Source organism: Gavia stellata, chromosome 13, assembly GCF_030936135.1.
Source record: "Gavia stellata isolate bGavSte3 chromosome 13, bGavSte3.hap2, whole genome shotgun sequence".
NCBI classification, from domain to species: domain Eukaryota; kingdom Metazoa; phylum Chordata; class Aves; order Gaviiformes; family Gaviidae; genus Gavia; species Gavia stellata.
In genome coordinates, this window is record NC_082606.1 from 908,949 (window position 1) to 980,183 (window position 71,235).

The window sequence follows — 71,235 nt, forward strand, 5'->3', positions numbered from 1 at the left end:
CTGTTTGTGGTGGTATGCTGGCGTGGAGCCTGAAGTCACCGCATCCCACAGCCCCTGACCCTTTGGTTCTCATTTGGACAGTGTGAATTTTTCCCCCAACGATAGTGAATTAATTCACTAGCAGTGCCAGCTCCCTTAGGGGTATCTGGTCACGGACCTTTTTCAGTGCGACGAGGGATGATAAGAAAGGGAGGAAGCGATGAACGGGAACTTACAGGGACACAAATCTGACCGACAAATGGTAAGGGAGACAGTGAGGAGAACAAAACCTGGTCAATCAATGACCTGAGCAAGGGGAAACAGGGAGGAACAAAGGGAGGGTAGACAGAAAAGGGTATAAAATGGGCTGGCCACATGTAAAACAGGGCCAGTCGGTGCACTTGTCTGACTGAGCCCTGCGCCTCATCTCCGCAGTCTGTCCCATCATCTTCCATCTTCTTATTAAATCTTTTCTCCGCTACTGGTGGGACCTGTGTGTCTGTGAGTGAGAATTGATACCAGCTACTGGAGTCAGATTGGGGGTGTGGACGCCCTGCCGCCTGTGGTGTCAGCTGGAGCGAGTGGAGTTACAGAGGGAGAATAACCGAAGCTCTCTGACTACTAGAGTGGTATGTAGGGCACCCAAATCTCGGTATTGCTCCCACATTTTGTGTGGGCGGCTGTTTTGCTTCCGAAAGGATACCAGGAGCCCTTGGGGTGACTCCTGACTCCCCTGGCTCAAACAAGAAGGGAAGTACACAGAAGGTGGAAACAGGGACAGGCAAACCGGAAGGAATATAGACCATGCAGGGATGGAGTTAGGAAAGCCAACGCTCAGCTGGAGTTGGAACTGACAAGGTATCGGAAGGGCAAGAAGAAGAGTTTCTAGACATACATGGGCAGCAAAAGGAAGGTAAGGAAAATCTAAGTTCATTGGTCAATGGGCAGCAGACCTTGTGACCCAGGACATTGAAAAGGCAGAAGTATGCAATGCCTTTTTTGCGTTACGTTTCACTGATAAGGTCTTCCTTCAGGGTCCCCCATTCCTTAAGCCGACTAGCCAAGTATGTGGGAGCGAAGCAGCATGAGCAGGATAAGAAGACACGGTCAGAGCACTTAGGTCAATTGTACACGTAAAAGGTCATGAGACTGGACGGGAAGCACCCGAGGGTGTTGAAGGAACTGGTTGAAGAAACTGGTTGCCCCAGCAAGTTCACTCTCTTCTGTCTTTGAAAGGTCATGGTGACCACAGGGGGTCCTGATGCCTGGAAAAAGGCAAACGTCACAGCCCTCTCCAAGAAAGGCAAGAAGGGGGAGCTGAGCAACTACAGTCTCACCTCAGTACCTGGGGAGGTGATGGGCTAAATCCTTCTGGTAGGACAAGAAGGTGGTTGGGAGCAGCCAGCATGAATACAACAAGGGCAAATCAGGCCTGAGCAATCTGACTGGCTTCTATGATGAGATAACTGCCTGGGTAGACAGGCAGGGCAGTGGATGTTGTATACCTTAACTTGAGCAAGGCCTTCAGTACAATCTCCTACAGACCCCTGAGATCTGAATCTGGAAGATAGGCGCTGGCAAGTGGGTAAGAATGACAACGGTCTGGATTGCCAGGCTCAAATGGCTATGTGGTAAGAAGTCCTGCCAGCAGCTAGTTACTAGTGGTATTTCTCAGGGATCGGTACAGTGGCTATTACAGTTTAATTTCTCTGTTAACAAGCTGAATGATGGAATAGAGTGCACCCTCAGCATCTTTGCTGATGCTTCCAAACTGGCGGGAGTGGTGATGCACTGGAGGGAAGAGCCAGTATTCAGGGGGACATTGACAGGCCGGCCTGGAACCTCCTGAAAGTGCAACAAAAGCCAGTGAAACCTTGTGCATCTGGGAAGAAAGGAAAAATCCTACAGCACAGGCCAGGCTGGGGGATGACTGGCTAGAAAGTAACTTTGCAGGAAAAGCAACTTTTGGGGCTTAGGTGGACAAGAAGTCAAATATGTCTCAGCAGTGTGCCCTTGCTGCAAGCAAGTCCAAATGCATTTGGGGCTGCATTGGCAAGAGCACAGGCAACCAGTGGAGAGGAGCGATCCTTCCCCTCTCTTTGGCACACCTGAGATCGCACCTGGAACAATGTGCCCAATGTTGGACTGCCCAGTACTGGAAGGACATTGCCTAGTGGAGCGAGTCCAGTGGAGGAGCACAGGGACACCAGGGTGATTAGTGTTCTGAAACACCTCCAGCACAAGGAGAGGCTGGGAGACTGGGTTTCTTCGTCCTTGTCCCTTCCAAAGGAAGGAGATCGTATTGGTGCTTGCAGCTACTTAGCATGGGGGTGGATTCTCGTTGAGAAAATGGGGGCAAATATTTCTCAGAGGAGCACGGTGATAAGATGCGAGGTGGTGGGTGCAAGTCGGAACATGGGAAATTTGCATTAGTTACTTGGGAACACTTTTTCACCTTTAGGGTATTCAGACTCGGAACAGGCTGCCCAGAGAGTTTGCCTAAATAGCCTTGAAATTGTTGAAAACTTTACTGGACAAGACCCTATCCAGTTGGCCTGCTTTGAACGGGGGAAGGACCGGAGACTGCAGAGGTTTCTTCCAACCTACATTATTCTCTGTGTCTACAAAACTATGCTGAACGTACCTGGTTTTTCAAACCAGAGATCAGTCTGGAGCTGAGCTGCCAGGAGCTTTATAGAGGAAATGTTAAAGCCACCTTCCTAGAAAGAGGCATCTGTGCGATTCAGAAGTTCCTGCGGGATTTACACACCTACATCTGAACTACTCGGACTAGAATTGAACATGTTACTTCTGTAAACAGTTGTGGAAGCTTTTCCACAGGATTGAAAATGAAGCTTAAGATGTAAATTTGGGATGGTTTTGACTACAAAGAGGCCAGACACTCCTCCTGATCTGCAAAATGCCAACAAAAATAAAACATCAGAAATCCTAACAGATCAGAATGGATGGAACACATACTTGGTTTCAAAGATTCTAGTATTTGAAAGAGATTTAGGAAACGTTGCCCAAACACTGCTCCAGTTCAGCTGAGGTTGCATGACTCATGCCTCTATTGCCAGTAGAAATTTCAGCCATAACTTCTATGCACTGAGATGGAGATATTTGTGTTGGATTTTCTTTTTTGGGGTGTGTGTGTTTTGTTTGTTTGGTGGTTTGGTGGGGGTTTTTTTCTTGTTAGCTAGTCTCTGTGGGCTGCTTCATTTTTTATCTTCTGTTTTGCAGGTGGCTCATCTATGCATTTACTTCCCCCATGATGTTGTGGATATTTTGCACATTGTGGACATGATAAAAAGACTTTTTTCCTCCTCTGACTAGCTCATCAGTGATTTTGGGTGGAGTTTGCAAAGCTTCCTCCTTGCATCCTACCTGAATAACTACAAGCCCCTGGCAACTTGCCGTAGTGCTTTTCATTACACCTGCAGTATTAATCTCTCAGCTAGAAGGATGCCAAGTAGATATGCAAGAAAAAAGGAGAACAGAAATTCTCCGTCTTTTAACTCCACCAAATAAGCTGCTTTGTCCTCAGCTTTGCTTTCTGGCTCTCTATCAGAGGGCCCTACTACAATGAGAAAAACGCTGGCTGGTGGCGAGCTGAGGTTTGTGCACAACTGCCTTTATTATTATGTAGTTTATATAGTTGGAAAACCGGGCAAGCTTCAGCATGAAAGTCTTTTCTTTGCATTTGTGTTTAAGCAAGAGTCTTAAAATTAGAATTGCACCTATATCTCCTCAAATGCAGGTGACTGACTAAAAGGAGCACTTCCGCACCCTCCCTGAGCACTCACATGCTCCTTCCAGCCCTCTTGGCCACTAAGAACAGCTGCACCTGGGACAGACAGAAGACTAGATGAGCTTTTGTAATACGCTCGGAAGGAATGATATGTTGTGGCATAATGTTTTGTAACAAGAGATGTAGGAAGACATAAGGCTTCAGTTTCAACCCCAGCTTTATTGCAATGCAGGGTGAATCACAATGAACAGCAATGAAGCTAACTTCAGCACTGGGGCCTGCAGTCCATGAAGAGATGTACTTTCTTTTAGCTAGAAAGTTGTGAAGGAACTGTTGTCTCCCTGCATGACACAGCCTGGCGTTCAGCTCTGCACTGGTGCTGGCCAAGGCTATACGTGTGCTTCCTTTGTGGAACAAACCAAAGAGAGATATCTGCTACCAACTCGATGCAGACTGGCTTTTGCCCCATAAATGACAGCTTGCCCCTTGTGAAATAAACTGCCCGTGGCCACATGGCATAGTGTTTATGTTTGATCTCTTTTGGGTTTCATCTAGTGTGCAGCCACCTAGCAGAACTCCTGTTTAAATTCTTCGATTCAAAGAGGGGTTTTGTGGCAGCTTAGCGAGGTGTGGTGATTTTCACTTTCCATGATAGTTTGCCCAGCATCTCCGTTCGGTGACCCTGGAGGTGTATATATATATACCCCCCCACACACACACACACACAGTGTTTTCATGGAATAGTTCCCACCTGGTAGAACTTTCTATTTTCTTTGTGCCATGCCATGTTATGGGTGTATATGTGCTAAAAAGCTGTTTGGAAAAAGTGAGTTTCAACTACATCTTGTAAAAAAGTTTAATCTGAGTCTTTATGACAAAACTGAGCCTGTGACTACTGCTATGGTGTTGAGACTAGAAGAGGAGCTTCCCAACAGACATAATCTGGAACGGAGGAACCTGAAATTACCAAAAAAACCCCACCCAAACCCTTAAAAAAATTCCACAGGCCCAAACATTAGTCAATGACAGAAACTAATGATAAAATGGTTGCATTAGAATCAATGGATATTAATTTAACTGTTGTATCTCACACACACAATTGCAAATTTGATGAATTTTAAGAGATCCTGAGAGTTGTGGTCAAGTGTGTTTTAAGAGTAGCTGAATCCAATGGACTAAAAGAGCTAGGGAATTCCTGCAGTCCTGGGCGGGGGAGTTGAACAACTACTCCTTACCCTCGTTTTCATGTCCTGCCAGCAGTGAGCCTGAGCGTGAATTCCCAATAGGTGCATGTACACACACACACACACACACACACACACAGAGCCACAAATGGATCAATGTGGACAGAAGGACACTGTCTTTACAGGTCTCCACGTAACACAGACAGCATGAATGTGGATCTCTACTAGCAGAAAATCACCTTCATGGGTTTCCCTGTCTACCAGACCTTTTGTCTCCCCAGTTTTGGTCTCGCAGGACCTTGGTCTTGTTAATGTCTGACATCCAGAGTCCCAGTCTGTGCAGTAGTTGGACTTCAGACTTGTGGTCTCTCCAGTATCTTGCTCCCTAACAACAGTGTCTCCAATTTTTGGGCCCTAAACTTCTGTCACTCCAGAATCTGGCTTTCAGGCCTCTTGTCCTACTCAATAGCTTTATGCTCATTACCAAGTTACTCACATATATGCACATGCATACATAAAAGGGAAAACCTTGAGGGAGGACGTAGAAAGGAAAATAGTTTAATAAAAAGGTGGGACAGATTGTGGTAACCAGGTGCAGTGGTTGACCGGACAAGTGTATTGACCAGTCCCTTTTATCTCCTCTTCTCTTCATTTTCCTGTGCTTGTTACCTTTCTTTATCTTCCTTTGGCTTTTCCCCTAAAAACCCTGTAACATCTCCAATTCTTTCGTTTAATCCCCAATTATTGCTCCACTCCCAGACTTCCCACAGTAAATTCCTTACTACTTCATGCAGTAGTCCCTTTTAGTTTGCATAGCACCTGGGAGAGTTTAATCTGTTGCACCACCTTAGTAGTTTTCTGTACCAGTGACAATGGCTTGGTCATTTTACTTTGATGGTTTTAGGGGTGACTAAGAACACCTGCCCCTGAGACCCTGCCTCTAGACCCTTCACCAGCTTCGCTGCTCTTCTTTGGACATGCTTCAGCACCTCAATGTTTTTCTTGTAGTGAGGGGCCCAAAACTGAACACAGTATTCAAGGTGTGGCCTTACCTTATGGAAAAGGACAAGAAACAAAATCAATAATGCATGACAGAATTAATCCTCTTGGAATATGGGAATGTTTCTGAACTGTTCATTCCTCTTTTCCTATTCTTTTTAATTATGTATATGGTGACCACAACTAGAAACATCCTCACCACTGTTCTGGCTTTGGTTTACTCTCATTTACTGGAATTCTGGAATTAGTCTTAGGAGACCTGCTCTAGTCCTCCACCACCCTTCCCAAGACCATAGCTGCTAGGATCACTGCAGGTGTAACCATTTCTGTTAACAGCTGCATTGTGCAATTTTACTGTTTTTGTGTTCTGACAGCTGCAAAGTACTACATCAATGCCTAATAACCATTACTTAACCCTAAGTAAAACTCTCCACTGTACAACACTTACGAAAGGTAAGATTTGGCTCCCCTGGTAAAGAGCACTGGGATGTCTGAATTGCTTTTAACTATAATGGTAACAATGACATCTGTTGTCCTGATGGATGTAACCATTTCTTTCGTGATTTCATCCCTCTGATAAATCCTTCTTACAGTGACACTAGCCTGACAAAACCACTTGTCTAGGTCACCACATCTAAAATCAGATGTTTCCAGCAGAGCTGTTCAACTCTTTATTAGTTTCATCTATAGTCACTGGGGATGAATACCTCCAAAAGTGAAATTATTCCATGTGAAGATTATGTCAAGAAAACGTGAATACAGTGAACTTTAAGATCTAGGTCAATTGTCCCCCTTGTTTGCTGAGGGCAAGACTGTTGCTTTTCCCCATTCCCCAGATCCAGCCAGGGGTGAGGCTAAGCCTATATTCCCAGTACACACACATACACAGCACTCATGCAGCCTTCCACACAGATCAACACAGGCACCGAGCAGTGCCTTTACCATCCAGAATCCATGCCCAGACCCTGGACCCATCTCCATCTCTAACTGAGGCTCTTCCCAGATGCTGGTCTCCTCCTACCTATGGGCTAGTCCAACTTGAAGCTCACCAGCAGATCACACATAGTGTTATACACAGGACACCAATACAGAAAAGAATTAGGAACAATGTTTAATAAGATGAATCACATTTTGGTGATCAGGCACAAGTCTTGGCCAAAGAAGCTTACCGACCAGCAGCTTTTTTGCACCTGACGTGGCCCTTTTTGTCCTCATCCTCTCCTGTTTGCCAGACCTGCTCCACCCTGTTCCACCTCTCTTTCTCTGCCCCTGTCTCCACCCAAAAGAAATCCCACCTTCCCCTAGTAACTTTTCCCTCTTTGTCCCAGTTTTGCTACACCTATACCCAAATTTGTTATTTCTTGGCACGACTGTTACATAGGTCATCTCAGACTTACATGGTATCACTTGGTGCGGTTACCTATGTACTGTCATCCTACTCCATGCCTTGAAAGGTCCTCAATCTCCCTTTTTTTAATCAGTGAAGTTTGGCCATTTCTCACATCACTCCTTAACCACCCATGAACTCCAGCCATGCCTCACAGAGCTCTCTAGCTTTTGGTATCTACCATGTCCAGCAGTGTCTCATGTCTTGTCTAGCAGTTTTCCATGTCCTGTTCAGTTAGCTGAGCCTCAAGCCAGGGAGGGCCCAGTCAGTGGTCTGCATACCGAAACAGATCAGTGTCCAAAGGTGGAGTAATCACTTTCCAGAGGTGCTGTCTATAAATGGGATCTACAAAATAGGCTTGGACTTTGGGTGAAGGCAAGGTTTGGCTCCTTTCACCGAAATAGTCTTCTAGAAGTATTTAATCTCTCTGTTGTTTTCTAACACCTGTACTCAGCCCCCTCCTATAACCTCGGGAATTAAATACATACCCTCAGCATCACAGTATGTACAAAATCATTATTCTGAAAAGCTGCATTCCACCATTCATTCTATTTCGGCACTTTGAATGGAAAAGCAACACCCAGCAAAAAGAACTATTATGTCTGAAACATGCAGGAAAATCACACAGGGCCAAGATGAGACTTGGGATGAGAGCTATGCAGGGTCAGCACAAGCACCCATTAGGATGTTAGCCACCACCATCAGTAAATGTGAGTGACTCTCTACTCCTGAAAGCTAGGGATCACTCCCTGAGGCAGAGGCATTTATCTTTTAAGGAACTATTAACTTCTGCATCCAATTTAGTCATCAAGGCACCCAATATAAATCCCTATATGAAGGGAGGCAGGCACTTCTAGATCATGTCTGATTTCATCCTGATGCAACAAACAAAGAGCGATCAGCTGAGTTGTCTTCCAGAAGTTCCTGTTTCTGTTGATTAGAAGTGGAGTTCTGGTGACTGATTTCACTGCAAAAGACTCATTTTACTTCTCCCTATATATGTTACATGAAGGTCTGAGAAATTTTTTTAAATTCTCTTTGAGGAAGATCATCCTGTTTTGCTTCACACTTCTCCGAGGATGAGAGGAGGTAAATTGCAGGTGTGCTTATCCTTCTCCACCAACTACAGATGGATCCTGATTATTGAGTTGAGACCAAGCTTCTAGCTTGTAAACAGCTAAAAGTTAGGTCAGAGAAGTCTTCTTCTAGGGAATATTCAAGGATAATTTCTGTAACTTCACATATACCTCTGATCTGAGGTTGCAGTTAGTTTCCTATAGACAAACTTAGTGCAGATTACTTCTTAGGAAAGCATGGAAGACTTCCTTCTGAGGCACAAACACCTCTGACTTAACATGCTGGGAATTGCAGAAAGCAGTAAAAATACTGTTTGCCGGTGCTTGTTGACACAGCCTTCCCCTCAAAACAAAAGGAAACAAAGAAACTAAACTCACCCCATTGAATTCCCCTCCCACTTCAGGCAAGTCCTTTAAGTCTTACACTCATCTTCAGGGTAGAGGAAGAACATAGGAAGGAAAAAATAATTCAGCCCTCCTGGAAATATCATGAAAAATCTCTTTTTTTGACTAGCTATACTGCAAGCTCACAAATGTTCCCTCGTATGAGCTAGAGAAAGCAGCATGACAATGACTATAAGTGGTTATCTAGTCTATCCACCTGCTCCTCTTTGTGTTTCTTGACAAGTCAAATCATTCCCCATTTTAATTTTCGGCTGTGGTTAGTTGCCGTCGCTCATTCTGAAGCAAAATGTTTTAGCTTGTTCATATCCACTTAATGTCTTAAAATTAACATTTTGTTTTAAAAATATATATTGACCTCTTTCTGAAGGAAAAGTTGTTGTTTGGAAATTAAAAATATACATCCTGGTAAACACCAACATTTTTCCTGAATTTTAATCCATTCATTTAGTTGCCCAAAATGTTTTTCTAAAATTGACTGAAATCTGGCGAATATTCCCCATGCTTCTCTAAATATATTTTTCAATAGTTTAAAGAAAAAAGTCTGCATGTGCATGACACTTATTTGTGTTGTTAATACTTTAGATAGCTCGCTACCCACTAGATTTTTTTCTGCCTTTTTCTCCATATATACAAATGTTTATTTCCCTGCCTGTCTGCCTATCAAATACTTTTTTCCATCAGCTTCATATTTGTCCTACCTAATATTTGTCTGTTTAATTCTTGGACAAGTACCATCACTAATCCCCACCTTTGATCTTCTCTCATCTTACGGTGCTCTCATCTATTTGTTGGTTTGTATGCCTTCTGACCATATGCCTGTCTCTAGCAATGTGGCCAGAGCTGGTTGTGTTGGTATATCTCATAGTTAAGTGAAAGAGTTTGAAAACCCGTCTTCAAAATGTTGTAAAATGTTATTTGGTTTTTGAATAATTTTATACACGTGATGTTTTTTGGTACCTAAATGTATTTTTCATCCTAACTGAGTGTGCAAGTAATTTTACAAGAACAGCACCAGAGGGAATTGGAGCTGTCACTGGATTTGTGGTGCAGTGTTTTTTCTGAAGATGGTGAGAGGATTGATTTTATCACTGACAGCTTCGCCCTTCATGGGTCCTGAGAGAAAGAGCCGGAGACACACAGTCCACAAGATGTTTGACCACACAGATAAGGTTGTTCAGTTTTCTTTGACAGCATCAGCCCCTATTGAAAAAGGATGTTTATTAGGTAAATTTGGAGTATATCAATTTAATATCATCAGGCTTGAATAAGAAACAAGAAATCCCCTGTTGCATCATGTGCTCATTAAAAACTTGAAGACTAGCGAAACTCTTTCTCAAAGATGATTTCTCCTATTAGCCACCTGATGACTGTACAGACAATTAGCAGCAGGAAAAAGCTTGTTACAGTTTGCTCCATCTATCAAGCCCTTGGGTGAAAATTATGCAGTGTGAAGGGCGGTCACAGGAGTAAAGTTTCCTGGAGTTTTAATGGGGCCTGCTGAGGCTATTAGAGATGGAGCTGCTGCAGGAAGTCTAAGTGGCCCTCCTGGGGGGCCGATCAGAGCAGAAAATCAGAGCATGGTTACAGGAAAATAAAGGAGGGAATAAGTGCTTTTACCAAGCAGCCACTTTGATGTGTCCTCTCAAAGAAAGGGGTCAGGTGCTCATCCCCAGCAGGACCTTTTCAGGCCTCACCTGCCTCAGGCTTCTTTCTGGTCAGTGTGGGGCATGCAGAGGAGACACCCCGGCTCCTGGGAGGCTGCAGCGGCCGCACAGCAAAGGTGCCTGAGCAAAGGTGTATCAGTCTGGCCCACACATCACTGCTATCCCAGCCTTGGGGCTGCCTTCCTCCCCTGTGCGACCCAGGCTCAAGCATTGCTGCTCAGTCCTGAAACACAGTCCTCACCGCCTCACTGTTCCTGATACCCCTCTGGCCAAGCCTGCAGGCCCCCAGCATCCAGCCGCATAGAGATGGCACACAACTTCACACAGAGTCCCTCCTGCCCCAGACCGGATCCCCACCCCACCAGACCCCACCACTTCAGTGGTGCCTCATAGACTGCCCCTACAACCCCTGAACTTCCACTCTCAGCAGACCATTCCCCGGGCTTTCCAGATATGGATGGGTGCTCTTCAGCCATGAAGAGCATCTTCTTTCTGGCGGTGACAGCTTGCAGGTCCCAGTTGTCCCAGCCCTGCCCTCCAGCTCTGTGTAGTGGGCGCCCAAGTTCCCACCCTCAGTGTCATACCCTCTTTCCCATCCCAAAGTCTTGAGCAATTCCCTGAAATACTGCCCCCTCCGATCTTGCCCACCTCTGCAGTACTCATCCAGCTCACCCATTGCCCCTCACTGAACTGCCATCACTCCTCTACAAGTGTCCCCAGTGGAATGTTCAATGGAAATGATTCTGTCAAAGGATCATTGTAAAGGTTTTATGTGTCTGAGATCAAGGTATGAATTCCTCTCCACGGAAGAGAGTTGTTTTAACAGTAAAATGCACACATACTCGTGATGTGAGTGCTCAAAAACTACAGTTCCTCGGTCACTGTCTAAAAGTAGAGAGAAATGTCTGTCCACAGTGTCTTTGGGCCTGGTTTCACAAACCTTAGGGATGCACACATAGAATCACAACCTCTGAGACAGAACCAAGTGAAATCCAGCCTATTTCACAAAAAAAAAATGAGGAGATGGCTTGAAATACGTAAACAGAAAGGAGGAGGGACTATTTCAAGTTAGACTAAATTACTAGCTCATCTTTTGCAGATGTTAAAGATGTCTTAACTAAGATAATCAGAATGTGCAGACAATTCAGAGAAGACATCTCAGCCCAGTTTGAAATCTTTGGTGTTCATGGACATGTGTCAAGTGCCAGCCTATACAGCTATTCTTGGGTTACATCTATTCTTACTAGATGAAGTCCTCATAAAGAGCAATGCATCATTATTGATTTCAATTGTTGAAAAAATATCCAAAGACACACACAAAACTAAATTAATAAATTCAGAGTTTACAAAATATGATTAGTGCTAATCCTGGAATTGTGTCCTGGGAATCCACAGAAGAGAGCTGTGGTCATCTGCAGGGATTTACCGATCCCTGATCCACCAGAAAATGGCAGGCATCTGATACCTGACTATCCTCCAGGAACATCCCTCCCTTGGCTTCCTGACAGCCAGCTTGACCTGAAGACTGTACGCCTGCCTTGTTAGCAAACGTGTAAGGCCTAGCAGATAGGACACTGTTTTCTTGAACCCTTTGAGTCATACACTTTTTGCAACTCCCTTGGGACCAGATTTTTGGGAAACAGGACAAACTGGTCTCCAACTGATATCCTCGTCCTGGTTGTCAAGGCTTGGCTTGCTCCTAAATCCTCACCAGCCCACCTAGCATATATCATTCTGCATTTTCTAAAACATCTCAGTGACATCAGTTACCTTCCTTTTTTTTCTATATTTTTTTAATTTCCTTATTTAGGAAGTTTCACAATGTTTGCATTTCAGCAGGAAACAGCTTTTTTTCCTCCTTCCCAATTAAAAAAATGTTCTTCAGTTGTAGATTTCAAATTTCCACCAGATACGGTCAAATTACAGCCTTCTATTTCATTGGATCTACCATTTTTTTTTCTTAAATTAAATAGTATAAGTTCAGATTGTATGAGAGTTAAGTTCTACAATAAGCATTTTCGTTAAAGAATCTCTGATTTTTCTGCCTATTTGTACCCTGATTCACTACCTTCTTTTATCTCTGTTGTCAGAGGAAGACATTTCAGAAAAGAGAGAAAGAAATATGTCATGTTTATAAGGTATTAGGTCTCTCCTGTCCAAAACTCAAATCGTATCCTCCCAGGTTAAAGCTTCATTAGAAAACTAATAATCCTCTGGCATCTATAATTATTCCCAAAACATATATGCATGAGGGGAGAGACAAACAGAAGGAACTCTACAGCAATGTACAGCATATATTGGAGTACATGAAAGAAATTTTAGCAAATACAGTGAGGACACTGTTAGAGAAGATGATTTCAGGTATCTACTTAAGGATGAGATGAATCACACCCAAGAAGTGACGATATCTTTGTATTGGCTATAGAGGGAGTCTTCATATCCAGGCATATCTACACTGCAGAATGCCACAGTTGTCTGTGCCCTTCCACCCAAGCTCTTTGCTAACATTTGTATAAGGTTGCCTCTTTAGATCAAGCTGTGGTGTCTCCTATGCCTGATACATGAGATCAACTTTGCCCTTTATCTTCTGTGGAGTGAATAACAGCAGTCCTGAAGATCCCTGCACACTCATTGGGTTTGGTCATAGCAGGAACAGCTAACATGCAATGGACCAAGATCTTGGCACAGTTATTTCAGAAAACTTCAAAATTCAGAGTAACAGGGTCTGCATACAGAAACTGCTACCACGGGTAATGCTGGGTTCTGAATTTCAACATCCACCCTTGCAACGTGAATAAGAAGTTATCTGCACCAGCTTGCTTGGGAATGAATTCTCTCTCTATTGCAGCCCAGAAACATAACACAAGTAAATTTACAGAGTATCTGAGCAGACTTCGCATCCTCACATGCCTACATGCAATATCTTTATGCATATAGAATGCCCCTTTCCTACCACACCATCCCAGCACAAATCTGGCAAATCAAAAGGAACTCTCAATATTAAGTGGAAATTATAGAGACATATTAATTATTAAAGAACCTTTAAATGTCTCAGGCCTGAAGGGAGGTTAAGGCAGGTCTGTGTTAAGGCAGGTTGGCTTTGTGCTGAGGGATTTAGAAACACTTGAAAGCAAAGCCATCTGAATAAATATATAAGATCCAACAGTGAGCTGTGTTTCAGAGAGTTATGGGAACCAACATGGAAACTTGGAAAACACTGTGTCATAGTCAATATTCAAAAAAAGGTAATAGTGCAAGAAACCATGGTATAAATGCAACCTTGGGTTGCAGTAAGGGCATGGCTTGTCTGTTTCAGAGGGGGCTAGCTGTAAAGAACATTGACGAAGTCCATCCTGTGTATGTACCAAAAACTTTGATATTTAATCTAGACAGTTGTGTAGTGTATCTCTAAAGCCAATGAGCAGCAACAACAAAATAGGAAATTACTTCAGAGAATTAATTACACTAAATTCCAGACGTAGTCTTAAAATCAATGTGAAAATCAGGGCTTTAAGATATTTTTGCATCCATGACTCTCTGAAGTTGCTCGTCAACTTTGTTAAGCTACCTGAAAGTTACAATGGGATCAATCTTTCTTGAGACGTGACTATTACTTACCAAGGGGATGAGAGGGAAGGTCTAGTTTACTAATTCAGAAATGTTTGTTTAATTCAGTAGGGCTACCTATGGCATAGGTGTCTGTATCTGGCCCTCAACACCCATTTTGTTGGATTAGATGAAGTCCTGGAATAAGATTCATCTCCTCCTAGAGAAAACATGATCATCAAATTTCACCCTGAAAGTACTTTTTTCTGACAGTTGGATATTAAGAGGTATTAACTAACTTAGATGTAAACATCTACACAACCAAAGTTTAAAGTTTATTGATATCAGTTCCAGTGCTAATGTTCATCTAGCTAAGAAAAGCCCAAGTGAACCCTGTGCTAGTCTAAACCAAGCATACAGTTTCTGCCTTGACCCATCTTATTGTAATACAAAGGAGAAGAGAAATTTGTTAGAAATAGCTCTCCATTCATTATAAAAGAAGACAGGTACTTTAGCTAATGATATTCAAGCAGTGATTCAGGTGCCCAAGCAGAGGCATCTTGTGCCATTTAGGGTGACCTAGGACATCACTGACATCAGTACAGGGTTGATAGACATGACACAGACCCTACAAGAGATCTGCAGGATCCCTTAATGTCTCTGAACTAGCACCACACACCTGTGTTTGGACAGTTATTTCTGCCTTTCAGTAGAGATGCCTACAGTCTAGATGGTAAGAATTTCATAAGAGGTGGCTAAAACTTAAGAGTTGAAGTGTAAGCTGCTCATGGATATTGGATTCATTGATTGTATTCTTAGACAAAATCTAGACATACAAGCTCTGAGCTAGTTATCTTGTTTCCCTTTAGAGTCAGTGGATATAAAGAGCAGCTCTGATCTATGTGGTGTGTGGACCATCAGAACAGACCACACCATTCTTTCTCACCAATGGTCATAAAGGGAGCCCAGGAAACCAGCAGAGCTGAGAGGCTGAACTTTTAGATGTAAAGCTAGGTCTTGTGAACCCTGGTTTCAGTCGCCTTTCAGCTGACATGGGAAAACAATGCAGTGGATTGAGTATCTTGCACTGCTTTAGATATATAATGGGAACTGTTAGGAAGGAAGGAGAAATAACAGTTATAGTGTAAAATGTGAAATTAAGGAGGCAGTGATGACTGGGAAAGGTGTGATTGTAGTATACAATTGACAGTACAGGATAGCAGCATCTAAGGAGGGCAGAATGGGCACCTTTTCTGTGGAGTGGTTGTTAGAAAACAACAGCATGCTAGGCTTGGAGGAAGGATTATTAGGTGGCACAGTAAGTGGTGGGGAATATTAGTATGGTGGGCTAAGGGGCCAAACTCCCACCCAGCCACTTGCTCATTTCCCCACCCTCAGTGGGATGGGAAGAGGAGAAAATAGGATGAGAAAGCTCGTGGGTCGAGATAAATACAGGGAGATGGCTTATCAATTAACACTGTGGACAAAACAGGCTCAAGTTGGGGAAAAGTAATTTAAATATTGCCAATTAAAATAGATTTGGGTAGCGAGAAACAAAGTTAAGCATTAAAACACCACATTTCCTCCACACTTTCCCAGGCTCAACTTCACTCCTTCACTGCAGGCTCCTCTACTCCCTACCTCAAGCAGTGCTGAGGGGCTGGGGGGCTAGGGTCAGTACATAGCAGCTTCTCTCTGCTGCTCCTTCCCTCTCACTTTTCCTCTTCTCTGGCGTGGGCCTTCCATGGGCTGCAGTTCCTTCAGGAATATCCATCTGCTCTGATATGGGTCCTCCATTGGCTGCAGGGAATATCTGTTCAGCAACCATGGAGCACCTCCTCCTCCATCTCTGACCTTGGTGTTCTCTCTGCTCTTTCTCACTCTTTTTGTTCATGCCTCTTCTCTCTATCTGGCATTTTCTGCCCTTTCTGGAATATGTTTTCACACAGGCACCACCAGCTTGGTTCATGGGCTCAGCTGTGTCCTGCAGTGGATCCATTCTGGAGCACAGGGCAGCCCCTGGCCCCTCCTTACAGAGGTTACCCTGCAACCCCTGCTGCCAAAACCTGGACATGTATACCCAATACTGTTATAAAGAATGGTGATCTAAAGAGAATATAGAAGGAAATTCAGTTTTAATTAATATTTCTCATACTAATTTTACCACACCGAAGGAGATCACACGTCAGCTTTCAAAGTTTATGACTCATACCTAGGATTTTTCCACAGCCTTTGGAAAGAAATAAGCACCTCTAGAGAGTGACTTGCCCATCCTGACTGAGTCACAAATCTCGGAACAAGATAAATCACATATGGAAGAGGTGTTTGTAGCTTTCCGGCTTTCCACTGACTTCTGAGGAACCCCACATTCCCAGCATTGGCACTGCTTTTCTTTATCAGGTGGCTAAACTTAGCAGAAAAGGTGGTCACCCCTGTCACCTATAGTGCTCATGTTCCTCCTGATCCCCAAATAATTGGTGAAGGAACAGTAGCACTACTGATGGGTTTACAATGAGGAGCTCCCTATCTCTGTCCACAAGAGAGCCGGAACACCTGCCACAGATTGCATTACAAGCTTTTAGCTGTCAAAATTAGGTGAGGTTTGACCCATGTTGTACTATCATAGTGAGCAAAGATTCATGTCACTTTACTTTAGACATGTAAGTGATGCCTGAAAGTCTAATTCATACCATCAATCTTCAGATGAGATAAATGTTCTCTTCTTGGTAAAGCCCTTTTCTTTCCATGAGCTTCAAAGGTAGCCCTAGCTACTGTCATGAAAACAGACACCAACCTTTAATTTTCAGATTCCTCTCTATAGAGTCACTATAGCGGTATGGATGGCATTATCATATCTGTCTCAAGGGAAGCATTGCCAGCATCCACACGGCTAAGGGTGGCTCCTAAGGAAGTGGTACCTGAGCTCTAGACTTGAAGTGCAGCCTGGCTCTTACCCATACCGCTGCAAGTTCACTCTGGCATGGGCAGGCAGAGCACAAGCATCCCATGACACAGGAGAAGCACTGGAACATCCATGACAACTTCACAAGGCAGGCAGAAATTACCTGTGCCCTAGGAGAGACCTACATGCTTTCAGTGCAGTAGGCACAGTCCAGGGAAGCATCCCCACAGCAACTAAAGGACACTGTATCTCTACATTCGGGCAGCTGAATCCTGCCACACCACGTGGCACTTGGCCAGGGTCCTCTTCTGTGCCCCATGTAGCCATATCTATGTTGACACATGGGGCCATTCTGTGCCCCGTGTGTCTGTAGCCATAAGACACATTTTCTCTTTTGATTTCTAAGCAACTTAAATAATATGAAAACATGACAAAGCTCTTTAGAGTTTAATTAAGATTATTTTGGGGTGTGCTTACATTTTGGTTTTACAGGGCATTTTTGAAGAAGCTCAAACAAACATTTTTTTTTTTTTCCCCAAACAACCACCCAGCTCCGCTCGTCACCAGGCATATTGCTACATCAGCCACCATACACTTGCTGTGGAAATCACCTCCAAGGGTTTATATTTTTATAGTCTGGCCCCAAAAAAAAAAAGCCCCACAAAGCATAGTTCTTGATATGTTATTTATATAAACCCATAAATGCCTGGACTTCTTTCCCCAGGGCTCCTCTGACTTCTTTGTTTCTTAAGGTGTAGATAAGTGGATTCACCATGGGTGTCACCACAGTGTAGAAGACAGAGAACAACTTGTTAAAAGCCGTGAGGCTGTAAGTTTTTGGTAACATATAGACAAGGATGAGAGTTGAATAGAAAATAGTGACCACAATGAGGTGAGAGGAGCATGTGGAAAATACCTTTTGCCTTCCTGGAGCTGAAGGGATTCTCAGGATGGTGATGATGATTAAAATATAGGATGCAACAGTGAAAAGAAAGGGCAGCATAGTACATGTAGCAGACATCAAAGCTGTTACAACTTCTATCAGAAATGTGTCACTGCAGGAGCATTTTATCACAGGGGTGAAATCACAGAAGAAATGGTCAATCTCACGGTGATCACAGTACACCATTTGTGACATCAACAGTGTGATAACAAAGCTGATCATAAAACCACTTACCCAGGCCCCTGCAGCTAGTGCTATGCAAAGTTTACGATTCATCAGCGTGACGTAATGTAAAGGTTTGCATACTGCTAAGTATCGATCGTAAGACATCACTGCCAGGAGATAGCACTCTACCCCAACTAGAAAAGCAAATATGAAAAACTGTGTCATGCAGCTGCGGTAGGAAATACTTCTGTCGCCTGTCAGGAAGCTGGCCAGCAGCTTGGGCAGGATGGTGGAGCTGTAGCACGTCTCCAAGCAGGACAAGTTACTGAGGAAGAAGTACATTGGGGTGTGGAGATGCTGATTAGCCACCACCACCACGAGGATGAGAATGTTCCCCATCATTGTCACGATGTAGATCACCAGGAAGAGCAGGAAGAGAGGAACCTGAAGGTCAGGTAAATCGCCAAATCCCAGGAGGATGAATTCTGTAATGTAGGTTTGGTTTTGCTTTTCTGTAGCCAACATCAGGCTGAATCTTGGGGAAAGCAAATATTAAAATGTAATATAAAAATTAAAAAACTCTTTTCCATGCATGGCTGTAAAGCCATATAATACATATAATACACTATTCAAAGTAGTTCTTGGATCCAATCTCTATGTCCTGACAACTTATTCAAAATTCCATCTCTTAAAGGATTTCAGCAATATTTCCTATGAAAAAACAAATTGTCTTATCTCAGTTTCAATCACTGTCCATATGCCTCAGGGACAGGACAGTTTTCTTCTTTTCTAAGGACTATGGATGATTACATGTCATTTTTTGGCTCCGTGTCTTGGCTTGTTTCCCTGTCTTGTAGAGGCATACCCTAATTCTTAATTTTTGTACTCTGGATATATATTTACATACTTATGCTCCTTTGCAGATCACCCACCTATGCCAACATGGGGAAAGGTGTTCAAAACTACCTACACCTAAACTATGGTATTAGCTTGTGGTGGCATCAGATCAGTTTCTGCAACCAGAGAATCTTCGCAGAAGTTTTCATATATTCTGCATCTTGGGTGACCCAGCTCATTTACAAGGTAGGGAAATTTTAGGAGTAGGGAGGACTGTCTACGCAGTTTGTTCAGTTTGTTCAATGTCTCGTCACTTAAAAAAGTATTGAAACATTCGATTAAAGCTATGACTGGCATAATAAAATCCTGTTGGTAAATGGTGAGCCTTACAGTCCAGCACATGGGCAATTATTTCCATTGATAGAAAAACACAGAAAGTCAGAAATTAATCTTCTCATCAGTTCTTCATTCACTTTCTTCCCAAGTCTGCACAATCTCCTTTGTCAGGCTGACCTCCATGGTAGCCAGTTACAGACTGGGGTCTCTCAGACACCTGCCCACATCATGTTGTGGGGTGCAGCACAGATTCTGCAGGCTGTCTTCTCATTTCGTCGTCTTTATATGAAAGCCAAGAGCTTGATCTTCCCAAGTGTTTGCTTTGTCTTTAATAAATCTCCATATGTGTTGGAGCCAAGATGAACTCAGAAGTCCCTTGTGACTCATTATATGCTCTTGAGTATGAACACAAAATCTCCTTTGACAGTTTTACTAATGGAAATTTTAAATAATTTATTGATTGGGTAGAACCTTCCCAATAACATTCTTGATTAAAGTTTATATGTTAATACTGCATTGAAATTTACTAACAAATTTTTCTTTCTCCATCCCCCCCACACATTATTTCCAATTATATTCCATTTTCCAAAGGCATCTAGATACCTAATGAACATACTGTGAGCTGGGTACCTGTTTTACCGAGTAAGAGGGGACTGTATCACACCCCCCTTGAATGGTGTCTTTAGAACATGCCTTTGAGACAGGCACTCATGGGTGGCATAAGGGCATGCAGTAACATTTCAGAGAACAACCTCTGCTGGGCCAAACTACAACTGGTGTTTTCCACAGCTGGATTTCTGATCTGAAGCAGATGAGGAGGAGAACTACTGTGTCAACATTGCTTGAGTTCCCTCACAGGAGGACCTGAAGCAAAGCTCCAGAAAGAAGAAGAGAAACACAGAAGAAGGTGTGCTGTGAGGATTATGAGAGGGACCAGCACTCCGGAGTGAAAGACAGAACAGGCCAAGTCAATGGTGCAAACAGACTGACTATTAGCATGGATGCCAAGTCAATGGTACAATGGATGCTCTGGCAGATACCAAACCCTGAAGTGCTTTCTTCTCAATCTACACTGGAGGGAGAGTTCAGCACGGTCTGGGCTAGAGCCCAGATCTCTTGAGTGCTTGTGCCACTTGGCTTCAGTGTCAAACACATGGCAAATATCAGACAGAGTACAAGAATGGGGCAGAAATTCAAAAAGTGGCATATTTTTTCCTATAATTGGGTCTTCAATTTTTTGTCGGACAACAAACTGAAATTATTCCAATAATTAAGGTGTTCATGTGCAGCATGCATTTTTTTTAGCAATGGTTGTGTGTTCTGCACCCAGAGTTGGTGATCTAGGAGTGAGAAAAGACAGTGCCTAATATGAGCATCCAGGGTCATGTCAGATGTGTTAGGGCCAGTGCACTTGTCTGACTGACCTGCTGTTATTGATGTTGCCTTCCTAAATTAAAGGGGGAAAAACCCACCTATTTGTTGCTCCTGCTGAGGGTCAATGGACACTATTTTCCCAGTGCGAATAACTGTTAACTTCCCAAACACTGAACGCACCTTTTTTATCCATGATAAACAACTTTGCAAATAATGAACTGAGTCCTCATGAGTAACTGACATCCAAACTCAAGCATCTAATGTTAGAAGTCTCCTATTCAGGTGTCTCCTGAGCAAGGAGCTTAATTAAACTGCCTAAACATAGACATCTAGGACTATTACAGATGCTCAAAATATCAGAACTCCAGCTATCACTCCAGAAGGATCTCCCACAGGTCCTATACCATACCATTGTTGTGAGGATGTCTGTGTACCCTAGAGTATATGAAACGGTATTTGGCTCCTTTTTTGGCACCTGAATGCCACTGTAGGTTGATCAGCTGAATAGCTCTCCAGGCCATATTGACCAAATCTCCATAGACTAAATGAGAGCTTAGACATCACAATCATGTGTACAGGCCTACAAGGTAGAAACTGCAATGTTAAGTGTTTGATTCTGGGGCTGAGTGCAGGGTTCAGCTATTTGAACATAGATCTTATTCCGTCTGAGGTTTCTGCAGACTGATGGCAGATGTGACACAATACTTGCTATACACCTGCATCCTTCTTGAGCAAAATGCAGGCAAGAAAAGAAACCCAAATGAGTCTGAAATGACACTAGACACATAGGTTTAAGTAAATTAATCCAATTTTCAATACACATAACATAGTTTGAATTTCGTGGAAAAGAAAAAGCTCCACGTGAAGTGAAGTTAACTTGTGTTTATTCAGTGTCAAATATGGCCAGATGAAGTCTTAACTTTCAGGTTCAGGTAAGCAGAATCTCATTTTTTGGTTACGTGTTCTTCAGGTTTATCTTTGCAAAGATTTCCACCCATGTCCAACAGGTAAAGTGAGAAGCTCTTATGCATCTCTCCGAAATTCCTTTTCTGTACAACCTAAAAGCATGCATTTTTATTGCCTGTCTCCAGGGCCTACTTGCTGCTAATGCTCAGTATGGCTGACTGCCTTGTATTTCAAGTAATCTCATAGGCCAAAAGCAAGTTGAAATTTTAATAAATCCATCAGGAAGATGCTATCTGTATTGGCAAGATATCCTTAGCCTAAATGCTGGTGGGACACCTGGTTAAAACAATATCCAAAAGAAATTCAGAGTTGGGTTTATATGGTTACAATACGAATGCTTCTGAAGAATCATAATTTACAACATCTTCATTTTGTCTCTCTTCCTTAATTAACAAGAGCACCAGATATAAGCATTCCATGTACCCAAATGTAGGTACTCACCTGGGATATGCAAAATCTCCTCCTGGTGGCCTACCTTTTTTTTCCCCAGCAGCAGGTAATGCATTTTACATAGAACACAATGTGCACAGAACATCTCTGCAGATAGGGACGGTCCCTGGCTGAGTCCCACTTGCATTACTTTCCACCCCATGGCAGAACTCATTAAGACAGATGGAAGAGAACCTGTGATGAATCATGCCGTAGCCTAGGCACTAGGGTACCATCCGATAGTAAGGCAACTGGGGGTAGTGACTCTTTGAGCTACATGGCAGCTAGGACTCAAGTATTTTACTTACTGAGCAAGTGCTGTAATCATTCTCAGGTTTAAAAAAGGAAGACAGAAATCTCCTTAGATACTTAGAAGCCGGAGTCATCTCACCCAAATTTAGTCTCTTGAACATTTGACTATTTTAACTAGATATCTGGATCTCTAGAATCAACTAGATACTCAGTGTAGCTCTCTTAGTGGAGAGAGACAGACACTTTTGAGAGTTGCCATAGCTTCTTCAGGTGACAATTTTGGTATTGGAAGACTCACACTGCTCAGTAGCTATTCTCTCTTCACTTTCCAGATGGGGTTTGCAAATAACTACCTGAGGCTAGATACAAATTAATAGTGTGTGAATTTATTATATGAAGGTGTTCTGGCACCAAGAACAGAGATTTGTCTTCTCATGTGCCTTGTCCTCCAAGCTAAAGCCTCTAGATGACATTCACACACAGAGACCATGGCAATGGTGTAGCTGAGACTGGTTGAACACAGGCATTTTATTTCTATTGTGGAGCTGACAGAGCCACTACTTGGTGGGAAACTAAGGGTATCCCATGTGAAAGTCAACAAGCAGATTTTGTGGTTTTGAGACAGATTTATTTCATCTCATGTTAGCAATCAAAATGGATGACATTCAGTCTCTGCAGTTCAACTAGGACCAGCTCTGCACCTGTACAGGCCAAAGCCACTGTGATAGAAATTGGTATTTCAGACTGTTTTGACTACACCCCCATCTAGCGGTGTTTGCGTAATACAACTTCCCCTTCTACTCTTTTGGGACTTCGCTTTTTTCATGTGGTGTTTGAATTTCCCCATATTCTTACTTTTTTTTTTCTTTTGAGGCTTACCAAGCTCATGCAAAGTTGTGCTTTGTCAAGAGATATTTATCCATCAAGCTGTTTCTATCTTGCCTTGGAGACTAAGCAGTCTGAACATTGACAAACAAATTACAGTCTACCTGGCCTTCTTAAATGCAAGCTAGGAAGCTGACATTAAAAGCCAGGACCTGGAACAATCTTCTTGCTTATTGGTGATACCACAGCTAGGAACACAGTCACCCTGCAGAAAAAGAAGATCGAGCAGCATCTCCAGAGGATGACTGAAATAGCTGGCACTCAGGGAGCTGCCTGGCATTGAATCCAGGCCCTTGTCAGTTTTAGACTTCAACACATTTGTAGAACACACTGCTGACTTGATAGCAGTGATGATTGTCATAGTAATCTTTCACTCAGTTGTCATCCTATCAATATAATTCCACCCCAGCCCAAAAGTAATCAAAATGTAGTCTAAAAAATGCTAATTCCAGTCAGAGTGTACAGGAAATGAATTGTTAATTATGTGCATATGAAGTTGAGGACAACTACTTCTCCAATGCTTTTGTTTGCTTGATTATCCCCTGGGGTGATTCATTAGTCTCAGCTCTGAAAAAGTTTTTGAGGGGTGAGGTGAAGGGAGGAACACTCTCTACCTGACAGAATTGAAGAGAAAAGTTGGTGTATTCAGCTGGCTAAAAAAAAAAAAAAAAAAAGGAAAATATTAAAATTATTGGGGAGAGGAGGGTCTTTGCCAAACAAAGAGCTCTAATTCTTTTTATTTTTTTCATGAGAAAATCAGGCTCTTAAAGAAAATAAAGATGGATACAAAACCTTGAGAAGTGAAAGATTTTTTAATTGGGTTTCAATACTCCTGTGGTTTCAGGTAAGAAACAGTGTTGGTCTAAAAGTTTTGTTGATTGACACAGAAATGGGACACATTTCCAACATTTTCAGTTGTCAGATGTTGGCAAATGGGCTAAAAATTGGGCTTTTGAATGAATAAAAGTTTCAAGGAAAATTTAAAATTACATCTACGGAAAGAAATGTGTAAGTCTTACAAAGTTACGCTATCATAAGTGGTCCAGATGTAAGTTATTGGACGGGTATATGACCTTCACTGCTGTGTCTGGTGACCTCCCTATAGCGCCTAAAGGTGGTGAGCAACATCAAAAAGGCAATGCAGTCTGCATGGCAGAAGCTGACTTCTGAGATAATATCTAAACTCCTGCTATTGTCAATGTTAAAAAGTAGATAATTTCCTTAGATGTTTTAGCTCATACAAAGTAGATATATAAAACATACTGGATAGATTACAGTCCAAAGCACTTACTTCTCTCTGTAGACTATAAGAGGAGTCTGAGGTGAGTGCCTTAGATGCAGATGTTCCAGGTTAGGTGGCATTAATCCCACTGAAGATGGTTCAAATAGGTGCTGCTAAATTGGAGTGCTCGATCTGGAACACAGTGGGCTGGAAAAAAAATCACCAGAGTTGTATTTGTAATGGAGGATATGTTTAGGGAACCCTGGGGCTGAAGACTGTCCCTCCCAGCCTGTGAAGGGTGATAGATGGAATTTGTGTTGCCAGGTGGATGGGCTTGAAAAATTCACCCCATTAATACATTGCTAATACCTCTCCCAGTTCCATAAACATCTGGGTAAAAACAGAGCTGACAAGAGTCTATACAGAAGAAAAACGAAGTAGATTTTCTGTTCCATTCCTTTGCTGGTATAGCCTTAACCACAGTATTGTGTCTAGTTTTGGCCACTGAATTATTTTTCTTTTTAGTATTTTTGTACTAGACAAATCCAGAAAAGATCAGCCAAAGCCTCAAAAGTTTTGGAAAATGGGATTTGTAAGGAAATCTAGAGAATAAGATTATTCAGTACATATGAGAGGAAAAATAAAAAGAGCACTATGACAAGCAGTAGGATTTATTTAAACTGTATTTTTCTGATTGAGTGTCTGGCAACTAAACTCTTTCTGAGTTCTCAGTGACAAGAAATAGGTACTTTCACAAGATGATTCATCCTGTCTGTTTTAGGGTGAATTAAACTCTTTAAGTCTGGAATCCTTCATTCTACCCATTGACAAGACTGAAGGGTGAGACAACTGGAAGGTGCTTTTGTGTGTGTTTGGGGTTTTTTTGGCAGGGCAAACATAAGCTGAGGATGGTATAGATGTTCTTCATATTTATTTTCATTGGTGGAAGTTGGATTCTTTTTCAGCCTCCTTCAAATAAGAAAAATGTCTACATTAGAAGTCATGCTATATACTTATATATAGTGAATATATACTATGCATCAGTAGGTATTAGCAAGAGAAATATGGCTGCTTTAATATTGGAGCAATCAGACCAAATACTTCTTTTTTTCACAACAGAGAGGAATATGGCAAAACTTGTGATGACATCTGACGAAAGAAGTTGATTTTTAATTTGCTGTCACAGTCTGGAAACATGTTAGAAAGTACCCTTGTGCGGGAGAAGCAGCACAAGCATTACTTCAGTTTTAAGTGCTCTTCTCAGTACTTGGAGTAACATGTGACTCAGTATGTGAGAAATCTTTACAGAAATCAGGTGACAAGTCTGATGATGCAAAGACTGTTTCCCTCTTTGCTTCTCTATTCTAGAACAAAAGTTATGACAAAGCAAGAGTGGAAAAACAAAACGGTTGTTATGGAGTTCATCCTCCTGGGATTTGGGAATGGCCCTGAACTGGATTATCTTCTGTTCCTAATGTTTCTGTCAATCTACATTGTGACCATAACTGGAAACATCATCATCATTGTGCTGATGGTGGCTAATGGGCACTTCCACACCCCAATGTACTTCTTCCTGGGCAATTTGGCCTCCTTGGAAATCTGCTACAGCTCAAACATCTTGCCGAGGATGTTGCTTAGCTATCTGGCTGGAGACAGAAGTATTTCAGTCAACGGATGTTTTGCACAATACTATTTCTTTGGTTGCTTGGCTGCTGCAGAGTGCTATCTCCTCGCAGTGATGTCCTATGATAGGTACCTAGCGGTGTGCAAACCCCTGCACTATCCATCTCGTATAAACAGCAAGCTCTGTCTCCTGCTGCGTGCTGCATCTTGGATAAATGGCTTTCTGTCTAATTCTATTCTAACATTCCTGATCTCAAATTCAGATTTCTGTGGGCCTAATGAAATTGAACATTTTTTTCTGTGACCCATTCCCAATGATAAAACTCTCCTGTAATGACATTCATGTGACAGGACTTGTCACTTCTGCTGTGGCGGGTGTGTGCTCACTGCCTCCATTTCTGTTGACCTTCTCATCCTACCTCTGCATCATTCTCAAGCTCATGAGAATTCCTTCTACCACTGGAAGGAAAAAGGTCTTTTCCACTTGCTCCTCACATCTTTTTGTGGTGATACATTTTTACTGGTCAATATTAATGGTCTATGTACTTCCTCATTCCAATACCCAAATACCTCTGAACAAAGTCTTCTCTGTTTTTTATACCATTCTCACGTCCCTTGGTCAATCCTCTCATCTACAGTCTGAGAAACAAAGAAGTAAAGGAAGCTCTGCGAAAACAGACAAGTAAATTTCTGGCTTTCAGAGGGTTGCTTTCTGTTTAAAAAAGGGGTTAACAATCCTTAATGAGTTACAGGCTCAGACACAACTACATGGCATGTGAATATAGTTAATTTGAATAAAGCTTGGGAATACTCAGCTCTGCATCTTAAAAATAAATAACCAGAGAAACAAAATAGGGAAATAATCTTGCTATCAGTTGGGGGTGGTATGGAGAAAGAACATGAATATATAGTGAATACTGTAAAGTAAGCAAAATAAATCCATGAATGTCGTTGTATATGTATTACTGCACATGATATCTTCTTGCCTGCCTGCTTGCTTTCTTTTTCCTCACTACAGCCGAAATTCAGTTCAGCATAAGTTGAAACTCAACTTATAGCAGATAGACCATTTCTTTATTAATATTATGTTCTGGATTACTCTCAGTTTTTACACCTATGGTGTAGAAGTCTACATCCAAGACTGTTACCTGGACTCCCTTGATTGCAAATGAAGAGGGTGAGAAACATTTGCTTGAATGTCGTTAATCTGATCTATTTTGGATATCTGGTTTTGGCTAATATAAACCAGGCTCTAGAAGGGCTCAGTTCACTATACTAAAGAACTGCTGGTTCATACAGAAGAACACACAATGTAGACATCCATTCTGAAATTCATTAAATACTATCCATATTTGGACTGATAATTAAAACCTTAAAGTGAAAGCAAAACTCTCCCAACAACATTGCAATAATTTCCGAAGAGCAATGCCCACTCTGTTAACATTTGGTGGAGAGGAGGGGAGATGAATGGAATGGACCATCTTTAGCACGAAATCAGTTCGTTTTGCATGTGTAGTTTTGTTCTCCTTGATAACAATTAGGAAATAGGAAGAGCTGTTTAGAAATCTTCTGTACGTTATGGAATTGTAGCTACTATGTGTGTTCTTATATTTAACATGTTTAAAAAAACAAAAGAAATAGTGGCTAGCAAAGCTTCACACTTCACTAAAGTGTCTAGCAGTGCAATAAGCAGTGGAGAAGAGACAGCATAGGAACAGGGGTGGCCATCACAATAAGGAAATACAGCTTTTGAGAGCAGTTAGCAGAGCAAGAAATGGCTAATGGGAAACATCCCTGGGGTCTGGAGGAGGAAATGACTGGAGAGAGGATTAGCAAAAATAGGAAGGCAGAGGTACCACTTGCCACACAAAGCACAAAGCTGTATGAGACAGGGAAAGCTTTCTCATGCCTTGGCTAAGTTCAGGCAATTAATTAGAGCTCCAGACTTCAGAATACACATCTATCTGTCCCATAACATATCTACAATAGGCCAAATTAACCAGGCCCAGAAATGTCTATGTTATTTACTATAATGGATAGCCATTACCACTTAGACATCTGCAATATAAACTCTGCACATGTGTTAGTCACCTACTTTCCCAACATACTCACTAAATGGAAAAAGGCATTTCTACATTCTGACTTATCTGCACATACTGCACTTCTGAAGCTATGATGAATTACGCCTTAGAAGTGTCTGTTCCTCTCCTTTGATTATAGGGCAAGTGACTCTATGACAAGCTCAGATGTACAAATTTAGGACTCAAACCACTTGACAAACATAGGCCTTCAGCGCTGTTTGAGACACCCAGGAGCATTTTAGCTGGTCTCCAGTAATGTTGCAGAAGGACAGGTATGCTGTGGATCTCTATCATATTTGCCAGTCTTAAGCAGATGTCTTGGATACTCTAGAGCATTTTAAAAGTCACTAGATATGTCAACAAGAATTAAACCACTGGATTACAGACGTCTAAATTTAGGTATGGTGAATTTCTCTTTGATTTGCTACCAGGTTTCCTTACCTTGCACAAAATACTTTGTTCAATGTGGGTTTAAGACACTTTGCAAAAATTAGTTTTGGAAATCTCATGCTGAATTTCTAATTTTCTGAAGAGCTGTAGTTCAAGTAGGATTCATTTCACCTGAATTTATCCATTCAACTATAGACTTTTTAGCTAAATGACATGCTGCTACTACCTGCCTGATAATAAAAAGAGATAGCTGTCTTCAGAAAGTGATATACCCATCCTCAGATAGATGGTCTGTTTTGGTTTAGGGTTCTTTTCTCTCCATCAAGACAGATTGGATTAATAATTCAAACAAGGCACCTAGCAAAGAGTGTTTTCCTCCTCCCATTACCTTAAAATGGAGAATCACACTTTGCTCTTTAAACTTTATTTTAAATTTAAATTTTAACTTAATTGTCATTAACTTTATTTCTTCTACTCATGTAAGATTAAAAAAAAAAAAAAGGTTAACTTTCCTTAATTTCAGTTGTTCACAGTCTGTTACAATACCAAGGGAGATATTTTGTCTTCTGAGTATACTTGGTAATGAATCCAGAGAGAGGTGCCTATCTCAGAAAGCAATTTAAGATAGCATGTCATTCAGAACAGCTGAACCTCACTCTCTCTTTGGGATCCTACAGAAAACTATTCACAGTCCTGAAGCGTTGCCCAAAAGGCAGAAAAAGGTATCCCAGTATCTGAAATCATGAACAAAGGCATCATATCAGAAACTCCGGATTGCTTGTCATGAAAACTGAGGTATACCAGTATTTTCTATACTATTTGGCAATGAAAATTTAAAAGAAAAATGCTTATTAGTATAGATGGCTCAGGAAAAAAAAATTATTTAACGTTTTTAAAGGGTAGAAATGCATCTGAGAACTCCAAATGTCTGCAATGTACACAGTGATGTCTGAGCTATATGTTAAGACTTTCATGGACATGTAAGAGAATTTGGTACTTCTAGTAATTAGCTTATTTTAGATTACAGAATCACAGAATCACAGAATCAGTACGGTTGGAAAAGACCTGTAAGATCATCGAGTCCAACCTGGGGGGGGGGGGGGGGGGGGGGGGGGGAACCAAAAAAAACAAACACCCACCAAAAAAAAAAAAAAAAAAAAAAAAAACACAACCACAAAACCCACGCCACACAACAACAATAACAAGCCACAACCCACCCAACACCACACAGCACCATGTCCATCAAGCTACATCCCACAATGCCACATCCACACGCTCCTTGAATACCTCCAGGGAGGGTGACTCTACCACCTCCCTGGGCAGCCTATTCCAGTGTTTCACCACTCTCTCAGTGAAGAACTTTTTCCTAATGTCTAGCCTGAACCTCCCCTGTCGCAACTTGAGGCCATTTCCTCTAGTCCTGTCACTAGTCACTTGGGAGAAGAGACCAACACCCACCTCTCTGCAACCCCCTTTCAGGTAGTTGTAGAGAGCGATGAGGTCTCCCCTCAGCCTCCTCTTCTCCAGGCTAAACAACCCCAGCTCTCTCAGCCGCTCCTCATAAGACTTGTGTTCCAGACCCCTCACCAGCTTCGTCGCCCTTCTCTGGACACGCTCCAGCACCTCAATGTCCTTCTTGTAGTGAGGGGCCCAAAACTGAACACAGTATTCGAGGTGCGGCCTCACCAGAGCCGAGTACAGAGGCATGATCACCTCCCTGCTCCTGCTGGCCACACCATTTCTGATGCAAGCCAGGATGCCGTTGGCCTTCTTGGCCACCTGGGAAGGATGGCCACCTTCTGAAGGATGAACAAAAATAACATGTGAGAGTTTTTTCTATTCATAGATTGTAAGGGAAACATAAATGGGTATCTCAGCTGCTGATGTTTCCATATGGCTGTTTGCAGAAGCAAACAAAAGCTTTTCTGGGTCATTGAGGAAAATATTTCACTGGTAAAATTATGGAATTTTTTTTTTTTTTTAAAAACTCCTCCCGGCTCTGAAATGGGTCTTTTTTATAAAGAAACAAAGTAGTTGCGCAGTTTGGGAAAGGGAGGTGCTACCCACAACAGAGCACAATCAAGTTACAGAGTACTTCAGTAAACTGAACCCACCCAAACCCATGGATGCAGCGGAACATAATGAGGGAAGTGGCTGATGCCATTGCAAGACTGGTATTTGTCATCTTTGACAAATTGGGATAGGTTCCCAGTGACAGAGAAAAAGCAAATGTGCCTGTCTTCAAGAAGGCCAAGAAGAAAGATTTGAGGCATGTCAGCCTCACCTCAGCCTCAAGGAAGAATATGGAGCAAATCCTCCTAGAAGCCATGTCCAGGCACATGAAGGGCGGGAAAGGATGCATAATATCACAGATTTACCAAAAACACATCATGCCTGACCAATGTGGCACCTTTCCATGATGAGATGACTGGCTCAGAGTGGGTGAGGGCAGAGTGGTGGATGTCATTTAACGACTTCGGCAATTCTTGACATAGTAGCCTTGTAGCCAAACTGGGTAGATCTAAACCAGATGGGAAAACATTAGGATGGTCTGGACCATCAAGGCTTTAATGGGTAGTGGTCAACAATCTGAGTCTAGCTGGTAGCTGGCTATAAGAAGCATTCTTCATCGGCTGATACGGGGACTAATGCCACTTCACATATGCATCAGTGACTGGGAAGATGTGATTGGAGAACATCCTCAGGAGTTTCCAGATGACAGAAATTTAGGGACAGGTGAAGAGGGCCATACACAGGAATGTCATGAAGTTCAAGACAAATGCCAAGTCCTGGCCATGGCACAAAATATGCATAGGTATAGATTGGGACTGACCATCTGAGGAGCAGCTTTGCAGAAAAGGATGTGAGGTTCCTGGTAGATGGCAAGCTGGACATGAGCCAGCAGTGTGTCCCTGCATTGGAGAGGAGCAGCCATCTAGCCAGCTTTGTTAGCAAGAGCTAGCCAGCTAGTCAAATGAACACACCCATTCCCCTCTGCTTGGCACTTGTGAGGCCACCTATGGAGGAAGGTGTCCCCTTTTGGGATCCCTCTATACAATAAAGAGATTGGTAAATAGAAGAGAGTCCAGAAAAGGACCACTGAGATGATCAGAGAGAACACAGGTCAAGATGGTAACATACTGAAAGGGGTTGTGTTTTATAACAATGCAACTTGTAACTTCACTTTACTATGAAGGAACATCAGAAGGTCAACAAGTGTGGATGATCAAAGTGCAGGTTGAAGGGTGCCTTAATTGCAGACTATCAGGGATGACCTTTCCCAGCTAATACTGCTTTCTGCAATGGATGTAGCTGCTCCTTTCTGTGCTAATGAATGGCACCCCCACGTAGTGACACCAATAAAGATAACTGGATTAAGCAAGAAATACAATCAAGGTTTCTGACTTACCTTTGTAGCTGACATAAAGACATGTAAAGTGAGAAGACAATTCAAATGTTTACCTTGGATATGTTTATCTACATCACAAATATTTAAATACAGACAGGTAGATTGCAGATGGTCTACAAGAGGAAGTTTCTTACGATACTGAATTCATAAGCAATTGTCCAGTGGCACTGAATAAAGAGCAACAGCAGTTTAAAAAAAAAATCACAAAAGTAGCAGGTCATTATTTTATATTTTAGCAGTGATAAGACCAAATAGTAAAATATATGTTCTGTCCATCCTTCAAGCTTCAAACATGTGGCTGTACCATCAACAATTTTATTCTCCTTTATTTATTTGAAAGCTGTATATACATATATATGTGCCAGTGTGTGAAAGCAGGGGAAAACTTTTTTTTTTCTAAAAATAGAGCAGAGAATGTAATTAGATTTCAGTTCTGTAGGAAATTAATTCATATTTTGCACACCGAAAATAAAATAGGTGAGTTGTTGATGAAAACGTGTTTCAGAAAATACCTGTTGCACTGAAATATGAAGCAGACGTGGCAACATTTCAGCTTAATTAAAAAGGAAAAGAGACAAACTGTAAGGAAAATCCTAGCTCTTCTGCACTGAAGCTCATCGTTTTTTTCTTATTACCTTGTTTTTATCATGTGTTGCTTTTTTTTAGTGTGCCTCTCAAAATGTTATTTGCCCAGCTCTATTTGATTGTCCCACTAACTAAATAATGGAACCAGTTTCAGAGCCGCTCGCTATTTTTCCTTCATCCCTATAAAAACTTTTCTTCTCATGTCTTCCTTGTTGGCTTGTACGGGCTGTGTTGTTTCTCTTTCACATGGAAGCTTTTGAATCACCGGGGCTCAGAAACCAGACCTACTTCACCTTGCAGGGGTTCTCCCACCTCGCTGCTCTTCATATCTTCCTCTTTGAGGGAATTCTTCTGATGTTCCTAATCACAATGGCAGGGAACTTTCTCATCATCACAGCTGCAACCACTGACCCTGCCTTGCACACCCCCATGTACTATTTTCTCAAAAACCTGGCTTTGATTGAAATTTGCTTTACACTAAACATAGTGCACAAGCTGCTTGTGGATTTGTAGTTGGAGAGAAAGGTCATCTCCTTTTCTGCCTGTGCCCAACAACTTTACTTTGTCATGTTCTTCATCACTTCTGAGTGTTTCCTCTTGGGTGCCATGGCATATGACCGATATGTGGCTATATTCCATCCCTTGCGATATGCCATAATAATGAACAGGAGAGTGTGTCTTCATATGGTCCTAGCATGCTGGATTGCTGGTATTCCACTTTCTGTAGGACTCACTGGTTGGCTATTTAGCTACCCCTTTTGTGGCTCAAAGGAGATTTAACATTTCTTTTGCGACATCGCTCCTGTTCAAGATCTGGTCTGTTCAGACACATACTTATTTGAGCTTCCTGTGTTCATTGCTACTGTTACAATTGTTTTGATCCCATTTATCTTGATAGCAGTTTCTTACATCCAGATAATCCATACCATCCTCCAAATGCCATCTGCCGAAGGAAGATGCAAAGCTTTTTTCACCTGCATTGCTCACCTGGTGGTGGTGATACTGTTCTACTGCACAACTGGCTTGATACATTTAAAGCCAAAGTCCGGTCTCTTGGCAAAGAGCAGGAAACTGGTGGCTCTTTCTTACACAGTAGTAACTCCTATGCTGAACCCAATCATCTACAGCTTACGAAACAAAGAAGTAAAGCATGCTCTGAGGAAGACATTTGGGAGGAGACTGTTCTTCAGCAAGGTGCTTCTGCCTAGATAATCTCACTGATCTTCTGAAAATTGTTCACACTTGAAAAGTTAAAAAAAAAAATCAAAGAATTAATGCATTCCTCAAAGTCTGTAAAGGATTTGGACATTTTAGCTTTTGTTGGAAAATACTGAGAAATGTACATAATCTGTGTAATTAATAAATGAATTTATTTAATGTAACTGTCCAAAATATTACAGAGACTACAGAAATAAGAGATAAAATCTGCATATTAACTACAAAATGTTTAAGCCTTTTTCCCTTCTTCTACACAACAGTTAGCTTTCAAGCATGTCTAGAATAAATCACTGTTATAAGAACACATGACTCCAGCATACATAAACTTAACTTGTAGCAAAATTCCAGCAAAACAAGAAAAAAAAGGAGTTGTGCATATATTCAGGAAAAATACACCAACAGATTGCTGGCATATTGATATAGTTCATCCCATGGTAATCAGTTCCTCCCACCAGAAAGCAAAGAGTAAGGATTGAGATTCAGTTCAAGATTATGACATCTGACTGTACGTATCTATACACAAGTCAGCACCTACATGCCCATCAAAGTCAATGACAATCTAGTCAACACAATCAGCAGCATTTAAGGACTGAACAACTGAGAGGAGCTTGGTGTGGCTGCTTGAACACAGATACCTACCACTGCTGGAAATGTCTGACATCATCTTATAGTTGTTCCAGTGCAAAAAGGTTTGAGTTTCCCATAAGCCTCTGTTATGTGTGCCAACCCCAATGTAAGAGATAACCCTGGGGACTGCAGGCAGCGAAGGATGTTCCAAATCACACTTATATTGCAGCTTAGTCAAGGGATGTGCACTGTGGTGTACCCGAAAGTCCTCCAGCTGCCATACCAGAAGAATGTCAGGAAACAGAATCCAGCGTCCATGGCCCTGTATCCATTATTTTTCTGGAGATACATCTGGATGGAATGATACGTGTCTGGCTGCGTGTGGCTGATTCTGTGGGTCACAGAACCACAGAATGGTTGAGGCTGGAAGGGACCTCAGGAGGTCATCTTGTGCAACCCCCTTGCTCAGGCAGGGCCATGTAGAGCCTGTTGCCCAGGACCATGTCCAGATGGCTTTCAAATATCTCCAAGGTGATCCCACAGGCTGTCAGAAGTGAGTATTGCTATTTGCAACTCTTTGCAAACAAGTACCAGGAAGAATTACTCAAGAACAGCTCAAAACCATATCAGAGAGGTACAACTCCAGACCCATTCGTGCAGTATGGAAACATGGGTATGAAAGAAAACAGTATTTTAGGATGCAGCAGTGGAGTGATAAAACATGAGGCACCTCCAGGAAGACTTGCCTTAAAAAGGACTCTTTGAGAAGGAGGATTTCCCTGGGCTGTCAGGCTCTGTCATGGGAAAAAGCCACCCACTACCAGTGAGAAGGCACTGCAGGGGGGTGAAGGACTGCTGGTCGGTGGACACTTGGGCTGGGAATGTGAGTACATACCCATTTTCTGCGTCCTTGTCTCCATGTTGCCTGGGCTTTTTCTAATGAGTCTGGCATCAAAAATGTGAAGGAAAGGAGGGGAGGGAGTGCTAGGAAAAGCCCAAGACTAGGCAAAAAAAGAAAGCTTAGGAGAACACAAATCATCTTTTGAGGTGTCTTCAAAGGTAAGCAGGTGTCAGGATGTGCTAAGTGGCCAGAAAGTTGAGCAGGGACATTTGGGGAGAAGTGAGTTTTAGGTATGGAACAGGTAGCGGCTTTTGGAGAAGGAATCGGTTGGAGAAGAGAGAATTTACATGAAAAGGGTCGAAATTTGGGAAATTTCCCGCATTTTAAACAGGAAATACAGGTTCTTTCACTTCACTAAGTGCTCTTCCACATTGTGTGTCCATCTTCTGTCAGTCTTGAAAAGAAAAAATGCAAATATCTGCTATATGATATGCCCCCTAAGTTGGGGGCTGTCACTGCAGCAAGTGGGAGAAGTGTGGAGGAATGGGAAATGTGGGGAGTTTCCCATGGGAAAGAGGCAGGGAAAGCACAGCAGCTCCAAGGGAAAGGTATGGGCAAGGGCTGCAGGAGCAGGCAGGTTCTCCCAGATGCCACAGGTGACCAGAGCATGTGGACACAGCTCTGGTGCCAGAACAACCCTCAGATGAGTGAGGGGACCCCAGGAGATCTCTAGTCCCACCTCATCCTCAAAGCAGGGTCAGCTGTTGGGGTCAGACCACATTATTCTGGGCTTTGCACAGCTGGGTCTTGAAAACTTCCAAGGACAGAGTCTGCACAACTTCCCTGCATGACCTGCTCCACTGCTTGACTGTCTTCAAGGTCAAAAAGTTTGCCCTTATACGCCATCTGCACCGTCTGCAGCAGCCCGGTTCTTGGACTCAGACATGGTTCAAATGTGAGAGGTCCCTTTCTCTGCGGATGACGCCAGTACACACCTCAGTACCCCCACGGGGCCGGGTACAGACTCCCCACACAGGCAGCAAGCACCCCATGAGCCGGGCTAGCTAGTTCCTCTATCAAGCCCTTGTTGGGTGCTTGGCCTTGGGCAATCAAGGTAGAGCATTTGTCAGATGGTGTGTTGCTGTTGCATGTCGCAGTGCCCTAGCAGGTGCTGCACACCAAGGTGGCTTAAGCAGGCAGGACCAGGGGACAGAGCTGTGGCTTGTGACAGGCCTGACTTCGGTGCCAGGACAAAGTCTGGCTGTTACCCCACTGACTGGATGCTAGCAGTCAAGTCCATCAATAAAACCCAACAAAATGCCTGAAGCAGAGATGTGCCACAAGGCAGGAACAGCTTGATAGGATCAGCAGCTCTTGAGGACTGTCATCCCAGGACACAAGAAGAGGAAAGGGCTTAGCCAAAAGATCTATGTACCACTGATGTGGCATAACTTCAACTCCCAGGAGGTCCACTCCACTTCCTTGCACCCATTGGAAATGGGCTGTGGGAGTGAAGAGGGAGGGAGACAGGCACTCATTGCCAGAATCCCACCACAAGGCCAAATAGGCTTTGTGCCGGGCCAGCACGTGGGTGACAGCCTTGGCTTCTCCTCCAAAATGAGGATCGAAATCGCAGCGCTGACAGGGTGTCCTCCTTTTGCACCTGAGTCTTGTTCCATATAGCTGGTATGAATACACTGATGCAGTCTGAGGTGGATATGAGGTGTGTGATGTGCTGAGTAGTCCAGATCCCAGACTTTATGTTCTCTTCTGTTTTTTTCCAGAAATATTCAAATCTCCCAACCACCAGCAGTTTTGCAAACCAAGCCCCCAAATTTGTGAGAAAATTCTGCAAGAATACACCCACCTTCATTCTTTTGTGTTTGCCACAGGATAGGTGCCTGTTTCCCCAAAATCTTATGGATAGGCAGTTGTATCAAACAGGTGAATGGCAGCTCCTACCAGGCTGGCTGAAAAATAGGAGATCCCAGATGGGCTTTTTCTCTGTTCAGCTTTCAGCAACACGGTGGGGGACTTCATCTCCAGTCCCCGGGAGAAGGTCAAAGCTCTTCAAGCAGATGGGACACCCATGGACCACAGCTCGTTCACTCATAATCACCCAGTTTGGAGGGACAGCAGGGCTGTTAACACAGGACGTGTGTGCTGCTGGGATGGGGGTACCGGGACTGCTCGCCCAGCCCCGCGGGACCCCCCGTTGCAGCATCTTCCAGAGCTGGGGTGCGGGCAGGGCCCCCGGTGGGAGCATCCCCCAGGACTGGGACAGGGAGGATGGATGAGGATGTGCACATGGAATGACACCACCACAACAGCAGAGAGGCGCAGCGGAGCCGTGCTGGTCCCGTAAGCCGGAGGTCGGCGGATCAACCTCATCATCCGCTAATTGCTTCCATCTGCTAATTGCTTCATTTATTGCCCGCCCCGCAGCTTCCCCCCGCGCAAAGCGCGCAGCGGGCTTGAGCATGGCGTGGGAGGGTGCGCTGTAACGCAACGCGGCCGGTTAGCTCAGTCGGTTAGAGCGTGGTGCTAATAACGCCAAGGTCGCGGGTTCGATCCCCGTACGGGCCACAAATGCTTTTGTTTTGGGGGTTTTTTTTTTTTTCCTCCTCACCTTCGGCCCTCCGTCTTGTCTCGCCCAGCGCCGGGCAGTGATCGTGCAGAGACCCGCCGGGGCCGCGCAACCCGGGGCGTGCGGAGGGGAAAAAAAAAAAAAACAAACCCGGACGGGGTTGGGGGAAAAAACACATTGCCGGTTAGCAGAGGATGGTTTCGATCCATCGACCTCTGGGTTATGGGCCCAGCACGCTTCCGCTGCGCCACTCTGCTCCGTGTTACTGGTAGCCGCGTTGCCTCTTTAGAGGCGCTCGCATGTGGGGGGGGGGGGTGTTCTTACAGGGGCCCTGCCTGCACCCCTTCAGCCCGATGGCATGGTCCCCTGGGAGAGCTTCACCCTCTAGTCCCTCCTCAACCTTTCCCTACCCCTTCTTTTGTAGGTTTTCCTTCGTTTTCGAGAAGGATAAACCTCACTGCATGCTACAGCCATCGGCACCCGTTGAAGGAGTGAAGAATTGTCGAAAAATAGCTTTGCACAGAAAGCCAGCGACTGGCCAGTGTGCAACATGTGCACCTGATTAAGCACCTTAATAGCATCAGAAATGGGATCAAGCAGAACGCACAAAATATATCATCACCATCACAGCTTGCTGTACTGGAGGGGAGACCAATGTTGCTGGTCATCGGGGAGCTCAGTGCTTCTCATGCCAGCTGGTCTCTGGCGACAGGTTTCCCTCACCCCACATTTTCTCTCTCTCTCTCTCTCTCTCCCCCTCTTCTTATTTTTGCCCGTAGTAAACGTTCATCATTAGAGCCAATGTATGCCGCCAACTACAGACGCCGCTAGTAGTTCTTTGTGCCTGCGAGCCTGTACCGGCACCCTTTGTGTAACACCTGTGGCATGCTCTGGTTGGTGCTGCCAAATCCAGCAGCCCAACTCAGCCAAGGCTGCCATGGCTCCATGTCCCCAGGCATGGGATGCAGCTCCGGGTCATTGGCATGGACTGCTCCTGAGCTTGGAGCTTGTGAACATGAGGTCGCTTCCAGCTCTCTGTAGGCAGCCTCATCTACTTGTTCTTTCTGGTCAGGTGGCCTGTAGTGGACACCCACTACAATGTCACCCATAACGGTCTGCTCTTTAATCCTGACCCAGAAGCTCTCAGTTGGATCCTCACCCATCCCCAGGTAGAGCTCCAGGCATTCCAGCTACTGCCTCACATAAAGGACAACTCCCACTCCTCACCTTCACGGCCTGTCCTTCCTAAAGAGTTCTCAATTCTTGGTGAAGTAAGGAGGGGGGTCAGCAAAACCACTACGATGGACTTCCGGAGGGCAGACTTCGGCCTGTTCAGGACACTGGTTGAGAGGGTCCCTTGGGAGACGGTCCTGAAGGGCAAAGGGGTCCAGGAGGGCTGGACCTTCTTCAAGAAGGAAATCTTAAAGGCACAGGAGCAGGCAGTCCCCATGTGCTGTAAGAGCCGGCGGGGAAGACAACCGGCCTCGCTGAACGGGGAGCTTTTGCTGGGACTCAGGAGAAAAAGGAGAGTTTATCACCTTTGGTAGAAGGGGCAGGCAAGTGATGAAGAGTACAAGGACCTCATTAGGTCGTGCAGAGAGGGAATTAGGAAGGCAAAAGCCCAGCTAGAGCTCAACCTGGCCACGGTCATAAGGGATATCAAAAAATGCTTCTATAAATACATTAACAACAAAAAGAGAGCCAAGGAGACTCTCCATCCTTTACTGGATGTGGGAGGGAACATCATCACCAAGGCTGAGGAAAAGGCTGAGGTATTTAATGCCTTCTTTGCCTTAGCCTTTAATAGCCAGACCAGGTATCCTGAGGTGGAAGACAGGGATGGAGAGCTAAATAAACTCTCCGTGATCCAGGAGGAAGCAGTTAACGACCTGCTATGCCACCTGGACACCCACAAGTCTATGGAGCCTGATGGCATCTACCCAAGGGTGCTGAGGGAGCTGGCGGAGAAGCTTGCCAAGCCGCTCTCCAGCATTTATCAAAACAATCCACACATGCAAGCTGTGCCACCACATCTCCATGAGCCAAACAAGACTGCACACAGATCTCGAGTTCCTTGTCATTATTCCCCATGCTGCGTGCATTAGCATACAGGCATGTTAGAGAGGCAGCCCAGCACGCTGATCGCCCAGAAAGGGTTTAGGGAATTTCTCCATAGTGGTGCCTTGTAGGCACTTCCCTGACTGCATGCAAGTGCTGAAGGTGACCCCACTTAAGCCCCATTTTGCTGATTTTGTGTTCCCTTTCCTTCACATCACTCCAGACCCTTTGCTTGTCAGCCCTCTCCACCACTCCCATACCCCTGACTATGGCCCCCCGGAGCTCTGTAGCCATGTTTGATCTCCAGGTTGCCCTTGGGACTATCACGGGTGCCCACATGGAAGAACAGCAAGGGGTGATGGTCAGAGGGTCAGACAAGCTTTGGCTGTCTCTCCATAACACCCCAGATCTGGGCCCCCAGCAAGCAGCACACTTCTCTAGATGTCAAGCCAAGTCGTACCCTGCAGCAAGGAGTCACCCACTACCATCACTTGCCACTTCCTCCTGGTGGTCTTGCATGGTTAAGGTCAGTTAGCCCAGACGGTTCGTCTGATAGCACACGCACACCCACCTCCTCCTTAGATTTGAGGACAGTGAACCTGTTGCAGTTTCAAGCCTCCAGGAGGAGCAGGAGCCTTCCTCTCCATGCCAGAAGCCAGCAGCTTCCAGCCCTTGCCTTCCTCATAGTTTCCTCCTACGATCTGCTAGGGACAGGCTCTGCCTGTCACCCCACTGCAGCTGAGCTCCAGCGATCTTGAAGTGTAAGGTCTGAGAAGGTCCTGACTGTCTCCTTCTCATGCTCTCTGATGCTGCTTAGCCTGCAGACTTCCACCTATAACTCCTCCACTTAGTAACACAGGTCTTCAACACCACCACACCTCCAGCAGGAAAGACGACCATCTCTGCCAATCTCAGGGAGAGGCCCCAGGCACTCCCAGCAGCCTGGGACTGCAGGGCATCATCCGCCATCCAAAACTGTCTGGGTTGAACCCTCTGCCCTGGTAGGGACAGCTGCTCCAACACCCGCTGGAGACTGTGCCCTCCGGTGTGTCGCCATCACACCTGAGAACATTTAGGCTGCTCTGAATCGAGACAAGGTCCCCTTCTTTGCACCCTTCAGCATTGGTTAGCTGCACTCTCAACTTAGCTGCAGCTCAGCCAATTTTCCGTTCATCCTGCAGTTCACCCATCCAGGCCTGTCTCCTCAGTGAGACCACAGGATCACTCTGGAAGACCACACTGAAAGGCTTCCTGAAGTCAAGAACTACATCTGCTGTATATGGAATCAGATCATAGCAATGGAATTCAGGTATCCCTGAGGACAGAGATGGAGACACACCCTGGTCACTAGGATACACATCCTGGTGAAGACAATGGTACTGTACAAGGGCCTTCGAGTAGACAATAACCTATTTAGCTGTGTAACGGCAGTGTAGTGATACGCAATTTGTTGTGGAGAAGTATTCTGGAATTTAATCAAGACTTGTATCCTAAGCTAACCTCAGGTGATTTTAATACAAAAAAATACACCCCTCGGAGGACATTTTAGGTGCAAATCTAAGTCTACCTTAGTATAATGAGTTACATTAAGACATACGCAGATGGACTTTAGTATGAGTGACCAGTCAGTTATTGCAGTGTGATTCTTTCTTTGCTATGGTTTCATACAAAAGAGCCCGTGTGTTTCCGAGAGGTGCGCTGACTGATGTTAAATGCCCGGCACCCCACTCTGCAGACTGGCAATAAAGACAAATATCTCGACTCAGTGTGTTGACCGGCATTTTGCACACTGATTTAAGGACACCACTTCCACTGTTCTTACATCATCCACCAAGCCAGTTATATCGCACCACAGAAAGCGGCCACATTGGGCAAAAGAGCACAGTGGAGAACCCCTTAGATCAAGGTGCTCCAAAAGCTCAAAAGCAACACCATCTCCAGAACTGCCTCACCTGCTGCAGATGTTTTGAAGGACCAAGATATAAAAGCATGCACTGAGCACTTTTATTCAGCTAGGTAGCAGGGAAAGGAGACCAGGCCAGTCTGTCCAGGGAAACTGGACATCAGGAAAGAAGGAGCACCAATGTGCAGGTTGAGGAGTGTGCAGCAGAGCTCACGAAGATGTGGTGGGTGCTTGGAGAGGGGTGGGTAGGTACAACGTAAGAGGTATCTCCATCTGCAGAGGGGTAAATAAAAGAAATGCAGGTATGAAACTAGTTAAAGTGAGAGGCAGGGAGCATGCAGACAAGAACCATTTTTGTTAGGTACTCTTTATTCTCAAGAAAGGTCAATGTACTGCACTGAGGTGGATTCAATCGCATCTCAAGTCTACTCATGCCTGTTCTAGGGACAAAGAGCACCAATAATGAGTCTTCTAAGAGAAAAAGCAGCCCTTCAGCTGCTCTTTTTCACCAGCAAATTCAACTTACAGCTTCCTAGTTGCTGTGGTACAGTTCAGGCTTTGGGGTTTTTTGGGGGGGAGAGGGAGTAAGTGCACTTTCTTACAAGATCAGAGCAGGAGATACCCAGACCTTGCAAATGCAAAAAAAAAAAACAAAAAACCCAAAAACCCAAACAAACCACAAACAAACAGGTTATAAGCCATCTCATTCGAATGCCTTTCCTACAGCATGGCTTCAAGGTGTGTTACTGCCAGCCATAAGATACTTTATTCCCACTTCTAACTCCCACCCTTGAAAAAATCTGATCTCCACAGATGGGTGTATTGGGTTTACATGGCAAGGGTGGGCGGGTGCTGCAGGGGTAGCCTCGGCTGAACAATCAGCAAAGCTGGTGGCACCTCTGTGAAAACATATTTAAGAAAGGACAGAATGCTGCCCAGAGTGAGAAAAAGGAATATGCAAGAAATCATCCCGCTAACACCAGGGGCAGAGCAAGAAGTGGCAGGAGGTACTCCCGGCGCTGCGGCAGGTTCCCCTGCAGCCCATGGAGGACACCATAACGGAGCAGATTGTCCCCTGAAGCCTGTGGAGAGAACCACACTGTAGCAGATATCCACAGGAGCCCCTGCCAGAGCAAGTGGGCATTTCCTGAAAGAACTGCAGTCCATGGAAAGCCCACGCTGGAGTAGTCTCTGACTGCCATGTGCTGTGAACACACCACCTTCCTTAAGTAATAACAGCCTTAGGCCTAATCAGAGGGGAAGAAAAAAAAGGTAATCCACAATATTGTTCAAGAGGAATCTATAAAGGTAAGATTATCTGAGCATCATTAATATTCTGCATAAAAAATTGTACAAGAGTATTGTACTCTCCAGTATTTTTTCCTCTTGGTCAGGAAGAGATTTTAGCCCCTGTTGAACCAGGTTCACAAGATCTCCTTCAGTCTAGGAAACATCATCTGTCCCCCGCAAAGAACAGAGGCACTTTCTCCTAATTAGGGAAATGGATTTCAATAACAGCTCCTGAGCTACCAAAGCTATAGCAGGCACACCCACTGCCTGGATACACTCTGGAATGATGAACAGCAACACTTAAGCTCTAACAAATCCACTTCCCTGTTTTAGCTACTTGCATGTATCTCACACTAAGTGATGAAGCTATTCTCTCCCTTATCTGGCATAATCTCCTCATTTAACCTGGCTCATTAAGCAAAGGGTTCTGTAACACTTTATAAATGAATAATCACATTAGCATCATTGGAAGGACAAAATGTTGTGTGATTATGCTATATGATAGGTCAAACTGCTTTTCAGATTAAGGGGCTAAAACCCACGTAAGCATGCACATGAAGGGAACAGGGCAACCACCAGTGGAAGTACAAGAACGTAACACCACCAGACAGTCAGGTTTCCAGTGCAAGCTACCATCACTGCAGGGCTCAGTGATACTAATATATGACCGACCTCAGCACTATTCACCTCATAATTCAGCCAACCAGACTTTCTGCTATTACAACTAGCAAGAGCATACCAAAATAGAGTTGAGGGAAGGAGGCAGCAAGAAACATTGGCTTGGACGATCAGTCATGACCTCTCTGGAGCAACCTGAGCACTGTTCCAGGCTCTTCTAGGCTTCACACCTCTTTCTTTGTCCCAGGTGCCTTCAGGTAACCCCTCGTAGTCTACATTGCCAAAGGAAGTTTTGGAAATAAGAAACAAACAACTCTGTTCCATGTATTACAAATCATGTTTGTCAGGTTCATACATACAACACAAGTGGTTTTAACAAGCACGGTTTATATACATTGTCAAGCATCAAAACATATTGGTTCCAAGGCCTTATTAGGTACTGTTGCCTCCTCCACTGTTCTTTCCAGAAGCTCCTGCTTTCTGCAGCCGGCTCGCACTCGGTTGCCGAGGCATCCTCTGGGCAGATCCTTCCCGGCTGCTCCTTTCTGCTAGAACCTGGGTCCCACTGACAGCAGAACTGGTTTTATTTCTCCCTGAATAAATAAAGACATACATTAATTTTCAAGTCCCAACCCTAAGTGTCACCCACACAGCATATAAGCTGCAAGCATTCCTTAAGAAATCATGCAAAAGGCAAAATTGTATTAGATGTCACAAATGTATCCAGCATCCAGCACAGAAAGCAGATTTGTGAATTCAGCTCAACAGGTATCAGGGCCACAAAACCGAAACAAGTTGCAGTAGGAGCACTGTTAATTTTCAACAGGTTTAATCCACAAAGTAACCAGCCACTTTATTCTTTAAACGTTTGCTTTCGTTTGGCACAGGAACACCAGCACTGCCAACAGCACTTCAAGAAGAACACGAAGAGCATCTAACACCTCAAGGCTGGGATAAGTGAATCGATGTACCAGTGTCCACCAGTTTCTGAAGCGTGCAGTCACATTATCCGATCAGAAGCCCTTCTCTTCATGTTACTTCTGCGTCTTGATGAGCAAGTTTGGATTTCCTACCATTTTTGGGGGTTTTCAGGAGCTCAGACTCCTACACACCGATTTTCTTACTGTGTTCAGAAGGTAAGTTATCCTTCTGTAGGCGCAACTGACCATCTCGAAAATGCAATGTGACAGCAGAGAGAAGCAATGGGTAGAAAGGTAGAAGTTGAGGGAAGCAAGGGGCACGCAGCCCACCCTGCTGGATTCAGTCAGAGGAGAGAGTGACAGACTAAGGGGTACTGCAAACAACTGACAGGAGGGGATAAGTGAGGGAGACTGACTTTTCCTGGCACTGGAGAGAACTACTTCGGATGAAAAGTAGCACTCACATTAGGAAAGAAAAGAAAAATAAAAGAAACGTGAGGCAAAGGGGTTACAGATTTTACTAAAGATAGCAAGCTCCAAGAAGCATCATAAAAGATTACTAATAGCAAGGAGGAAACAAAACACAAGAATATAGTAAGCTGTAGTTACAGTAGTTACATGCATGCAAGTAAAATGAAGAGTGACATTTTAGCAATCGTTACCAGAGCAACTTCCAGAATACCAACAGCTACTCCACACATTGAAGTCTCCATGGGCATGGTTTGGAAATCATCATCTTGGATCATTTGTGCTATGAAAGTGCACAGACTGGAGATATGTCTGCTTTACTTACCAAACTGTCCTGTCTCACTGGAGCAGCTGTCTGAGAACAGGACTCACATCAATACCACAAGTTAACAACTTGCAGCACCAGAAAGACAACCTGAGAACTTCCGAACAAAGAGCATGTGGCCCCTTCATATCTGTAAAATTTGACAGACTAGGGTGGCAAAAGAAATACATTCACTTATCCCAGTCAAGTCAGGTGCTCTTAAAAAAGGCTATTATTGTAAACCACACTAGTGATCTGCCAGCAGTTAACAGCCCAAGCCAGCCAACCAGCCTTGCAATCTTTCTTTGTAGCTCAAGCACTTAAGCAGTTTCACTAATGCAAGTATTGTCCGTGAAAACAAACAAATTGCACAAAGGCAATACATGATCTCACAGCATTTGAGAGAAAAATTGGCAGGAACAAAAAGCATTCATAGTTCACCATGATGCTTATAGCAATCCAGGACATCTCCACAGGTGAATGCCCTCCCCTTTCTCACATGCATCTACCTGCTAAGACTGTGGGTCCTCAACCTGCGTATGACAACTCTAACCATATGCACACACAAAACAACTGTACCATTAGCGCTACTGGGAGTCAGGCCCTTGATCTTCTGACCTAGCTGAAATGACTTGGGGAGAAAGAATCACTTTACTGAAGAGAAGCTGCACTCAGACAAAGCACATGCCCTCCATCCTCTTAGCCTCAAAAATCACAGTAAAACAAACCAGTTACTTCAACAACATAAAAACCAACTATATTTTTGGAAGTATCCTATCTAGACCCGTAAACCAGTCAAGGAGAGCTCATGAAGTATACAAGGACAGGCATGGTTTATGCACTTCTGCCAGTTAAACACTATCAGAGAAAACAGGTTCAATTAACTCAAAGCACAAAAGTTGAACAACCACAAACTCTCTGTAATTCAAGTACTACAGACCAACAAAAGGATTCCACTGATATTTTCCTTGGTGACACAAGATGTCCTTATCGTGGATGTGTCTGGCTGTCACAGAACAACTGCAGCCCAAATAGCTACAGATGCAAGAGACAAGCCAAAAGAGAACCTAATCAAATACCTCACTCCCCAAAGATGACTCCAAAAGAAGCAGCTACATGTTTATCTCCTTGAGAGCCAGACACAGTTTAAGAATGGAATCTGCATGCAAGCAGTGGCAGGAGTGTGCCCTACCTACCTCTGACTGCTAGTTCCCATTTAAAAACAGCAGTGCCCACTGACCAGGCTGCTCACTGGACACATTAATGCTGATCATCTCTGACAAAACCCAAGGCCAAAAGGCTGCAGCCACCTCTAGGAGAGGACCACCACCAGATACCAAGGCAGGAGTCTGCAGGGTGGCACAGGGCAAGAAGAGAAAGCCTTAAGCAACAAAGGGAGAAAGCAGCACCTTCTCGTGTCAAGCAGGAGGCAAGTGAAGACCGCTCAGATTTAGCAAAAGAACCCCAATGCCAAATATGCTTTCAGAAGTGGAAATCTAAAGCTCTTCTCTTTCAGTCTCCTCTCTACTCAACCTACTGTGTTCCCCAAGGGATCCTTTCCTGCCTCTGAGCAGCAACATGGACTACAGATTTTCTTCCCGCTGGTAAATAAATAGCTGTTGGTACATTTACTTGTAACACAGTCAGGGATATCAGGGCTGCAACAATCTCAAAATATCTCCTGTAGTGCCTATTGGCAGTGACTATGGGCTAGAGCAACGGCAAGAGTACTTTTAAATTCTCCAAAATCCTGCTCCTGTTTCTGTCTCACAGTAGGTCTTACACCGGGCACAGTAAACCAACCGGCCTTTCTAGACAAGCAAAGACTCAGTTTTAGGTGTGAATAAAAAAAAAAAACCCAAACACTTGTAAGAGCAGAAGTCCCTCCTTTCTGCAATCACTATGTGTTACCTAGAAGACCAGCCTCCCTGAGAAGACAGAGTAAAGAGGACAGCTAAGACTGGCAAAATACATCTCAACAAATCCAGCTGAATTGATTTGAAACAGAGGAAGAGGAAAAAATAAGATGGTTCTCAAATGCACTTTCCAAAGTAGTTAACTAAGACCTTAAGCATGCATTGAGCAGATAATCGTTATTTAAGCACATTTTCTGTCACAAACACTTATCTGAAGAGAAGTATTTGGAGAAAGAAGAGAACACAAAATAAGTGGAGACCTACACAGTCCCACAAATCACCTGCACAGAACTTATACCTTCCTCTGTTCTCCAGCAAGCCTGTTTCTTCATAACAGGTTAGGTATTCAACTGCATTACTAGATACCACTATAAAAGCAAGCTTATATTAAGAAAGTCACAGATCCTATTCAAGATACTGACAGGCCTCCTTAGGTGCTCAAACAACTCAGTTTAACACATTGGTTAAGAAGCCTCTAAATGAGAGGTCTGAAGGTAGGTTAAGGTACAGAGCAATTCCCCCCTCCCAGAGCAGAGGTCTGCACTAGTCTCATCAATCTGACAGTCCTTTTCCAAGGCAACTCTCTGAAATAATACTTCATTCTCATCTACACAATGGATGGATTCTCCCTTACCTATGTTACCTTTGGAGGCTGCCAACTTAAGCACCCATTAAGTGTCTGGTTTACTGAAGACAAGGTTTTCATTCACCTCTCCTGCTCTTTTGAGAGATGGCTCCCTCCAAGCCTGATCAGCAGAGCCACGGGAGCTCCTCTCCCATCCACTGATCAGCATGAAATGCACCAGCCTTTTCCCTTTTACAAATCCTCCTCTGTTCCTGGTTGCTCCTCATTTTAGTAGTTTCCACCACCACACTTGGGATAGTCTCATTTCCTCCTCTTCTCTTGCACGTAGATTACTGAAAGAGAAGATGGAGAAGAGGCCCCTCATTTTTCTCAGCGTACTCTATTCAGTTGATGTTTACAAGATTTTCAGAGCGTTCCTTTGGTTGATTGGGGGGAAGGAATGAATTAGCTGTCACTCACGAACTCACATGTCATTACTTGACCACAAAGCCACACATGATGAGTCTGCCATTTACAGTATACCTCTAAATCCCTTTTCTCTCTGTCAGTTCTTGCCTCACAGAGCATGAAAAAGAAAAAAGCTTGAAAAATCAGTCCAAAAGGACATACTAAAAAAAATTATCCCAGTGCAGTGTTTAGCTCAAATACCCAGCAGAGAGGAAGCCTCACAGCCTCAGGTAAACCTGCAAACCTTCTGCAGGGAAAGTGTGACAGGAGAGAGACCTGCACCGGCCAGAGATCGCCAGTCCTCTCTGCTACCTGCTCATGTTGACAGCGCTGCCAAGGCCACCCAAGTCCTGGTTTTTAGCCATCCACCCGCATTAACTTGCCCATCCATGTCCAGCACACCTAGAGTATATATAAAAACAATACACAGAACCACCCAGGCTACCGAAGGTATCCCAGTATCTTCAGGGAATACATGGGCACAGAGTGTTTCCTCTTGAACTGCAGCCCATTCAAAAGCCACCAGCTTCTCCAATAGACACAGCCACACATTTGTAGCTAAATCATGTGGCGAGTTCGCAACAGGCTCCCGCTGTACGCACAGCACTGCTAAGAACACAGCACACTTAAAAGAAAGAGTACGGAAGAAGCCTGTGCCTCTCAAATAATGCTTTTTTTCTCCTTAAAGTTACTCAGATGGGAGGAAGTCCTTCCCAGAAAACAATAGTGCAGGTTGCATCACAACATCCAATACAGCTTTTTCATCATTCAAAAGGTTAAGATGCAATAAAATGCTAAGTATGTCTCAACTTCAGTTTTCAAAACGCATTACCCAGAGCAAAACATATTTTCACAGGAACAATGAAGCCACCTATTCTTTCAGGACTAGATGCACGTCAGGGTTTGAGCATTCCAGCCTAGACCTTTTGCAAGTTATTCCTGAGATAAGGAAAAAGAAATAAAAGCTGTTTGTCTGCTGTTTCTGCTGAAGTAGAAAAGACTATTTCACTACCTATCATCTGTATTTTGGGAGTATCAAAATTTGTTATAACCTCCCAGGAGAGGAAAGGAGCTGGAACTTTTAATGAAGGGACCTTCAACCATCCAAGAAAGCATGGCACAGCTGAAAAGTTTTTTAATCAGTTGTAAAATAACTGATATCAGCACCTGCAATCCACAAAATACTTAATTGTAATTTCTGTACCACAAGATGAACAAGGTCTATAAACTGAAGCTATTCAGTTGTTGATTGACTGGAGAAATGCCTACAATACAGAGAAGTTAAAAGTGCATTCTGGAATGGAAGCCTGGGGGGAAGGGGAGGGAAAGCAACAACTCCACACTAGGAATGCTCTGAATATAAAACTTCATGCCCCATGTAATTACCATGCCGATCATTTCACAAAACAAGAATAAAGGCCTCTAATTCAAAAGGTTTGAACTTTATTGCTTATAGTAGAAAGTGCTACAAGGAGCGAGAGTTGCAGGATAAAGACCTGGAAGGCAATCTAACTGCTCTTTAGTGAATTTAGGAAATCCACTTACTGGAGTGATATTCATGAAGTACTGAAAAAACTAAGTATGAGTGAAGCAACTAAGTAGGAAAACCATGATCAGGACGGTATTAATCCTTTGATTAGTTCTATAAGTCACCTATAGATCACTCTACAGATTTTTTTTTTTCCCCAGGGAAGACATACAGACTGTGCAGTATTCAAGTACAACATTTACTGGTGTGTGGCTCGATTTAAGAACGCGTTGCTATCAGTTAGATGCCATGGGTATCTTTTATCTACAATTAAAGCATAATTGCCAGTATAACCAACAGGAAAATTCACTGTATGATGTATAAAAAACAGATTAAATACATTTAAGAGAAATCCTTAGCATCTCTGGAGGGATTCCCTCCACCATATCCAAGCTCCACACAGCATTATCCTTGTCAGCTACCTTATCTCCTTAATACAGAAGTCTGTATTACAAATCCTGCATCGAGACAAATCCTCCATCGAGACGAACCCTGAGATAACGTGAGGCTGAGTAAGTGGAGGGTGAGTATAAGAGGAATGCAAAGCAGCTAGCGTAGCCAGCCAGCCGTACCGAAGAGCAATGGCAGTCACTGTGGGCCCTTGCAGCAACAGTCGTCATCCCAAAAGGCTGACCGCAGCTAAAGACAGACAACACAGAGACAGTGCAAGAAATAAGAAGTGAGAAAAAGGGATGAATAGGGAAGGCTACAAAACACAAGGATGGCAAGAGGAACACATAGGGAGGACAAAGTCAGCAATAAGCTGCATAGTAGAGAGAGGGGTATTTAGGAAATAATTAAACAGCAACACTTAGAAGAGACCTTGATCATACCAAAGTATTTACACAGGAAGAAAGTAGTTACAAATGCAGGGGCAGAAAAGGAACTTAGGATTCTCAAAAACCTATTTTTCCATGCAGACAAGGAAAACATACCCCATGAACCCTTCACCGAGCCCATGGCTGGTGGTGGGCTCAGTGACATTTCCAACAGGCATCTAGGTACAATGCAGATTTTCATGGGATAGGAAAGCATTCGGACCCCTGCTATGCAAAACAGGAGGCTGCAATGGCTCCCTGCAGCCTTAAAATCCATAGAACAGGGGAGAGGTCCACAACGGAGACAAGATTTTGAAAAGCAAGCTCATGTTAACCACACATTTAGTAGCTGGGGCAAAGCTCTAGGAAGTAACTTCATGGAAGACACTTGGGCTGGGGAAGTGGGGAACGTGGCAAAACCAGTTGGAGTGCAAAGAATGAGAGAAGCAAAGACTATTCATCAGCCTAGAAAAAAAGAGCAGGGCATTGACATATGCATGACAATAGAGAGGTAGAAAACTGCAGGGAAACCACCAGGAGCTTGAGGGCTGGCTGATGGAAACAGAAAGCATGGAAATAATATGCAACAAAATGGCATTATTTAACTACACAAAGGTAAACTATACACATACCTAGTCTAGGCCAAAAGCAACACCATGGTCCTAACGGGTATGCACACCTCCTCCTCGCATGCACAGAAAGAAATTGCCCGAATATCCTTTCTCTTTAAAATCAGCTCTTTCCCTCCCCAATCAACAACTGTTGAGGAACGGTTTCAAATGCAGCTTGCCTGAAGTTGTATCTAGCTAAGTATGCCAGATGGACGCTCCAATACTCAAACACAGTAATTTTGAGCCACCTATCATGAACTCAGTCACCAGCAAACACAGCTCCATGCAGCTATCCACAGCTATCTCCTAGGGGAAAATACAAAATAAAGTCGTTCATATTAGACTCCCTGTTGCTTTAGCTGTAAAAAAGCTGAAATAACTACTGGGGGGCGCACCCCCTCCCCCCTGCCAACAGTGTTGTTCAGAAATGCTGTAACAGTCTCTTTTCAGCTGCTTTAAAAAAACCTCCCTGCACCACGATGGGCTGAGAAGCCTAAGCCGATATCTCATCATTACTGATAAAACTCGAGCAGAGCAGTCTTGGCTAATCTTTAGTGAGACCTGGATTACTTCAGCTGCTTGTCTGTCTTCTGACAAAGGAGGAAGCACAGGAGAAAGAGCAGATAGGCAGAGCTGACGGAGACTGTGCAAAGCAGCTTGGCAAGCTTATATAGGGCAATCACTGTTCTTTGTATTAGCGCAAGAAGCTCTGGCTTTATCAGCAGACACGAGTCCCAGCTATGCAGAGGAGGCATCTCCCATCTCCAAATGCCTGGTCTTGTGTGGAAGCCGCACCATCCTCTTCTTAAACAGAAGCAGCATCTTCCAACAAGAGATGGCAGGGCCAACAGCAGGCACAGCTTTGGTTCCCCTTCCCTGCAGCAGCTCCTAAAGGGAAAGGAGGCAAGGCAAGCCAAATGCTCCTGCAGAACAGATCCAGCCCAGAGAACACCCCCCCGTCACCCTATTAACACTTACCCAACTCCTGAACGATGGACTTGGACTGTGCCCAGAACTAGAAAGCTCAGTGAAAGAGGAGTGATTCCTCCTCCTCTTCAGTTTGAGCTAGCTGGCTGTTTCCCCAATTTAAGGAGAGAAAATTACTCTGCTGAAGATATGCTGATTTTATGGGGATCTTTATTTCAGTGACACACTTTCCCCCCAGGGCTACAGTAAAACAAGCTTCTGTCTTGAGCTAGATAGTTCAAATCCTAATTCAGCCTAAGGTGGTCCAGTAAAACACAGATAAAGCTGGCACTGATGGCCCAGTTCTGCTTTAGATCATTACCAATTTCCATGACTTAGGAGATCTCTCTGGATACCTGTTTGTTTTCATGACCTTCAGCCAAGAGTCCTACGCATCTTCCTCAGACACTCCAGGCACATCGCTCCAAGTGTCTACATGGCACTGCAAAGTCAGATATAAGCTAGCCAAAATTCGTACAGAGCTACAATTAAACCTGCAGAAGCTTGTTCACTTGCACTTGATGCCCAACTTAGGTCAGGCTGGGCACTGAACTAACATAGCTCCTCCTTTGACTAAATCACAGCAAGTGCAGACATCTGCCTTCCATCCAGGAGGTTACAGAAACATATCCTCACAAGGAGAGCTGGACAAAATGTGTCCTCTTCTCAATGTTAATGAGATCTTACTGGTACTTAGTATACTCACAGAAATGAGGATGCAGGACTAAGGTTGTGACAAGCTGCCGTTGAGCTTAAGTTCTGCCCAAAGAATTTTCTGAGAGAGTTAGTTTTTCAATGGTGATTTTATTCACAAAGGAATGGGCTGCTGTCTAACATCAGTGGGTGCTGGGTGACAGTGAAGTCATTTGGGCTGACAGAAACTAAAAAGAGAAGCTTTCATTCAAAGTGAGATACGGCTCTAATATAACACAAGCTTCCAGAAAACAAAAAAAAAAATCCCGAGATAGCTGTGAAGACCAAACCTTCTGGCAAGATGTGAAAAGTGCCGCCCATCAGAATTTGGTCAGGACTGAGTGTGATGAGAGAGAAGAGGCCGAACTGCCCCTTTATGACCATTACCCAGCACCAGCTTGCAAAGAAAGCAAATCCAAGTTCAGCATTTAATGTTTTACCATGTCTGCAGTGCAACTGTGGCTTGATGGGCATGATCCTCCTGTCTCAGTAAGCTGCATATGATCCGGTGATCTCAGTGCATCAACTAGCCCCAAAGACATATTTTAGCCTTGAGAAATAAAGCAGCAATGTGAAATACAGCAGCAACAGAAGACAGTGAAGGCCAAACTAATACTGTGAACATTTACCACGAGCAGCGCAGAGCTAGCGCCATCTTTCTCTGAACTTCACTAGACTTCGCCCTCGGTTCCGAGGGCTTGTCCCAGTGCGCTCAAGGATATCAACATGTCGATTTTAAAGGGAAATTAAGGAGAGGAAAGTCTGGCCGGAGACACTAGGACTGCAATCTGACTCAGGCACCACCTTGGACCAGGAGATGCTCTGCTACAGATGCAGAATGAGCATCCTGGATCGATGCAGGCACAGCCAAATCAAGGTCCCAAGACAGATACTAGTTCCTGGAAACTCATAGCCTCTCTAAGGTGCCTGCAGCACCTCAAGCTGGTAGGAGGCAATGGTTAAGAGCATATCAACTCTACCTTAGGGTTTCTGGCTTTTCCTCTTGAGAGATTTAACGCTGATTAACAAACAAGTTGCCATCTGACAGTTTCAAACCTGAGCTGGCCTACTACTAGCCAAAGCTAGCCTGTGGCAGTGGCCCAGTGCTAGAAAAAAAAAATAATCTCATTTTTACAGGAAGTACCACACAAACAGCGTACATGAGAGAACAAAAGCTACTCCAGATTAACAGACAGAAACAAAAACCTTACCAAAGTTCCTTCATAGTTTGAGTGGCCCATCACACCTGAAGCACCAGCAAAGGAGGAGAAGAAGAGAGAACAAAATTTAACAGCATCTTTTGTTCAGAATCGCTGCTCTTTCGAGATGTTTCCTCTCAACATGGTACCTGAATAGCATGCTGCTTCTTACTTAAAATATCCAAGTGCTGTACCTCTCTCATTTTGCTCAGGAAAAAGTAGTCAGCCGAGTATCTTCTTTTTCCCCTGTGCATCTTTAGAGTCACTTCTCAATCACATGTAAGGCTGTTCTCTTTACTGCAACCAACTTCTCTGTAGGAAATCCTTAATCAAGAGCATCTCCTGAGAAAGGGGAACCTGCTCACAGTGAAGTCCATGGAGTCCTGGACACTTTGCCCGCACACTCCAATTCCCATTTGGGCTTTAGCAAACTTACTCGGAGTCTCTGTGCAGCCACCCTCAGCTGCCTAACGAAGCAATTCTCACCCATTTACCATGTGGGAATCCACACCAGAAGCACCAGGCTCTGCTCCTGTAAAGGTGCCTCGGATTGCGGCATAATCGACCTTACCCTAAAACTGACTGCTTATAGTTGGCCAAATGAATCTTGCCTTTCAACTTCGCTTTCTACAGGACTTACCACTTGTAAGCACAGCCATGGGAATAAACACCCCCTACAAAGAAGGCAGCCTCAGTAATGAGGCTAGACTAAGCGGTCGTACACTATCACGACAGGGAAACCTTACTTTCCCCCCCACCCCGGTTACCCATGCCGACAAAGTTCTTCTTTCTTGCCCCGTTCTCTCTGTTCCCAGCACAGTCCTTGCTGACAGTTACTTTTCAAGTTTTGCCTCAAAATTCATCACGGGTCAACAGAGACCCATCAGCTACTACTGAGTTTTTACCCTGAAACAGGGAGAGAAAAGGAGAACAGAACACGACAACACAATTTGACTTGACCTCAGCCGTTTCTAGGCTGCCGCTGAGTGAACAAGCGCACCCACGTTACTGGTACGACAGCGCTGAGGGGTGCAGCAAGCCGATCTTCCAGCGTGGAATTTTGCTCTTGGCAACCACAGACAACAATCACAAAACCTTGCTGTTCTGGCCATTGCCCCTTTCTACTATATTTTCGAGCACAAGAGACATGAGAGCCTTTCCACAGTGAATTCAAATGTAGCAGGCTTATTTCAGTTACCTCTTTTTAAATCTTTTGGAAGTAATCCACAGAGGTTGCGAGCTACCAGCCAAAAGTCACTTCAGGAAGGTCAAGGAGTAAGTAAAGGTTTTATTAGAATTGGTTTAGAAAAAATTAAAGTAATATATATATATGGCACAGCTTCAGGGCTACATTTGTTACCTTCCACCGAGATTAGAGCAATAACAAAAGATAATGACATTCAAAAGCAGTCACTATTTTAGCCAACAATCCCACGCAGCCTCCCATTTCACGTTCCACCCAAACACCATCCACGGGGCACGGAAACTGCTGTCCGAGCGGCAGAAGCCACCACGGTACACGGGGATGGAACAGAGGAAGCATCGCAGCTCTCCTCGTTTTCCAGGGATTCCTAACGCAGCAGAAATTCTACTTTTTTTTTTTTTTTGAGTTAGATACAAGTGAAGCGGCACCGTGTAACGTCGTGTGTTAAGAATTTGGGGGTTTTTTGTTAAAGGCTCGGAGGGCAGAGCCAGGAGGCTACAAAACCCAGCGCAACTGGCTGCGGCAACCTCTCCCCGCCACATACCGCACCGCTCCTCCGCACCCGGGCCCTTACGCTGCCTAAACAGAATAAAAATTAAGAAAAAAGGGTGCGGGCCGCAGGCAGGAGACGCAGAGGCCCGGGCCCGGGGGGCGACGAGGCTCTCCCTCCTCAGGACCCCGCGCAAAGCCCCGCCGGGCCCGGCCCCGCGGCTCACACCGAGCGGGCCCCCCGGGGACCGGCCGAGCTCCCCCTCAGGCCCAGCCGCCCGGCCCGCGGCCCCCTCCCCGCGGTGGGGCGAGCGGCGCGGCCGGCGGGAGGCGCGGGGAGGCCGCGGGGCAGCGGGTAGGCCGCGGGGGAGGCCCGGGAGAGCGGCGGGCGGCCCCCGAGGCGCGGCGGCCGCAGGGCGGAGGCGGGGGGGAGCGGAACGGGGACCCGGCCGTCCTCGGGGGGCTCTGCGCGGGGAGACACGGGGATTAGGGCCCGCCACCGCCGCCGTCCCCCCGCCCGCCCCCGCCCGCCGCCTACCTCGGGTCTCGGCGGGGAGCGGCGCCGGCACGGCGGGGGGTCCGCTCTCGGGTCCCGGCGGCAGCCGCTGCCCGGCGCACATGGACTTGAGCACCTGGAAGACGGCGAGCGGCGCCACGTTCATGCGCAGCAGGTCCAGCAGCACCCTGCGGGGACACCCGTCAGCGGCGGCGGAACCGGCGGCACCGGCCGCACCGCGGGCCGCCCCCGCCGCTCACCGGAAGACCTCCGGGTCCAGCCCGCTGCCCGCCGCCTGCGCCAGCTCGAACAGCTCCGCCTCCTCCGCGCTCAGCAACTGCTTCCGCCGCAGCCGCGCCTCCGCCATCGCCGCTGCCGCCATCCCCGCCACCGCCGCCGCCTCCGACATGGCGGCGCCCCACGCCCCGCCCCCTCACTACCTGGCCCCGCCCACGCCCCGCCCCCTCACTGCCTGGCCCCGCCCAGGCCCCGCCCCCTCACTGCCTGGCCCCGCCCCGTGCTGCCTCACCCTCAGCCGCGCCCCCCCGCCCCGCCGGCCCCTGCAAGGCCTGGTTCGGGCTCGGCCTCGGCCTCGGCCAGGCCCGGCCCTTCCCGCCTGGGCCCGGCAGGTGGCAGCCGCGCTCCAGCCGCAGCCGAGGCCTGCCCGGCAGTGGGGGGGGGCGCTCGGCGGGGCCTTCACCCTCCCGCTCTGCCCAGGACTTCTCTGGTCCCCCCCGGGCAGGCTCCCAGCTCCTCAGGCCGTAAAGCAGCCCTCATGGTGATTTCTGGGTGTCTTCCCCAGGCTGCCCTTCAAATTCGTTGTGGGCTGCCTTGCTGTGTACCTCCTCCAAGCTTATGCGCCTTCCGCGCTGGGACCTGCCCTCAGCTCGCTGGAAGGTGCCTCTCGGTGGCCTGCCTTACCTCTCCCTTTAGTTAAGCCAAGCTCCTTTCTGAAGGCTTTCTTCGTTGCCAGTGGACACCTGCCCCGGACCTCCGAACTGGAAGGCATCACCTGCGAGGTTGTGGCTCTCCCCACCAACCCCCTCCAGCTTCTTTTCCACAAGCTGTCACATTTTTGGCTAAGCAAAACTGTGGTGTTTCTTTATTCCTACAGGAACAGACATGCTAAGTACATGGCAGGGGAGACCACATCGAGGATCAGGAGCTTCCTTGTATCCACCCATCCATGGGCAGGTGAACACGTACTTGATGTAGGCAGCAAACAAGGACACCCCCACCCCCTTGCTGGACGACTTCTTGCATTTTTCCCACTGGAAGACAGAAATAGCTGGATGTCCTCATTGCCGTGGTGGCTTCTCCTTGTGTGACCGTCCTCTGTCCCCAAGTGATTTGGATCCTGTATTGTGGGGGCCAACTCTGCGTGCTGGTTTTAATCTCCTGTCTCTGGACAGGGGTAAGGAAGGGGGATAATGAGAGGCAATGGGAGCACTTTGGGCCACAGGCAGTGCAGCAAATTTGGGTGTGGAGAAGCCATACATGCCAGCTGCCCCATGGAGCTACACGCGGATAATCATCCACGTTCACGTACTTGACTGTCCGCCTCTGCCAGGCTGCAGCATCTCTAATGCGCTTCAGTTCCCAAGCCAGCAGAGAGCATCTGGCATTGCGTGGGGAAGAAAATTGGAAATTTGTGTCTTGAGTTGCACCGTGGCGAGGAGACGTCAGGCTGAGATTGAAATTCCTCTATCTAAATGGAAATGAGCAGTGCCTCCGCAATCAGGGAGGGATCGCCTGTCCCTGCTCCCCCTGTCCTGGCACATGCAGAGACCACGGACAGACCAGCTGCACTGCTGAATGGATAGCAGAGCTGGGGAGGGGGGGCAATGCAGCGATGTCCCCCCCTCCCGGCACCACCACGAGACACCTCTCTCATCCCTGCATCAAGCCACAGGAGAGACATGCTCCCATTCCACATCCAGAGCAACCTGCGAGCGTGTCAAAATCATCACCCACCACAGGGTGACCCAATCTTCCATCCTGATGGGCGTTTGCCCTTGCTAACAGACAGACATTTACTGCAGCTGCCAAGATGGGAATGAGATGTACGATGATAAAAGAAAGATCTTGCTGCTAATGGCCCTGAGTGGGACCAGCCCAGCAGGAACAATTACTGTAGTGCTGATAATGGGAGCAGCTGCTGCCAGCACAAATTACTGAATTACCGTGCTGTCTGGAGGGCCGGCATTGCCAGAGCCACAAAGCCTGGGGTTGCCCTGAATGATGGACTTTCAGAGGGACCCTCAGCTGAGCAGGGCAGTGCAGGGTCTGCGGTGCAGAGGGGACCGGGAAACATCCCTGTGCTTGCTCCCTTGCTTGCTCTGGTGTGTGCTGCTTCCTTTGGGACTGGCTGGAAGTCAAACGCAAGGGCAAGAGCCCTCACCACATGGGTGATACACTCTCCAGCCCTTCCTGGTCCCACCTGGACCACTTCCGCCAGCACATGGCATCTGGAAGCTCAGTTACAAGTCACAGCAGAAGGCGGCAAGATGCTTTTTAGCTCAGCTCCTCTCTGGAAAAGAAGAAAACCAGGAACCACCTTCCCTACAACAAACTGGAGAAGTCACAGCTTGTACCTCCTCCTTCCCAGCCCCAGCCAGCTCCAGCTGGCAGCTCTCCCTGCATACTCTGGCCACCAGCATCACAAACAGGGCTGGAGACCTTCGCAGGGCAAGGGATGGGAGACCCTGCCTCTCCTGTGCTTCCTTCACAGGCTGCCATAGGTCATGGCTGTGGCTCACGCCTTCCTCACCTTTCTTGGTGTGGGCCTGGATGGGCACATTCTGCAACTTCTTTGAGTGACAACACTCTCCTCTGGACTGCACGGTCCCTTCTGCCCTCTGAAGCATTTCTGGGGTCTCTGATATCCCAGTTTTCCTCTTTTGCTCTCCAAAGCCAACAGGTCAGTAGAGCAAGTCATTGGGATCCCATAAACATCCCCTGAGAAGGCCTGTTACTGGAGCTGCAATCTGGGGAGCACCTGGGACTCTGGCTTAAATGGCATCCGGCAGGACACTGGGTCTTGCTACCCACCACAGACACCCTCCATTACTTCTGGCAGGACTTTAACACCTAATCACCACATAGCCCATGGTTTCCCGAGCAGGACATGAGCCAGGACAGCCCAGGACAGTGGTGCCAGGCTGCATCTCGGCCCTTGTAAGACGCGGTTACGAGAGGGACAGAGCAGATAGGGGCAGAGGAGGCTTGGACAGCCTGCGCATGCAGAAGAAAAAGGGAATTAGGTGCCGCACAGAGCCTGCAGTCTTTACCATGAATTACCAGCTGGAACTGGGGATTGCTCAGATGTCAGGACACAATGCTAGTGCCTTGCACACATGCAGAAAGCGCTGCTGCAATGTGCCTGCCCAGGGGCCACAAGGCACATGCCTAGGAAAGCAGCTAATGCACGTGCAATAAATTGGGATGTCGTGAGCACATGGAGGCCACGCTACACCCCTTGCACATGCAGTAAACCCAAGACTGTCGTATGCACAAGGGGCAAATCAGGCAGACTGTTCTCCTTGGAGAGGGGCAGTGGCATGTGTGAGCAGTGACTCAAGGTGATCTACGTAGAGGCAAATTGATGCAAGAGCCTTCCCTGTAAATCAGGACATACTGTGCGTGGTCAGAGAGAGAGCACTGAGCACAGGCACTAAAACCAGACGTGCTGTGAATTTGCAGAAAGGTAACCCTTAATGCATGCAGTAAATCAGGACACGCTGTGCATGCGCAGAGAGGCTGTAATGCTGCATGTGGGCAGTAAATCACAGTGCACTGTACATGCGCAGCAAAGCTACCCCGTACAGGAACAGTGAGAGAGGACAAACATGTGCAGAGGGCCCATCGGTCCCATGCAGGCACAGATCAGGACTTGCTGTGCACTGCCATTTAATGGAGAAAAATTCAGCATGCATACATGTATCCTGGAAATTAAAAGAAAGACTTGTAGCTGTGCAGGTCATCAGGCTGAGCATGATGTGAAGGACAGAGAATGCCTGAGGCAGGACCACCAGATGAGGACACACTTTGAATGCATGAGATGAGGGTCAACTAGGAGGTGCTGCATGAGATCAGGGAGGAAAGGAGCAAGGTCACCTCACTGTGAAGGAAGTACCACATTTAGGATAACCTGGATATGGCTCAAATAGCAAACAAATGCAGCAAATGTGCCTCCCACATCCAGAAAAGGGAAAAGAGGGATTAAAACATACCTAGACTTTCCTACTTTTCTGAGGTTTTTTTTTGAAGGAAACCCAGATTCAAGAGAGGAAGGCAAATGGAAACACAATTTATCACAGATACATTGTCTCAGCATAACGTAATGATTTTCTTCGATAATTAAGTTAGACAAGGTGATGCACCACATTTAGACTGGTTAGATTTAAGGAAGGAGTTTCATTTGCCACCCAATATGAACCAGTTTCCAATGCTGGAAGTCATGGGTATGGATAAAGCAGAGAAGGAACCAGCTATCAAGTAAATGTTGTATTAAAAGGGGTGTCTCGGAGCAAAAAGATGCTCCTAGCACTGTTCCTTCACCCCAGTCTTGGGATGATCCCACTAATGTTAATAGCAAGCAGTGCAGGGCTGGGAGTGTAGAGTCATCATGCCTGGGATGCATTTTTGGGAGGGACACAGCCACATGACTAGCAAGGCACTGGGAAGATCTCACCCAGAAGACCTGCCCGAGCATGCTGTTTTGGAGACATGCTTCCAAAATTGTGCAAGGAAAAGGAGAGAACTGCTGAGAAGTGTAGACTGAATATTAGTTGGAGGCATCCAAGCATGGATGTTTTGGCACAATTTTCAAACAGGGTACCAGGAGCAAGTAACTGGTTTGAGACGATGCTGGGGAAGCATACTGAAGGGACTGAGCAAGGGTGGTCTCTGAGTTAGGAGCTGAAACTTGCCCCTTGTGTCAAATATGTCGTTCTTTATGAGAAGATTTGAAAGGACGCATTCAGCTGGGCCATGTGTGTGCCACATGCATATGTGCGCTATGTATGTGCTACACTGCACGTTTTGCTGGTAGCCTGCAGGGATCAGGAACAAATTTCTCTCCTTTGGTATAAACTTTGGCAGCTGAGTTGTTGGGTTATTTGATCCTTCTGCAGATTGCTGTGGTTGGAGACAGAATACAGGGCACTGTGTTTTCAGGGATATTCAAGCAACTTAGGCATCACTGCTAGGGCTGGGGTTTTAAACTAATCACTAGGCTTGGGCTTAAAGGAACTTCTCCAGGCCAGAGGGTCCATCCATGGATGATGGACCACACCCTACACACATCTGAGGGTTTTACCCAATCCCGCAAGGATCAGTTACTGGTGATGTTCTCCAGCCTATGAGGTGTTCAGGAGCCCTAATGGCTTGTGCTGGGGCGGGCGATGAGGCTGATGTTGGGCTTGAGGCTAACCCAAGTGCTTCATTTCCAGCAGGGGGGAGACATTAAGGACTGTGACAGAGTTTCAGCAAACAGACCCCAGCCTCCAAGGAAGGCAAGCTCAAATTCTGCCCTGAATTGGCCTTTCACCCCTCTTGGTTGCCTTCCTCCTGCACAACTACGTCTTTTGGCCAGTGAAGTCCTGTGCAGGAGTAAGCACAGCCCCAAGCTGGCCCACAACCAGGCGGAGCGGCACAGGGCTCGTGGGCTGCGCCAGCTCAGCCCTGACCACTGTGCAAGAGCATGTTCCCAGCAGTGCTAATCCAATTATGAAACAAACTTCCTTCCTTCATTATCAAGGCCTGCAGCATGCTAAAACAGCTTGGCGATTATGGAGGGCTTAGCAAGGGACTAGAGATCAGGCGATGAATGACAGAGCTGTTTCACTTGCAGGGAGGCGGGACGGAGAACAGAGGCAGCCGGGAGGACACAGGGGATTGCTGGGACAAGTGGATTGGAATTGCTGCAGACAAAGGTCTCTGGTCAGCCTTCATGCTCCCAATGGGGTTAACCTCAAAGCCACATCAGGTTGCTCAGGCCCTTGTCTGTCCTAGGGATTAGCATCCTCATGAATGGGGATCCCCCGTCACCTCTCTAGTCCTGTCCCATGGCTGCCCCCCCTCTTATTTCCAAACAACACTCATTTCAGTCACAAGACATCAAAAGGTAGCACTAAAATACCCCTGCAAGAGAGATTCAATCCAAATTTTCTGGGGAGCTCCTGATCAGCTCCCATCACAAACAGAAGATGCAATGCACCAGCCAGATGCAGTCATATACTTTCTGTGGGAATCCCAAAATGAGACCTCCCCAGGTCCAAACAGGACCCAGGACCTGTTTGGATCTGCTCCATTTGAGGTCACATCCATCCCCTGACCTGTTGTCAAGCTGTGGGCTGGCTCTTCGCTATGGCTCTGCATCCTGCACCCTGCTCCTACATCTTTCTTGCTGGACCTCCTCCACCACATGAGGGCCCACATGGAGCTGGAGGCTCCACTGGGCTGGAGGCATTGCCCTCAGGTTGCAGTGAATTTGCAGCTCTCTTCATCCCTGGTGTCCAGTCCCTCCTGGTAATGCTATGCTTTATTCCTGGTGTCCAGTCCCTCCTGGTAATGCTATGGGGGGGGGGGGGGGGGCGGGGAGGGGAACAACCTAGCTGGGCTTAGGGCAGCTCTGCTTCTCTCCAGAAAAAGCCCTTCTTGACTGGTTAACGCAAACACTGCTCGGAGCAGGAGGGTGGACTAGAGACCTCTTGAGATCCCTTCCAACTCAAGTTGTCATATGAGTATAAGGTCATATGAGTAAGGTCAAAGGAAGTGATTATTTCCCTTTATTTGGCATTGGTGAGGCCACATCTGGATTCTGTGTCCAGTTTTGGACCCCAAGTACAAGGAGAGAGTCCTGCAGAGGGTCACTAGGATGAACATATTGTACAAGGAGATGCTTGAGGAGTTGAGCTTCTTTAGCCTGGAGAAGAGAGGGCTGAGGAGGGATGTAATTGCCACAGGGAGGATTGAGAGCTGCTTAGCTGAAGCACGTGGACACAAAGCCCAGCTCCAGAGCAGTCCTGCTGGTCCGTGACTGTTTGTGGGGAGCTGGTACGATGCACACAGGTCTCGCACCCCTTAGCGCTCAGCAGGGATGCCCCTGAGATGGAGCCAGGCTGCTTGGGCAGGATCTCACCATAAGGCTGTGAGGTCACTGGTACAGCCAGCACTGGCTGCCAGGCAGTTTGCTCCCTGCCACAGTTTCTCAAGAAAACAAACCACGACACAATACGTGCGGAGGCTCTCCTGTGCCTTCATTCCCCGGCTGCACGGATGCAAGAAGCCTCTGCTTTGCCAGCTACAGCCACAGAGAAGGCAGAATATCTCCTGGGATGAGCTCTGCACTGGAGCCGTCAGGGCACAGCAGGGCTGCTAAGAGCCCTTGAAATCTTTTAAATGCAGCAAGGGCATCCCAAGAGCATCTCTGCAGATTTCTGCCTCTCCAGCCCTTTTTGCAGGCTCTGGTGTGGCACTGCTGGGAGAAAAACCCTCCAGCTGGAACCGCCTCCATCCCTGCCGGATAAGATGCATCCCTGGGATGGAGAGAGGCAGCCGGGGAGCTGCCAGCAGCCAAGCAGGGCTGTAAGGAGACACCGGGTGCCCGATGAGCTCAAACTGCTGCCTTTTAAGGAGCGGCAGAGGCTGAGGCATCCTGGAACAAACCAACACAGTTTCTGCAGGCTCCCAACCGTGGCATGCACTCGGGGACCACACTGGCCGTGCCTGATGGTCCCCACAGCAGCTCAAAGCCATGACGGGCAGCCACGACAGCGATCCCCAGCTACAGCTTGAGTCTGAAAAACGCCAGAGCCCTGGACGGTGGAGCAGGGTTCCTGACGTGGCTGCAGCGCTCACCCACGCAAGGTCCCTGCAGTCCCATCGATCACCTCCGTCCCCCCCTAGCAAACCTGGGAGCAGACAGTGGGGAGGATGATGCTTTTTTACAAAGCCTTCATCAAGCCACCACTAACACATCCCACCAATGCCCCAAGCGCTTTGCTCCACTGATGCAAAAGGTGTTGCTGGTCCAGCAGCAAATTTGCTACTGCCATCCCCTCTGCTGAGCACAGTGGGACCACCTGGGGAGCGGAGGGGAAAGGGAGTGCGGTGCAGGGGAGTAACAGCGAGAATGAACTTAGTCTGAAGCGTGGATGGAGGAAATGTACGTGCGTGGGTACAGTAGCAAGCAACACCAGGAACAAGGTTAAAAGGCAAGATATGCATTAAATGCTACAGAGCACCAGATATAGCTTCAGCCAAATGAAGAAAAGGAGCAAGCTGGCCCAAAGACAAGGTGTCAGGAAGACAAAGAACATGACTGGAGCCACTAAATACCCAGAGGAAGAGAACAGCAGATCTGTGAAATTCAGGCATTTTGCTTAAGATTTAGGAGGGGTGAAGGAAAACAAGGAGGCAAAAGATCCCAAAGAGCACCCCCTTCTACAGGGAATAACAGGGGAGTCCAAAATCAGCTCATTGCTGCCCACGAAGGGTCCCAAAGACATAGCGAGGACGTGACCACTGGCGTCCCTTGTCCCCTGTGTTTCAGACGAGTGAGCTGGCTGAACCACTCGGGCACACAGGTCTCAGTGTATGCAAGAGCGAAGGAAAAATCAATTCACTTAGAGCTTTTGTGTAATGAAATCCCCCTCCCGGCCATTTTGCCACACCGATCCCCCACTCGTGGTGGGATGCGGGCGCACGATCCCCATGGAGCAGGAGGTAACCAGGCACCACTTTATTAGGCAGTGGTGCTGCACATGTGGCCAAGACCGGTCACTATTTACATTTGGCAAAGGATGGCAGTGAGTACCGAGCACCCGTGCAGGTGGTGGCCACCACTGGCCTGGCCCCCCGTGCCTCGCTAGCCCCAGGCAGGCCCCCACTTGCCCCCCGCCAGCCTCCTCACCTGTGGGCACAGCCATTTTGTCTCCTGTGGGCAGAGCCAGGCACCCTCACAGAGGCACCTCAGGCCTGTTAACGGATGATTTATCCCCTTTTCCCGCACATCCCCCCCCCAGGCCTCTCCAAGGCCCCAGCTCCAGTCTTTGCATCCTGAGCTCTGCCTGGAGGCAGGCGAGGGCAGTGGGCAGCCATCAAGCCCCGCTCAGCTCCTTGCACAGGGGGTCCCCCCGGCACCGTCCCAGCAGGCAAACCGGTGCACGGGAGCCCCCCAAGAGAGCGGGACGAGGGGTCCGGCTGCAGCAATCCCCAACAGCGCCGGCTGTGCCCAGCAAGCTGCTTGCAGGCTGCTGGTCCGGAGCTCGTCCTTGGCACGGTTGGTGCTCGGCCCTGCGGACGAGCTAGTTTCGGGTGCACCCGGCCTCGAGCCTGGCTCGTGGTGGGTGAGGACTATAGGGTACGGATAGCCACCGGGTAAAGCAAGGACATGTGCTCAGCCCCTTTGATGGGCAGCTTGCGGCTGGCGTAGTGATGAATGATCTCCGGCACGCTGTCGAAGGGCGGGCTGTGCTGACCCAGCACGTACTTGTTCTCTTGGGTCCGGGAGAGTTTCATGTGCATGAAGCCCTGGCTGCTCCTGCAAGGAGAGACCGAGGCAGGGTTACAGGGTGCAGCTGGCCCCAGCCTCCCATCAGCTCCTGCCCCCCCTTCTCCCCCAGACAGGCAGCCTGCTCCTACAGCTGGGGGGGACGCTGCTGGCTCCCATCACCAGCCACGGCTCTGCCCTCACCATCCTGCTCTTGGTCAACTCCAGATGAAGCCCACAACACAAGGGAGGGACACGGCTGGCTATTCTGCACTGTGTACCCCCCAGGGAGCACAGCCACGCAGTGGGTTACGAGGGGTCCATCTGGGGACAAGGGCAGTGCCCAAGGCTGGGGTGGGTGTGTGCAGGCAGGGAAGCAAGGGCACAGCCCAGGCAGAAGCAGCCAGGGCTCTCCTCGTGGGGTAACGTAGGGGGAGCAGCTTTCACCCCTTGCACATGGCAAACCCTCTTTTGCAACCGCCTGGCTTGCACAGGAGGAGCACGGCTCACGTATCCCCAGCCTCACCATCGCAAAGCAGGATTTTCTCCTTTGGCCCACAGCCCGTTGCGCCCCCCCCCACACCAACACTGCGGGTTCCATAAAACCCGCTCAACGTAGCGAGGCCATTTCCCGGCACAGCACGGGCACAGAGCCACGCGAGGCTGTGCAGGCAGATCCTGCCACGAGCACTGATTCCAAGTGACGGGCTAATGGCCCTGTTGCTATTAATTTGCGTCTCCGAGGAGAGCCACAGCCTGTCTGCAGCGTCTGGAATGCACATTACGGCAAAATATTGATGACTTAAAAGCAGACAGGACCTCATCAGCAATGCTGAGCCGCTTCCAGCACTGAGCAGGCCGGTCCCATCCCCCCCCCGCTGGAGACAGTGCCCGTAATGGACAACCGGGCTGCATTAGCAGAATGGGTTTGCAATCCATTTAGCGCCAAGAGGCAGGGAGCCGGCCGCCCCGGGGGAGAGCAGGGGGGAGAGTTGCAGCCCCCTGCCAGGGGCCAAGGAAAAGCGATAGCTGGCCGCATCCTGTGTCGCAGCAGCGGGCTGTGGGGAAGAGCTGTGGGGGCTGCACCACACATGGCACCCTGTGAAGGTGCGTGGGTTTATCCTGCACACACACAGTCGCACAGCCAACATGCAGAGCTGCCCACGGATGCTGCCCTCAGCGCTGCACCCTGTCTGCAGACAGACCCAGCCCTTGCCTAGCGCTGACAGAGGAGAGATGCGCAGGACTCCAGTGCAGGATCAGTGCCGGTCTGGAGCTGCAGTGCTGCCACACAGGTCCACAGAGAGGTGATGCTGGTTGTGTTTTGCCCAAATCACTCCCCAGGTCTGTCACAAGCTCAGGGATGTGACTGAGACCGGACCCCCAGAGAGATGCCCAAGGGAGCACACTGTAAATTCAACAGCCTCGCAGCCAGCAATGGGGACAGGACGAGGACAAGGGGCAGGTGCTGCTCCTGCTGAGCACCTTGCAGACGTGAAGGACCCAAACCTTTGCAGCGTGGCCTCAGCCACTCTCACGGAGGTGCAAGCCAGGAGGGACTCATTCCCCGAGTGTTTGAGGCAACCACACTACAACTCTGCCCACGACAGGCAATGTGGGGCTGCCTAGCCTGGACCAGCCAAGATTGTCATGGCAGGGTTAAATCCTTCTGGCTACCCGACATGATATGGGTACAGCTGCTCCTGCTGCTCTCTCTTGTGCATATTTTCCTTTAAAGCAGCACAAAAGGGCTTTAGGTCAGCACCGGAGCTCTCTTTCAGACCATCTCTTCGGCTGCGCCTCCTTCCTCAAGGAAAAAAGGAAAGAGTTAAAAAAAAAAAAAAAAGAGAGAGACGCAGACAGCCAGCTTACAGCTATATAAAAAGCATCCCAGGGGATTTCCCTTGAAAAGGCTCTATAGAGAAAGGCAATGGAGTAAAAATCATGCTCCCGAGGCTGTGCACTCTCTGCAAGCACAGCCAGTGGGACAGGCAATGCCCGAGCAGCTCCTGATGGGCTGCAGTTTCCTCTGGGGAGGTGGCATGCTGCTGCAAGGCCACGTCCTAGCCATGCATGCCATTTGAGAAGAGGATTTGGCCATTTTTGCCACGAGGCTAAGGATGGGCAGTAAGAAGTAAGGAAAAAAACCCAAAGAAATGGGTGACTGGCCTGTAGACACGTGATGGAAAGGGCTACCCGCGCTGGTGAGGGAGGAAACCCCATCCACAACCCCAACGCCGCCTCCCAGGCTCTCCAACACACATGCTGGCTAATGCCACCCACGAGGCAATGGCTGAGACGACCTCTCGCAGCCTCAAATACGACTCATCAACCAGCAGAAGCTGTTGCTTCAAAATTGCTCGCAAGCCAGGGCAAGGAAAAAATATTGAGAAAATTAAAACATCAGTAAAAATTCTGACTAAAAAAAAAAAAGGAAAGGAGGGAGCCTTTCCGGAAAGGCTTGTTGTCTGATCTGAAAGCTACAAGTGCAGAAGGAAGGAAGAATATATTTTCAGCTAAACTTCTGCACTGATTTGGTGCTGAAGGCAGCAAAAAAGTGTAAAAAAAATACAGAGAGAGATGGAGCAATCTAATTCACAATTGTGTCACTGGGAAATAAACAGGAGAGGCTGAAACCACCAGGGAGCAATGCAGGTACAGAGACCACTGGGGAAACTTAAAGTATATTGAGAAAAGCATAGGGATACGTGGCCTGTTGGCAGAGACGACTGAAGTGCTCAATACTTTTTTCGCATCTGCCAAGAACAGAGCTAATATACTTGTCCAGCAGGAGGGCAAGAAGGTATTTGCTAATCCATCATCATCTTCAGGACAATAACAGCTTTGATTTCGTGGGTTTGGGCTGCCCCAAGAGTCCCAAAAGAACTGGATGAGGGAGCTATGGGCAGCTTCTCCCCAGCAGGACACGTGTGGCAACGCTTCGTGCAGTTTTGGCACTAAGGGAATCTGAAAAACCTGGGGAGGGTGCAAACATTCCCCCAAAAAACCCAAGCAGAAACCAAGCTATGCTGTGGGGGTGAGGTTTCCTTGCTGGGAAACCACAGCAGCTTAATGTCCTCTCTACATCACGGCTGAGCAAGGGCTTCAATGGTTACATGGGCGGAGGAGGCAGGGATAGGTACCCGCGTTTCCATCAACAACAGGATCACACAAACTTATTTTCCCATGAAACTAAGCTACAAAAAAACAGGGTAACAAGAAGCCAGAGCTGGAAGTTGTAACCAGACACATTCGAGTGAGCAGTGAGGCACATCATTTTATCCGTCTGAGGGATTACTAGCACTGCCAAGGGAAGAGCAGTGTGCCTCCAGATCAAGAAGCCTTCCCAAGAGATACTTTTGCCAGACACCAAACCAGATACCTGTGCCACACTGCAGAGAAGTGCAGACTTCATATTCCAGCCACTTCTGACCACGCCATGGTCCTCTCAGAGTTACCCCATTGGTACGGCCACACGTTCGCATCGGGCACCCACCCACAAGGGGTGACCCACAGCACTGGGTCACCTCTGCTGTGGGTCCACCACCCCCCCAGCCCCGTCTGGGCTCACTCACTTCAAGGAGAGAGAGAAGTCATTCTTGCTGGTCTCGCTGTTGCGCACCAAGTAGCTGGCCTCCTTGCACAACCTCAGCAGCGTCTCCGCGTCCGTCCGGCTGATAGCCCCGTGGTACCAGCTGCAGGTGGGAGAGGGACCGGCTGTGCCAGGCAGAGAGCAGACACCTCGGGCAGGACTCTGCTCTGGAACACCAGCAACACCAGCACCCCTGGCACCTCCCCGGGGACAGCAGCCACGTTTGACAAGAGGGATGCGGGTGGCACCGCTGGGGTTGGGGGACAAGGGGCAGGGCTCAAGCTGGGCAACTTAGGGGGATGCAGAGGGCACATGGGGACACCACAACTGTGAGAAGGGCAGCAGGGACAAGCAGGCAGAAATCCAGGGCCAGGGAAGAAGGGAAGAAGCAGGTCTGCCCCAGGGCTCCTCATGGCATGGCCACAGGGATCCCAGAGCAGGCAGAGGGGTTGGGCAGCGCTCGGGGCAGGCAGAACTCACCACTGGCTCTCCAGGGGCAGGGCAGGGTCAATCCTCTCCCCAACGAAGGGGCCAGGCTCGGCGATTAGCATCTTCGTGCTCTTGAGGCTGCTGGAGCCATGCCTAAGGGCAGCCCTGGCCTTCTCCTCCCTGCAGGGTGAGGTGCGGCCGTACCCCAGCCCCTCTGACGGACCTGCAAGACAGACACACATCGCAGCCGGCGGCGGGGACAGGCGGACAGGCTGGGCTCCCAGCTTTGCCCCCATGGAGGGAGCCCACAGAAAGAATCAGAGCCACATCACAACCCATCATGCCGGGTCCCCTCGCGCTGCCCTGTCCCCATGCCTTAAGCAAGAGCAGGGCAGCTCTTGCACTGCTGCTCACTGCGGTGCCCCAGGATAGACAAGATCAGGTCCCCACTATGCCAGGACTGGGGTCCTCGCAGCGCCTGAGCCCCTGGAAATATTTTCCAGGGAGGTTTCAAAAGCTCAGAGAGGTTTTCCTAATGCAACCAGAGATTCAGCGGTTGCGGCACAGAGCTAAGTGAGAAGCAGTAAGGAGAGGCTCTCCAATCTTGGGGGGAAAAAAAGAAATTAAATTAAATTAAAAAAAAAAGGAGGGGGGAAATGGAGCTAAAGGGAACGGTCAGTTTGGAAATGATGGACACATTTCTGCCAGCACAAGTAAACCTCCTGGGGTGATAAAAATAATTCCCCGAGGTAGGAAGGGGACATTTCGACTGTGAGGTGCCTCCCTGACGCAGCCGCCTGCCTGGCACCAGACCAGCCACGGGCCCCCACACACCGACAAAGGGCAGCAGCCCAGTACATGCCACCCAGCAAGCGGCGGGGGATTAACCAAGAGGTGCCCCAGGGACTCAGACTCCCGCCGACTGTTATTTCCGTGCGGGATGATTTCAGCATTAACAATATTGTTTCTCCCTCCTCCAGAGAGTTCATTATTGCTCCCCTCCAACGCAAGCCCCCTCGCACAAATTACTTATCGATCAGGCAGAGCTGCCTTGACGTGAGGCTGCCGGTGGCTGATGTCACGGAGGCACAGGCACCCCAGATGCGGCCAAACCTGGGCGCCGCAGCTCCCCTCGCCCCCAGGACGAGCTGGACGTCCCTGGCTGGGTAGCTTCCCCCCCCCTCCGCTGTGCTCCCCATCTGCTGGAGGTGGAGGCTGGTCCCGGCTCAGCCCCCGGCCCGCTGCAGGCCGCAGGGGCGAAGGCTTTCGGAGCACCGCCATCTCTGCAGGCAGCGAGGGCATGCTCCAGCATCCCCCCCCTGCCTCGGCAGCAAAGCAGGGCGATGCCAAGGCCACGCTGCTGCAGGGCAGAGGCAAAAAATACCCAGAGAGGGCTGTTTTTCTCTCTAGCAGGGCATCCTCAAGGCAGCTATTTGAGGGAAACCTTGTCTGGGCCCTACGCAGGTGAGCAGGTCTCCAGTCCCCCCAGCACCGAGACGAGAGGAAAGCAGCCAAAAGGAAACCCAGCCAAAATCCTCTGCAGCTTAGCATGGCTTAAAACCCCCCCGAGAAGGAGCTCGGGCAGGAGGTGCCTGGCATTA

At 46.8% G+C, this 71,235-nt stretch overlaps 3 protein-coding genes, 2 non-coding genes and 2 pseudogenes across 5 annotated transcripts in view; 3 read left to right on the forward strand and 4 right to left on the reverse strand.

Annotated features, from left to right (window-relative positions):
- Nucleotides 1-17,575: 17,575 nt before the first annotated feature.
- LOC104255981 (olfactory receptor 5B21) lies at nt 17,576-18,526 on the reverse strand. The gene has a single exon (XM_009810245.1). The coding sequence runs from the start codon at nt 18,524-18,526 to the stop codon at nt 17,576-17,578; it is 951 nt and encodes a 316-aa protein (XP_009808547.1).
- A 7,154-nt stretch (nt 18,527-25,680) lies between these two features.
- On the forward strand, nt 25,681-26,667 carry LOC104255980 (olfactory receptor 5AP2-like; annotated as a pseudogene).
- A 5,969-nt stretch (nt 26,668-32,636) lies between these two features.
- Nucleotides 32,637-33,602, forward strand: LOC104255979 (olfactory receptor 10A7-like; annotated as a pseudogene).
- A 3,926-nt stretch (nt 33,603-37,528) lies between these two features.
- Nucleotides 37,529-37,602, forward strand: TRNAI-AAU (transfer RNA isoleucine (anticodon AAU)). Its single transcript has one exon. It is a non-coding gene; the product is annotated as a tRNA-Ile (tRNA).
- A 186-nt stretch (nt 37,603-37,788) lies between these two features.
- TRNAM-CAU (transfer RNA methionine (anticodon CAU)) lies at nt 37,789-37,860 on the reverse strand. Its single transcript has one exon. It is a non-coding gene; the product is annotated as a tRNA-Met (tRNA).
- Nucleotides 37,861-43,796: 5,936 nt separating this feature from the next.
- On the reverse strand, nt 43,797-56,526 carry LOC132318021 (mitotic-spindle organizing protein 2B-like). The gene is made up of 3 exons (XM_059824090.1): nt 56,378-56,526; nt 56,160-56,305; nt 43,797-44,065 (listed from the first exon to the last, which is right to left on the reverse strand). Exons 1-3 carry the CDS (start codon nt 56,524-56,526, stop codon nt 43,905-43,907), a joined length of 456 nt encoding a protein of 151 aa, XP_059680073.1. The 3' UTR covers nt 43,797-43,904.
- Nucleotides 56,527-65,593: 9,067 nt separating this feature from the next.
- The window catches only part of SHF (Src homology 2 domain containing F), an 18,584-nt gene continuing 12,942 nt past the window's right edge, over nt 65,594-71,235 (reverse strand). Inside the window, exon 4 of the mRNA XM_059824091.1 lies at nt 65,594-65,664. Coding sequence (XP_059680074.1) covers nt 65,639-65,664 — 26 coding nt within the window. The 3' untranslated portion in view covers nt 65,594-65,638. The remainder of the gene's footprint in view (nt 65,665-71,235) is intronic.

Excerpts from the sequence above, each read along its gene's own strand:
- LOC104255981 (XM_009810245.1), bottom strand. The coding sequence starts at position 18,526 with ATGTTGGCTACAGAAAAGCAAAACCAAACCTACATTACAGAATTCATC.
- LOC132318021 (XM_059824090.1), bottom strand. The coding sequence starts at position 56,526 with ATGTCGGAGGCGGCGGCGGTGGCGGGGATGGCGGCAGCGGCGATGGCG. Across the intron at positions 56,306-56,377 it reads CTGGACCCGGAGGTCTTCCG|GGTGCTGCTGGACCTGCTGC; the intron begins GTGAGCGGCGGG and ends GTGTCCCCGCAG. Across the intron at positions 44,066-56,159 it reads GCTCCCCGCCGAGACCCGAG|GGAGAAATAAAACCAGTTCT; the intron begins GTAGGCGGCGGG and ends TTATTTATTCAG.